The 72,089-nt window shown below is 38.1% G+C and overlaps 4 protein-coding genes across 4 annotated transcripts; 1 reads left to right on the forward strand and 3 right to left on the reverse strand.

The window, feature by feature from the left end:
• Positions 1-1,485: 1,485 nt before the first annotated feature.
• On the forward strand, positions 1,486-7,146 carry LOC115926153 (CMP-N-acetylneuraminate-poly-alpha-2,8-sialyltransferase-like). Its single transcript, XM_030990684.1, has 3 exons — positions 1,486-1,602; positions 4,031-4,564; positions 6,773-7,146. Exons 1-3 carry the CDS (start codon positions 1,565-1,567, stop codon positions 7,059-7,061), a joined length of 861 nt encoding a protein of 286 aa, XP_030846544.1. The 5' UTR covers positions 1,486-1,564; the 3' UTR covers positions 7,062-7,146.
• An 8,738-nt stretch (positions 7,147-15,884) lies between these two features.
• Positions 15,885-26,513, reverse strand: LOC583514 (ficolin-2-like). Its single transcript, XM_030989869.1, has 3 exons — positions 26,034-26,513; positions 16,874-17,022; positions 15,885-16,166 (listed from the first exon to the last, which is right to left on the reverse strand). Exons 1-3 carry the CDS (start codon positions 26,302-26,304, stop codon positions 15,885-15,887), a joined length of 702 nt encoding a protein of 233 aa, XP_030845729.1. The 5' UTR covers positions 26,305-26,513.
• An 8,585-nt stretch (positions 26,514-35,098) lies between these two features.
• Positions 35,099-43,461, reverse strand: LOC115926154 (microfibril-associated glycoprotein 4-like). Its single transcript, XM_030990686.1, has 4 exons — positions 43,156-43,461; positions 38,938-39,086; positions 37,242-37,509; positions 35,099-35,394 (listed from the first exon to the last, which is right to left on the reverse strand). The coding sequence occupies exons 1-4, from the start codon at positions 43,391-43,393 to the stop codon at positions 35,135-35,137; spliced, it is 915 nt and encodes a 304-aa protein (XP_030846546.1). The 5' UTR covers positions 43,394-43,461; the 3' UTR covers positions 35,099-35,134.
• A 4,388-nt stretch (positions 43,462-47,849) lies between these two features.
• On the reverse strand, positions 47,850-54,107 carry LOC115926155 (ficolin-1-like). Its single transcript, XM_030990687.1, has 5 exons — positions 53,808-54,107; positions 52,492-52,640; positions 51,273-51,460; positions 49,595-49,674; positions 47,850-49,258 (listed from the first exon to the last, which is right to left on the reverse strand). The coding sequence occupies exons 1-5, from the start codon at positions 53,959-53,961 to the stop codon at positions 48,996-48,998; spliced, it is 834 nt and encodes a 277-aa protein (XP_030846547.1). The 5' UTR covers positions 53,962-54,107; the 3' UTR covers positions 47,850-48,995.
• Between the last annotated feature and the right edge of the window lie 17,982 nt (positions 54,108-72,089).

Raw genomic sequence — 72,089 nt, forward strand, 5'->3', positions numbered from 1 at the left:
TGCGATTTCATTGTGAAGAATCGGTGTGGAATCGATCGGAAAAAGTTGATGTAGCATATAAGTATTGTTGTGTACTGCAAGGTTCTGTAGTCATCAAAACGATAAGAAATTCGGCCCATTCTTGGTAAATTAACAAGCACTGTACACTGAAAGATGTATATGGGACTTCACAAACATGTGGCATAAAAATTTGGCCTTGTTTTTTAGCTGTTACTTGTCATATTTAAGAGCCATGCTTTTCAGGGAACATTTTTTCCCTGATGTTCTTCCATACTTGCATGATAAGAATGATAACGCTCACAAATTATTGTTTACCTCTCCCCAGAACTCAACCTTATCTTTAAAGGTGAAATTCAAAGAAAATCACAAATATGTCAACTAATGTATGACTAGAAAATGGTAAGCTAGCAGATGGCCATCGTACAAGTTTTAGGTTAACTACATATCGGGTGATTTATAAAAATACAAATACAACCACCTGCATAGCAGCTGGGATATACGAGAGTGATTCGCCGGAAAAATAACGATGTTTTAATGACGTCACTATATGGACCAATACTGCCCAAGCAGACGACATCCCATGAAGAATGAACATAATTGCAAAGCTTTTATTTGTCAAATTATAATGAGTTTAGTGTATATAAATGTGATGGCATGTCAAACCATTCAAAAGGGAATATGACCCGATTCCAATAACTAAAATCTTTTGCTTGTAAATACACAGGATAGGGGTTAATTAAAAATCAAAGAAACCAGACTTTCGAATTGAAAACCCCCTGGAATGATATTAAGGACGGCATTTGTTTCTTCTTGAAACGCCGAACATACCGCGGTGTGTGCAGCTGAATATTCAATGACGTCTTATTTTGTTTACAAGCGACAGATTCCTTTATTTTTGTATCGCTGCATTTGTCATAAAAATAAAACCATGTGCGGGGTTTAGAGTGTGGCAATTGATTATACACTTAGCCTGACGGTAGTAAAGTAAGAGTAAGAACTCAAGAGAAGATGAAAACACAGGCACTGAAAATGTGTGAGATGTCATGCATGGGACATCGTCTGCTTGTGCAAATCGTGTCCATACTGTGATCTCACACATCTCAGCAGCGTTCGGAGAGCTCTTCAGGTGCTATGCCGGGGCTGTATTTAAGCGTTTTATAATTTATAATAATCATTACTTCGAATGTTTCCAAGCATTGAATTTTGATAACCTTGTGGAATCAAAGTTTCAACTTTGCAATAATGAAATTAATTTAGTTTTTAAAATCGATGAATATCTACTTTAAGTCCTGTACTTGACACGGCAACTTATCTCAATGGGGCCATCAATATATTTCTTGATCTCTCACCATGTCTGTTGTCTTCGTAGTTTGTATATACATGCATACTAGTATATAATTATCATCTCAACAAATCTTTTTATTTTTATGTACATAACAATCATCATCATCAACATTGTTATTTTCGCCTTGTAGTTCCACTGGCCGACGCCGGCGGTACCCCAGAAGGTTTGAAGGTAACGGTCGACCAGCAATCCCCTCATCATCGACGTCGGGTACAGCTAATGAAACCGTTATCCACTCAAGCTATAGAAGAGGCTAGGTATGCATGAGTCACAGAATGTATTATCAAGCTCAGAACCTCAGAAACTTTTTTACGGATAAGCCATCAAACATTTCAAATTGTTCAACGGTTTAAAAAGAAATGATATCCTGGACAGGTGTATTAAAGAGCATAATCATCATGTCGCCAAATTATCAATTTTTGCAAGATGTCAAATGAGGTTACATAGTAATATACTTTATACACGAAAGATATTATAAACACTTTTTAGTTGTTGGTTTATGTCATGATAAAAGTACAATTATTATACCAAACAAAACGGGTAAATAATGTGTTCGTCTTTTATAAAAAGTTCAAACAATTTAATTTTACAATTGTATTGTGTACATAAGCCTCAGTCGGGATGAAACTAATTTAATAGTTTGCGACTCAAATACCTTAGAGGTCATCACTCTCTGGCTCTGCGTCTATTCCTACACTTTCTTAGAGGAAAAACAGCAGGTATATAATTTATAGCTAAATTGCTTATTCTAATCTAAAATGACTAAAATCTTGATATTCACCATAATTGATAATCAATGTTGGTGTTTTGGAGGGTTATTGTATATCAATAGTCATGCATGTACATGGACCATGAACTCGTGGACTATGTTCAGTGGTATATTATACATTACACTTTCCGACATGTTATTCCCCTATTTCCTGATACATTGCCGAACATGGCACTGGGATAGACTGATATTGGCAGGTCGATTATTACCAAGTTGCACGTAATTTTGTATACTATAATAAGACCATGTTAAAATTTGATTTATAATTACATTTGAGTTTATGAGTGTCAAGTTCATACGCACCTGACACTGGTTGCTAATTTAGTGAGAAAAAACAGTTGTGTAAGTGTTATATTTTTGTTGTAAAGAATTTTTTGGCTTGAACCCAGTAGATAAAGATCGCAAGCTCGATCTTCCAATTAAAAACAAGTCAGAAAAATACATACCGTGTATATATAATTTTTCAAAGATGACTTAATTTGATAGGATATATAACTGATAGCCTTGGTTACGATCATGCAGCACACTTACCATGACCATCAAAAGCTGGAAGTGCACATTTTATGAGGTGATAACAATTGACCTATATTCATTTATTGTCATAATAAATTGTGTGCTCTTGTGCAATAAAAGTGAGGCAAAAGGATTCTTCGTTTCTAATTTTATTGTGAAGTTTGTCTTACCTAAATTGCGCTGTAATACACTGTTGCCCATAAAGTTGATATAATATCAACTCGTTCTTTCTTCTTTTTATGAAAAAGATTGTGAGAATGTGATTTATTATTAATAGATAAAGCTTATATCATCTCAGATCTTTGTCAATCTAAAGAATCAGAGAGAGCATGGTGGCTCAGTCGTTAGAGCGCCCGCCTCATGAACGGGAGGTCGTGGGTTCGAACCCCGGCCGAGTCATACCAAAGACTTATAACAATGGGACCTTCTGCCTTCTAGCTAGGCGCTCAGCATATTAGATTGGAGAAGGGTAGTAATAACATATTATGTTATGCAGGGCCCGCTGGAAGAACAGTTTCATAACTGAAGTGGCTACCCTGGGTAAATAAAAGTTATTATTATTATTATTATTATTATTATTATTATTATTATTATTATTATTATTATTATTATTATATTATTATTATTATTATTATTATTATTATTATTATTATTATTATTATTATTATTATTATTATTTATTATTATTATTATTATTATTATTATTATTATTATTATTATTATAAGACTCTGAGGAGATATGAATCTAGCCATTAGAAATAAATCATATTGTCACAATATCAAGAGTCATAGAGGTTGGTCGATTAAGTTGTGAGAAGATATAAGCTTTATCTATCAAGCATTAATCACATTCTCACTTTCATTTCATGAATAGGGATATTATAAATATATATATTTTTTTAATTCCAGCTTTATGGGCAACAGTATACGTTTGAAAAATTAACTTTTTATATTTCTAGAGTATCCATACCCCCATTTTTTTCTCGAAAAGGGCGGGGAGAGGGTGGGTGAGTGATTAAAAAACTCTCCTGAGATGTTAAGATGTGTTTTTTTAAAATAAATATAGAGTTTAGTAATAGTTTTCTTCAAAATGTCTATAAACCAACCTACCCAAAACTTAACATTATTTTTTCATTTTAGTGAATGATCAAATGGACCATAATTTTCTATACTTACATTGTTTTAAATTTGAATAAGTAGGATATTTCACGTAACTTAATTTGTCGTTTACTAAAGATCATGTTTGGATTGCAAAGGGTGGGGTTGACAGGCAAGTCAGAACCGTTCCATTTTTTTTTTGGGGGGGGGAGGGGGGTAAGGGGCTCATGTTAAGCCAATTTATATACAAAAATCCAGTACGGAAATGTAGTTAATTTTTAATATAATTGTTTTCCACCATGCAGGCGCAAGATATTGAAATACTTGAATACGAGTACAACATTCAGGATATTTCGTCGTGACATCGACCCCGAAAATTATAAGTTCGGCACCAACTTATCCACGATCATGGAGCACAATCAGACGAACGTGCTGCCCTCACCGGTGGGTCACCGATGCGCTGTGGTAGGCAACTCAGGCATCCTTCTATCAAGCCTCTGCGGGCGTGAGGTCGATGACCACGACTTCGTTTTCCGATTGAACCTTGCCCCGGTCGACGGTGAGTTCTCCAGAGATGTCGGATCCAAAGTCGACCTCATCACCGTGAATCGGATGCAGCTTCTCGCGCTGGCGAAACTCTCGAAAGACTTGAATACAACGGTGCAAGGATGGATGTACATTAATAGATTGAATAATACTGTCACCGACAGCAGTATCGTCTGGTTTCCTAAAGGTTTTCCAGAGAAATTGAGTCAAATAGCTGTTTCCTTCAGAGATACTCTACAACTCCAACCTGCATGGGCGTACAGTCCTGAATCGTTAATGTACCTCGCATCGAAGTAAGAAACAGTTCTCAATTTAGCATAATGTACACGTGCATGACGTCACTATGTTGCTCTTTGACGCATCGTGGTCAGAGTGATAGCGTACATAAATTAAGTGTAAAACTAGAATTTTTCAAACATAGCGCCGAATTTCTGGCGTGTAGGCTAATTTACGTGTAGGGCTTGATTTTAACGCAATCGATTCGAAGCCTCGTGTGCAACCGGAATATGAGTGCTCATTCTGCACGCCTTGTGTTTTAAAAGTAATATGTATAGTAGTAGAATTAGTAGTATTTATTTCCCCGTTCCATTAGGGTTAGGGTTAGGGTTAGTAATTAATATGAATATATATACTTAACTAGCCACTCGTGCTCTTCAGTGTGCTCTCTTAGTCTTAAAGCTTATCTGCCGTAGTTTATAGGAGGGATTAGACTGCCCTGCAAGGTCACTGGACAGGTGGTTATCTCATCAACTCAGCTCTCAGTTAACATAAGAAAAAGAGGATCACGGGGGAGCAATGGTCACCGATTAGGCATTGTTTGTTATATAGAGGGCGCAAGTAGCTGCAAGTAGTGCAGTGGGCCTTTAAAGGGATCCGGTAACATTGTCTTAGATCCTTTAGAAATAATCCTTGATTTTACTTATGCTGCAATGATAATTATAAACCTTTAGGTCAGTCACATGCAGGAACTCCATGCAGGCACAGCGGAGCACCCCAATTACCGTGCGATCGACTCTCGTCCAGTAAACATCATTTGCATAAAATCAACAATTGTGTACCGATCGATGCGAAAAAAAGTAAACAAATTTCGAAGACAAATTCTTCATTAATGTGATGAATATCACCAATCAAAGCTACTAAATCGAGTATTTAATAAATTTGCAAGACACTCATGTGTATAAAAGGAGTTATTGATGCACAGAAAATGTGAAATTTAAGGGATAGTTTTGACGAACAAAAACGAAAAAAATGAGATACAAAATCACCGTAAAATTCATCATTTCTTTTAGAGCGAGAAAGAATTGCCTCGTATGAACAGAAAGAAAATTTAATAATCTCAATCCTTGTGAAATATCTCTTTTCATAGTTGCTTGATAGGGTCGTCTCAGAGAAAAACATACCCCAATGTCCGAATCTCATCGAACAAAAATAATCCTTCGTTGTCGCAAAATTGTTTGACCAGTCCCATACATTCAAATGTGTGTCATGTCTGAACCTCGCGTGTGCGTTGGCTATACATGTCTTGCCAGCCGACTGCACACGTGCACGCTAATGGCTCAGCTGTTTCGATCTGGCATGCACTGGGCCTAAGACGCATGCGCAGTACATCGCTGAGATCGATGACGTCATGTTCAATGAGTTCGCTGACTACAACTTTTAAAAATGAAGCCCCATGAAAAAGAACGTTATAACCAAAAAAAATACAGCGGAGAAGCGAAAATTTCGCCCATGTATGGATTTAACCCTAATGAATATTCATACCAAGTCTCTACTTCGTGCATTGCTTGATAGGGTCATCGCATTATAAAGTAGACGTCGTGTTTTTCGAGGGGCGAAGCTCAAAACACATTAATATCTCGAGTTTTATTCCATGGAATTTCGTATTTATTTCACTGACATAAAATTCATAATAATTTTAGTTAGTATGGAAAGTTTCATAGCGATATTGGCAGTAATAAAGGCGCAACGCGAATTTTAAGATTTGACATTCTAGCACACACATGTTCGGATTCACGCAGATGTCCGTTGGTTATTCAAATAGAACGGGCCGCTAATGATATGCAAATTGGGGTGCTCCGCTGTGCCTGCATGACTTTTACAAGCCGATCGCCTGACTGATTATCAAGATATTAATGATTGGATTACAAATTTTGAAAACCGTTCGGCGAACGGTTTTTATAACACTACAGTCTATTGGGAAAACGAGTATGGTAAAACCGGTCATTCAAAGATTTCTACTTTTTTGAAGCACTTGATCATTTTGAAGCTCGATTTTTTTTTTTAGGGCTTCAATATTACATCATATCACAGACACTGGTAACATGTAGGGCCGTATATCTCAGATTTAACATTGTTAAACGATCCAGATCATACCTGTGACACAATCGCAAATATTGTCGAAAATCAACTCAAGGGCAACTTCAATACCCTGTTGTCAAATCAAATGGAATTTAATGATGACTTCTCAATATGTTTTTTCTTCTTTAAACTTGTGTTGGTAGAGTATGGAAAATGCCAGTGCCTTCGACGGGTCTATCTGTGATGACTGCAGCCCTACTACACTGTGATGAGGTCACAATGTATGGATTCTTCCCGTTCCCGCAGGATTCCCGGGGACGCACCTTGCGATACCATTACTACGAGCCTAATACGGGGCCGTTCTACAGCAAAGGAAACCACTCCATCGGCGTTCACAAGATGCCAAAAGAATTCACGCTTTTACAAAAGCTAGCAGAAGATGGCGCACTCCGCTTAGTCACAGAGCGATGTTATGATAACATAATTATTTGATGTTGGCTGATATTTTCTTTTTTCTTTTTTTATTCAAACTATAGTTTCAAATTGATTTATATCCAAAAAGTTTAGAGTCACTAAATAAGAGACAACATTAAAATCACTTATTGACACTTCGAAAATATGGTCAGTCAAACTAGTATTGATGGTGTTTTTCGTAGTCGATAGGTAACCAGTACCTTTGATAAGGAGTTACGAGTAAAATGGGTCAAGACATTATTTGGTTTATATTCCTAGTAAAAAAATCACTTGGTCGATGTATGGCCTACAAAACGTCTATCAAGGAAGGGCATCGACAAAACAAACACTTGGTAGTGGCGTGTTCAGAGGGTCTGCACAAAGTGGAAAGTTACCATTTAGAGACACTAACTGGTATATACACACCTAAAATAATCTAACAGTATCAAGTGTCGTCTGGAACGTTTCATAGTTTTCTGTCTGTACCTCCTGGTTGGGTGTAATGGTATCGTAATTCATTTGCGTGCGAGCGAAGCAAGTGAGCAAAATAATTCAAGAACTGTTCTAATCTTCTTGTGATGAAAGGTAATCGAAATGGGGAATGCATTAAAGTACCTCTCCCGTCTCTCTCTCTCTTCTTTGCTACCAACTGCCACTCTACCTATAAAGTAGGCCTATACTGTCTTTCAAATTAATGCAAGTGAAAAAAATGTCTTTCAAGTAAAATTGTTATTTTTTTATAATGTCATATACTTGCTCAGCCTTTAGAAATGTCTTTTACATTTGTAGGATTTAATTACTGTTTATTATACTTAATCTATTGATATGCAAAATCTGTACTTTTAGCATAGTATTGTCCTTAACTGTATTTAGCTTATAAAAAGAGTCAATTTGAAGAGAGATATGTTTTAATTAAAATGGTGACCAAATAATGAAGAAAACAATGATAACAAGCAAATTTTGCACTTGCACTGAAACAAGTGAAGACACGAATCGGGGTGTTATAACACAATATATAGTATCCCCCAGGGGCGTACGCAGGGAGGGGGGGGGGGGGGGGGGGGGGGGGGGGGGGGGGGTAAGAGGACACTTTTTTTTTTGGTCTCGAAATTTGAAAATTTGACATTTTTCTTTGTTGGGGGGAGGGTGGTAAGGTTACCTTTTTTAGGTCAGCCATGGGCATATTTTTATTATTTTTTTTTTTTTTAAATTTTTATAATTAAAAAAAAAAAAAAAAAAAAAAAAAAATCAAAGGGGGGGGGGGGGGGTTTAGGTTTTTTTAGGGGGGTTTACACACATACAAATACCAAAGGGGGGGGTTCAACCCCATCACCCCCCCCTGCGTACGCGCCCGTGTGAGAGAGAGGGAGGGAGGATGGAGGAGTCCTGAAAAACGTCGAACCACTCCCGCTACCCATCCTCTCCAAGCGCTATAGTTCTCCTTAGAACTATAAGCTAAGAAAGATAACCAATAGTCTTTTTCAAGACTACACCAAATGAACTTTTCAGGACTACATAACCTCAAGAAAGATTACCAAGAGTCCTTTTTCAGGACTCTTCAATCCTCTCTCTCTCTCACACGTTGCATCCGCAAGCCTACTGTATAATTGATTTGTATAGTTTATGGGGTATTCAAGTTGCTCGAAAACTTTAATGGAGGAAACTTGGGATGTCAGGTCAGATTTACCTACATTTTGTTTCGTTGCAAAGATTCCAACTACACAAAAGGGTCATCAGACCAACCCTAACCCCACCTTCTTCTCTCACTTTTCTGCCTTTATTAAAACCAATTTAATATCAGGGTAGACTAACCCCTTTAAGTTACATCACTGTCCTTAGTGATATTGAAATTTCAGCCCCACCTTCTATCATTGGTAAGTTCAGCAAACCTCTACGTCACGACCCCAATTATCTTTACTAATTGCCTCGGATGACTTTTAAAAATGATTCATTATTCTCCTATGTCATGCTCCGTCCCCAAAACTATCAAACATAGGCGTCAAGCAAGAGTTAGTCGACAAATTTAAGATGTAAAAAAAAAGGTCTTAACCTTAACATCTCCAAAAAGCTGTCAAGAAAAAGATGCTGATAGCTAATAATAGCTTGAGGCACTGGTTTTTTTTAAAACATATACCAAATGTGTCCGCAATAGGGTCTGAAATGAAATCATGTTTACTAACTTCAAATATGTATTTTTAGGAACAGGACTATTCATATTTTTGAGAAATGCAAATTTTAGACCTTAATCTATCTCCTTTTTTATTCACCAGATATGAATACTTTGAGTTTTTACAATTTTATTGTGAACTATAGCATATCTAATAACTGTGATATAAAACTCATTTGCTATTAACTTCACCAACAAATATGTTGGTCTTTAAGAATATGTTTCAGAGATTATTCATGCAAATTTTTGAGTTTCTATCTTGAAAAATACAGATTTTCTGTCCTTGAAAGTGAAAAATAGCTCCAAATTTGGGTTTTGACAATAATTTTTTTTTTATTTCAATAGGTAAAATGCTTTTTTCTTAGGTCAAACTTATTTTATTATAACAACTGATGATATAAGTTACATAAATCCAAACAAATTGGGGAACCAGTGCATTGCCTAATAATTTTCATATGTCACACCACTGGTGTTTCGGACGTTACACATTGTTAACATGATAACTTTATTCAAGTTAATTGCTTTTCTTTAGGTATTATTAACCTAAGTTACATTAATTGTTTGCAGAAAAATATTTCTTTAACATTTATTGAAAAACTTGTGCAGTTTTAATTAGTTTTGCACATATACCTAGTTTGTCTTCATGGACTTCTCAATTTGTGTAAGGTATACTGTTCATTTCAGGAACGTGTAGTTAAAAATGCTTATGTGATCTAACAAAGTGAAATATGAAGCTAATAGCAATTGTAGTCATCACAACTCCTAGAAAATTCACTAACAAACATACTCTCTTTTGCAGGTTATGAACAACAGTGTACAATATATGCTATAGTTTGTTTCGGATGTTACACGATGTGAACATTTCAATCAGATCATCAATTTCAACAAACTTTACAACATAGATGTTTAATCGGCTTGCTTTGTACTTTGCCTTAAACTAGATTCATGTAGTGTGTCATTCAATAATATCACTATCACATATGTACAGTATGTACAGTGTAAGCAAAACATTACAAAAATACTTTTAATAAATAAAAGTATACAAAAGTATCCCCAGCCATTTAAGTAATAAGAAATATGGGAATCCTAATTCATTGTACATCCCGATATTTTTGCATAAATTTGAGGAAGATACTATATCTTTAGGATCATGAAATGATCATTAACATGTACATTTTGTTATGAGGTCAAGCATTTGAAAAGTATTTGTACATAAGGCTAGTACATTTGAGGGTAATTCATCAAATGAAAGGAATTTTTTTTTGAATTAATTAATTTTGAAGAGGCTACACCTTATTTTCATGTTCATGCTTTAATTACCCCCATAAATTGGTAATCCATTTTCTTGTCATTTATAAATTTCGGCAGATCTACAGCTACGTGAACATTATGTTGTACAAGTTTCTATAATAGGAATTGGATACTGATTACTGATTATTGTTTTATAATGGAAGCCTTTGTGCTCATCAATAATACATGTATGCAACCAATGAGTGTGTCATGTAGTGTGCAAGCCAATTTCATAAAATTGCTTGATAAATTGTTATCATTATTAAGCGTAAATGCCAATTCCAGTTTTGGATAATGGCAGTAGTAATCCTTTCAACATAGATTAGTTATGTACTGAGTGCCCTGTTTTAAATGTATTTTCAGATGAAAATACATATTTCCCATAAATGTTTAGAAAAACTTTTTAATTTGCTTGATTTTATCAACTTCATATACCTGTATCATATCCATGTCATGACCATGTACACTGGGTATTGCTTAAGTGGGTGATTTTGAGTTTTGTAACCTACCAGATAGTGTAAATTGACCATACAATCTTTGGTTATATGACATCATTTGGAACAACCTCTATAAAAATGAAAACCTCATGATTTGCAAACACACACCGATGTAAATAGCAAAGGAGAGGTTGAACAATGAAATTTGCTATTCTCACATCTATCATTGCCCCTCATTTGAACTAGTTAAAGTATGAAAATGTCTGTTAACAGTTTAATGTAACGTCCGAAACGTGCTAACAGCATACCAGAAAGTGCTGTTAAAGTGGCTAAATATTTGTTATGAGTCACTTATGTTGAGATTTTTTCTGATAAATTACAATTAGGGATATACTGAAGCAGCCAGCCATGCCTTGCATCACAATGTGTGGCTTCAATATTTTATGTTTTAGAAGTCAATTTTGCAGAAAATTTAGATATTTTACGGATTATTTGATTTTTGGCATCATATTTCTACACATTTTTATATTTAAATCTAAATAAAATCATCAAAATAGTGTTTTTAACAGGAGAGTCCATTGTGAAATGGTAACTTGCAGATATGATCGAAAATTAGGTGAAATTTGTCGACTTTGTGTTAACAATAAAATTGTGTAACGTCCGAAACACCATTCTTGTGATTACAAAAAATTAATGGATTTGAAAGACCTAATTTGTGTTTTGACTTGTGTTAAGACTTATAATAACTTATTTAATAATGATTTAGTCACTCTAGATACCTTAAAATATGGATTATCATCATTTTATTGGTATTTTTTGTTTCGGACGTTACATTAAATTTTGTTTCGGACGTTACAACTGTTAACGGAAAATTGGTTTTAACTATAAAATAGTATTGTAGTAATGTATTGCAAATTTCTTTGTTTTTGGTGGGTAGCTGCCATGAGATGTTACCAAAATGTTATGATAGATATATCCTGCTGTTCATATATTTTCTGCTACTTCAAATTGAAAATTGTTTCGGACGTTACAAAACTGTTAACGGAAAATGAGACGAATTTTTCAAAATTCGAGTTAATTTCTAATATAAGCGCTACTATAATTAAATTATATTTTCTTTTAATATAATCACTTGGAGCAACTAATAAACTCACTCAAACCATATATAATCTCATTAATTTGTTGTTGTTCTAGTGGGTTAAATGAGGGTCTACATTGTTTACGGAAAATGTAATGTCCGAAACGCCTATTTCAATTGCACTTTTCCATCAAAATAGGGGAGTTGATTCCGATTACTGTTAAGTTTCTTTAAGATCCACTCATGCTCATTAATCATCAATAGAAAAAAAAACATATTGTTTGTGGCTTTATATTTTTTTCAGCTCAGTGGGGGGGGGGGGGGGATGTCAATTTTCAGGCTCTCAAAGGGCCATTTAGCTATTTGGTCATAGTTAAAAAAAACCAGTGCCTTGAACAAGTTCCTCCACTTAACATGCTGAAACCTAAAAAACACACTAAAAAGTCGTCGACGAAAAATATGAATAAAGATCAGATCAACTTGAGCTTTTTTTCCTCTAGTAACGAAATACTAAAAACCTGAGCATTTGAGTTTTATTTAAAGGACAGTCTACCGCACAAAAATATTCGCTTGAAAATGATTTACCGAGAACAAAACGCAAAATGGAAACTTTAACACAAAACGATTAACGTTTTATTTCAGTTATTATCCTTATTTTATTCTTCACGCACACAAACATAGATGGTGGAGATGTATCTACAGAATTCGAGAGAAAATATTTTACCTGATGCCACAGACATGTACGTATCTGCCCCCGGGCGCGGATCCAGGATTTCTTAGGGGAGGGGGCCCAACTATTTTTTTTTTTTGCTCCCGAAAATTTGCTCCCAACAAAATCGCAACGACTCAGCCAGCCGCCACTGTCTGCCCCCTCCCCCCCATGAATCATACTACCAAATGTTAAGATCAAGGGCAACTCGGCGTGTGATTTTTGGCACTATGTCCCATCACTGCTGAGGGCGGAAATATATCAGTATGACGATGGTCTGACCACTCCGATGGCATCAATCAACTGTCTCGAAACTGACCTGAAAAAATATGACTATTTTAAGAATATAGGTGCAGGTCTTTAAATTGTTGTAGAGTCTGACTCCGATTCGATCTTTTATCAAATAGCCGATGATTGTAAAACTGTCTTCAGATAGGCCTAGTTCTTATTTTCTTTGTTTTATTGGTACGGTTTGACTTTCAATTTTATTTCTTCGAACATCCTAGCATAAGGAACAGACGAATAAAACGAATAGTTTTTAATCTAAAGTAAATTTAAATTCTTGAAACCACCTAACATAGCTGCTGTCAATGGTGTAGTTATAGGGCATGGTCATTGCTCTCCCCCCCCCCCCCCCCCCCCCCACTCAGTGTTATTTAGGGTACGCGTATGCTTGTTCCCTCTTTTTGAAAGCACCCCCTATCTGAGGACTGCCAACATTTCCGAAACCCCCTTTCGCGGGCTTTTCGCGGGCTTTTTCTGCCTTGGAGACCCCCCTAAATCCGGAAAAATGCTCAATGTACCCCCCTAAATTCGGAATAATTTCTCAGGAGTCCAAAGAGATGAGAGAAAAAAAGAAAAAACACCCCCTTTTTAAAGAAATCTCCGGGTGAAAAGTCAAATACATCCCCTTTTTTAAAACAATTCTCGGGCCGGACTTTGTCGCACGAAAAGTACCCCTTTACCGGGCATTTTGGTAACACACATGGTATCCCCCCGTTCTCGGAGTGGGGGGGGGGGGGGGTCTCCCATTGAATAACGAAACAGAAAAAAGAAAGAATGAAAGAAAAGGAGGAAGAAAGAAAGAAAGGAGGGGAGGTGGAATCAATATGAAAAGAGGATGAGATGAAATGATCCAGTTACACTCTACTCGATGGCTTTGTTCTCTCGCCTTTGTTCTCTCGCCATGGAATAGACGTCCATGTATCAGACCTGAAGAGTGATCTTAAAGGGGAAGTCCACCCTGAAATTAAGTTAGTTTTAATAGGAGTAGAAAAATGAGAGAAACAAGTCAGTGAAAGTTTGAGCAAATTCCGATTAAAAATAAGGAAGTTAGGATTTTTGAAGTTGTGATCAATCAAACACAAATTGGCAACTCTGTGACGTATCATGCGAGCTCAACTTCCATTTGCTCAGTACTAAAAAAATCTAAAATTTTCATTTTCCCTCAAGAAAAATTTCAACCATACATGCACCCTAAATATAATAATTGCAAATATGTTTCTATACTCCCCCTGCAAGGAACAATAATATATTCCGTCATCAATAACGAAGAAAACATGATTTTATGGAATATTATGCACAAAGCAAATGAAGGAGAGCTCGTATAATAAGTCACAGAGTTGCCAATTTGTATTTGATTGATCACAACTTCAATAATTCATAACTTTCTTATTTTCATTCAGAATTTGCTCAAACTTTCACTCACCTGATTTTCTTATTATTCTGCCTCTATTGAAACAAACTTATTTTGGGGGTGGACTTTCCCTTTAAATGGCAACCGCTACAGAGTTGACGTTTTGTGGCTCACTCGCTCTTCTTCAAGTCCATCAAAGACCAAGTAGCCATACCCAGACCGGAATACATCACACAATCCCAGAAGATACTCAAGGGACATCATAATCTCTCCTTCTCCAACATAAGATGCAAGACGGATATATATCGGCTCACCTTCTTTCCAAGAACCATACGGGCCTGGAATTTACTTTCCCCCCCCCCCCCAGCATCTTTGCCTGCGACGCAGTTGAAACCTTCAAAGCCAGACACTGGGAAGCCATCCAAGGGGGTAATATAATCATAGTCCCTCCCCACAACTGCAATGTGATTGGACTCAATTCTAAAATGTTCTAGAAGCAACAAACACTCTCTCTCGAACGATAACGTCTTATTGGTCATCTTTATATCCCTCTTGAGGATCAGGACCAGGATCAGAACAGATACAGATATTGATCCATTTTAATACCGATGTCCTGCACTCCTGCACCCAAGACACTAATGCCTCATCGATGGTCGAACCAAGCTACTCAACTGTAAGTGCTGATGCATGGTTGTATACGTCACATGTTCCGGCTACAAGTACTCCGTAGTAAATTTCATGTACTACCGAACTCATATCTTCTACCTTGGCCCCCATCACCCTACTTAACCCTAAACTTAAAGATAAAGGCCAGCTCATGCGATCGCATTGTGAAAGAAACGTTGTGGAATCGATCAGAAAAGGTTGATCATCTAGCATATAAGTATTAGTGTGTACTGCAAGGTTCTGAAATCATCAAAATGATAAAAAATTTGGCCCACTCTTGGTAAAGTTACAAGCACTGTACACAGAAAGATGAATATGGGACTACGCACACGCGCGCGACACGTGCGTTATATCTATCAGGTCTAAATAGATATAATAATTTACAAAATAAATCAATTAGTAGGCGGTTTCTCGGCAAAATTTGTTGCGTATTAGTCAAAACATATTCCTTAACATGATTGGTAATAAGAGCTTCCATTTCAATTATTTTTTTGAGAGGGGGCGTTTCCAAAACTGGTCTTTACCTTTAAACCTAAACCCAATCCTCAATAACCCTAACCCTGTTTCTGTGACGAAATAAATCTGGTAATTTTTTTTCGCCGGGAGTATAAACTATGTCAAAGCAACCGCTGAAATCCGTTTCACCAAAGGCTTAGCCAGGAGACACAAGGAGGTCGTGCCCCTCCCCTGTTCATCCGCTTAGAAACTGGCCAACCATGAAACTTTGGGTTCAAGACCGGACCCCTGCTCTACATCCCTCGCCAAGCGTGTGTAAATATGCGACTCCGTGGTTTACGTGTCAACCCTCCCCCCTCCTCTCCCCAACCTCCCACCGTCTGTGCACCTCCACCCCCTCCCTGACCAACAAGTCTGGATACGTCAGTGCCTCTCACCTGAATTCGACTGGGGATCGTAGCGCTCCACTCTCAGCGTATAGTTGCTCCTCTCGTCGCTGATCGAGAAGACCCTGTACCGTGCGAATCTCTCCTGCTGCTGGAAGTCACCGAGATCGACCCGTAGTTCGTGCGGTCCCTGCATGGCGAGCTTGCGAATCCATTCGTTGCCGAGCCAGAACTCCCCCTCGAGGAAACCGAAACCGTTCTTGTACTCCTCCCAGTCGCGGAGGAAGTTGAGTCGGCCGTCGATACGCCGCTGGATGACCTGAGAGGGCATAACGGATTTGTTTTTTTTTGTTGGATCCAAACCATTTATAGCAATAGTACAGTAGTTTGATTTAAGTTATACCTTTACCAGAACCCGATTAATTTCACTCTTCAAACCACCTAATTATTTCTTTTATACGGCCCCTCTGCAACATCTCAGGTTTTTACCGGCCATCCGCCACTGTCTCAAACGTTATCACAGCCAACATCTTTCCTTCCGTACCCGTTCCATAGCTGCTTAAAGGAAAAACTCACAAATAAACAAATTCTTTACATTTAACAGAACTCAACCTTCTCTTTTACCCGTTAAATCACATCCCCTCTATACGACCCCGCTACGATCTCTCAAGTTCTTACCGTCCACCTATCACCGTGTTTGATCGCAGTAAACATTCTTCCTCCCACACTTGCTGACCATGCTCGTTACTTATAGATGTTATAAGAATGAAATAGCTCACAAACAATTTATTTTTAAAACCTTTATCAGAACGCAACCTACGACCCCGCTACGATCTCTCAAGTTCTTACCGTCCACCTATCACCGGCTCGTGTTTGATCGCAGTTAACATTCTTCCTCCCACACTTGCTGACCACGCTCGTTACTTATAGATGTTATAAGAATGAAATAGCTCACAAACAATGTATTTTTTAAAACCTTTATCAGAACCCAACCGAAGACCCCGCTACGATCTCTCAAGTTCTTACCGTCCATCCGCCACCATCTCGTGTCTGGTCGCAGTAAACATCCCTCTTCCCACACTCGTTGACCGATGAAACATAGATGGTATAGACTCCACTACGTACTCCACCGAACTCACGGATATCCAGGCAGTGCTTAGGCATCGGGAGAGGGGCTGTAACAAAAGAAAGGTGAAATGTGTTGTTGGTGAATGTCTATTTGGTACTTGCATACCAATAAGAAGGAAAGGGCATCTTAATATTGTTGTACTTCACTTAAAACGACATTAACCAGGACTCTTAACATTTAATCAGCAGGGTCTAGGGCCCAGACATTTATATTGTCGTATCCAACATAGGATGGAGCCGGGGTACGTCCCAAAGCTTGAAGGCCCTGCAATGAACTTTATATATTTTTTTTTATTAACGCTTAAACCCAGAAATACATTTGCAAATTGTACCAATAAATGTATTATTCATGTTATTAGACAGAGAGAGTGAGAGAGGGAGGGGGAAGAGAGAGTGAGAGAGGGAGGGGAAGAGAGAGAGAGAGAGAGAGAGTGGGATGGGGGAGGGGTTGAGTGAGGTAGATATAGGGGAGCAGGCGCGTACGCAGGGTTTTTTCGAGGGGGGGGGGGTGGTTTAAAAGTTGAAAATCACGCCGAAAATTTCGCAGTGACTCAGCCGGCCGCTGAATAAGCGGGTGGGGGGGGGGGGGGGGGGGTTTGGTCACCCATTACCACAATTTTTTGTTTTAAATATTATTTAGAAAACAACAACAAACAAACAAAACACGGGGGGGGGGGGTCCTCCCAAAAACACACATTAAGAAAGTTAAAGGGGGAGGGGGTTCAACCCCCCCCCCTCCCCCCTGCGTACGCGCCTGTAGGGGAGTAGACTCTCCTTTTTCAGTCAAATCCTAATATATTACGAAACTCCATCGGATGTGTGTCCTAAATGAAAACGAAAACAAGATAGCTTTGGGAGTCCAATAAGTTTCATCTTTCCTTGGCGCTACGAGGCTAATTTCAAACGAGGCGGAAGGGGGAAAAGGGTGACGACGACATTGACAACGTTGGTTACAAGAACTAAAATAAGGAGAATAATTATACAAGAAAAAATAAGGATGGTGACCTTGGCGAATCATGATATCAACTCATCAACGATAAATTCCCCACGGTCACGGTATGATCGGTCTGCTACCGATCAGTCACCATGTCGTCTGCTTCAGGACTAGACGACTCTGTCAGCGCGGGAAAACAAGACTCTCCCTTCCGTATCCTGTTTAGTAAAAATACATCTGTCCTCCGTGCAAAGGGCATGGCTCACTTGATAGCCATGTATAGATCGGATATCTTTTTTCTCGACGTTGACGGATTGGGAGAGAAAAATCAACGCATTCATTTCCGCCGATACGTCTGATTTAAGACAGCTAGTGACGGGTGTCTATTTTTATACTTAGGAATTACTTTGTTGCGATGGTCAGTTGATAAGGAAATTTCAGATGCGATATATTATAATGGTAGATAATAAAACACTTTCAAATCTCAGTCCGACAGTCATCTTTTGACCTATTGCTGTTATGCCACTTGTAGAAGAAGCAGCTTTTGCCTGATCTAAGACTGCGTCAATGACTCGTGCAGTCCAGTTTGACGGCTTTGGGACAGCAATATTGTTCCAAAAAAAAAAACTCAAAATGAGAAATCATTTTCCTTACATAGGACTGCGTCAGTGATTGTTGCGTCTCTAACGCGTGATGGGAGAGTGTTATCGTAAAATAGGTGAATGGATAATCATGAAAATGAACAGAGCAATAGTGTTTTGAATTACCGGCGTATAACCTGATTGCCTTCACTGCATGTATTAACAAAATCGAAATGTTGCTTATGGGAATTATTCCCTGTTGCACACGAGGGGTTACTTTGCTGACCTATATTGCTACGTCAGCGATTAGTGCCGTCTTTGATGTGCCGGTAGGGCGCTTTAGGCAAAGACGACGGGAGAAATCACTCAACCGAGATCGTCCTGTACTATGCTCCCGTCTTCATTTGTAACCTGTATATAGAGTGCTTTTACAAACACGACGGAAGACAAAGACGAGGGTAACCGAGCAAATTAATCAATCTGCACATGTGCGAACCTGAATTTTCTCCGTCTTGTTGATTTTCACTACCGTTCTCAGCCATAATTGCGTTCGTTCCCTAAAAGTGTGGTACGGTATGTCACTGAAACAGCTCCCGTAGGATTTTTGTGTCAAAGTTGATTTTTTTTTTGGTTGCATTTTTGGATTCGTTGGGGTCCAAACTATCAGAAATTGATGGGGTTCAAATTTTCCCGAAGACACCAAATTTCCCTATTGCGCTTTATAAGCCATTTTGGCGCCCAATTGACCCCCAGGAAATGAAGGAGAGGTCTGAAAATTTAAACCCCATCATTTTTGGCCAATTGGGACTCTTTTGAAGCCAAAACAGCAACAACAAAAAAATCAACTTTGGCAAAAAAGTCCTACGGGATTACATACCATACCGCACTATAAACGCGACGTAAGAGTTGTTTCGCCGTACAATAGACCATTTTCGTAATGTAACCAAATGTAATGCATAAGTCCTTGTGAAGTGCCTCAATACAAATTATTTTATTCACCTGATAAGAATAATAGTATTTCAATGGAACTGCATACATTATTTGATCTCGGTTGAGTGAATTCTCACGTCCTCTTTGCCTTCCGTCTCGTTACTAAAGCGCCCTAGTGTGAAAGTGAGCACGTGATCAAAGTGAATGCAACATGGACGCTGCAAAAATCGCGTTGCATTTCTGACGCTTGCACTGATTACCTTCATGCAATGACGCAATAAGCCATTTCTTAAATACTATCTGCGCATGGGCAGATTACCTTCATGGGTTTGATTGGCTCAAGTAATGACGCAATAAGCCATTTCGTAAATACTATCTGCGCATGGGCAGATAAAAGTCATTTGTGATAAAATTGTAAAACCCACCGTGATGAATACGTGCTCACGTTATGTAATCATTATTCATGACATTGTGTGCACCTACGGTACATTCTATGATACAAGATGGCAAACAAAAGCTTTTCATGAAGCACATACATGACTTTGGCATTGATTATTCCAAAATACACAAAGTGGGACTTCTCCATGAGTAGAAGATCTGTGGAGATTTGGAGTCATTTGACCCATGTGCTATCTACGAAATGGTCTATTGAAATCACAAAACAAACATGTGATACAATTGGATACGTACTTTCAAATAGTCTTCTGTTGTTAGTGTGACTGAGGGAGAAGGCCAACACTTGTGCGTGCAAAATTTTGATCATGTCGATATTGAATTAAGTTTTGTTAATTTTCTTCCTCCCTTGTGCCTCTCGAAGGAAATTTTGATAATCCAAACATGGTTTTGATTTTTGCTGATTCCGGAGTTTTCAACTGTAGCCGCATTAAAATTCAGATTTACCTGACGAACGGTCTTCCTACAACGAGCTCGTCAAGTTCAGGAAAGGGGGGGGGGGGGGGGGGATTCATCGAAAAGTTCTGAAAAATTTAACATTAGTCACTGCAAAAATCTTTGACGTGATCATTATAACAGACTCAGAACCGTTTTAGCGATCAATTACAAGAAAAACGACTCTTTACTGGAATCAAATTACACCTTTTCCGTTAGGAATTCATAAACATGATTGAAATACTTATGAATTTTTGAAATTTGTATTTGACATACAAATCTCATATCTTTATGACGAAATATGGTTGAAGATTCAGAAACTATCTTACTCCCCTGATCTTTTGTTTTATGTTATTTTTTCCAAATTATCAAAGACCAAAGTTTCTTCTCTTCATCACAAGAATAAGGGGCGACGGGGCGGGGGGGGGGGGGGTCACATACAATTCGGTAGTAGTTGAACCATTGAGGCAGGTGCTTAATACATCATAAACCGATGAATTAACCATTCACAATAATGTAATTTAACTCTTTGAGATGTTTTTATGCTCGTCATACAAGGCCCATTTGCTGGAATAATGAATCCAGGGCATTTCTGCATTGCTTACTGCTCGAATCGTATCGATGCGTACTAGCACCATTCCTAAATAAATCATAATTTACACAATAGTATCATGTTTTAAGATGACATTTCATTTTCGATATGTTTCATGGAAAAACAACAACATTTACTCAAAAGCTCCTCGACTTCCAGCCTTCTAACAACCAAATCCACACAAATGCTATTCAGCTTTATGGCAAGCACACGCTATCTTCAATCGCAAAACATCCGCGGTTTTCTCTCTCTCAGTTTCTCTGCCATCTTTCAGCTGTTCTATAAATGCAACAATTTCTTATCGCTTTATTTTTGTATCCGATCTGCTAGTAAGCACGTCTTTCTTCCGCGCTTACTCATACGGAGTCTTCTCTTTCTGTCCTTAAAGGTATACATCAGATATCCCATTTATATTCATAATTCCGTTTGCATTCATGATTATACAGTCGTACTGGATGATAATTTTGCTAGTGGGCTTACGCCCTTTGCTCAAATACAAACTTCTACTTTTAAAATTGTGGAGAGTAGGCGAGGCGACCGAGCACTAATTATTGTTTACATCCTATTACAGTAGTAGTAGGGTAGTCTACCTGTAATTTTGACATCTTGCCTAACATTTTATTAATACAAAATTACATTTTCCCCTGAAAAGTGTCAGATTTCACTCACAATTGGACATGTGGTATTCGGGCATGAGACGATTGCCGCCTCCCCCTCCTCCACCGGCCACTCTCCGTCAACATACCGCATGCTTTTCGCTGCCAAATTAATAATGTAAGGTGGATTTTGCTGGAATATTAGTAGTTAAAAAATCATAAAGGCTGCAGTCCCGTACACTCCAAATCTAGTATGTTCACATGTATGTTCAAAACAAAAAGAGATGGTTCTTAACACAAGTAAATGAGAGAACATTTATGTGGAATATTTTTGTATTCAGACAATGAAAGTAAATAGAATGATTCTTTCAAAAGAAGTATGGGTTGCGAACGGGATGAGAATATCTTCTTGGCAGAGATCATCTTTTTTATTTCTATTTTCAGACAAGCCGTGTCTAGCGATGACGGACATCTTCCTTATCTATCCCTAAAGCCCTGGATGACATTTGACCCCTCTAAATTCTGACTTCCGGCTGGGGGCGATCGAATCTCCCTAGTGAGTTTTGTTCGATATCTTTTTTGTTAACTTCTTGCATGATCATTTATTAATATAATTGTGGTTGGTATTGAAACCAATCTGTTTCTAAATGTGATTTAACGATCGTTCAAGGTATTGTAATCATCGAAAAAGTCTGATTTATTTCTGATCGTAAGTATATAAGAAAGCAACTCTCATGCCTTGTATAAGTAACTTATTCTGAGGGGGGGGGGGGTATATATTTTTACGAAAGAATTCAATATTTTGACTGGACCGGATCTACCCGAGGCACACAAGTCACTTATGATAAAAATAGAAAAGATACAACTATTACAAAGTTAAGAGTTGATGTTTGAAACTCTGAGAAATTAATGTAAAAAAAAAAAAAAAAAAAAAAAAAAAAAAAAAAAAAAAAAAAAAAAAATCAATTTTAAGAAGAATAATTAAATGATGATATAATGGCAATAACTTGTAAGTGGACGAGAACGGACTTATCACGTTGATTACATGCTCTTGTGCGAAATAAAATGTATTTTGAAAAAACCAAAATAAATCAACAAATAGTATTCACATGATTAAAGAACAAAACCTAGGGGTGTTGGTGCAATGACGGAGAGGAACGCCAATACACCTAGACACCGACAATTCTCTCTGGTGACCCTCCCCTTCCTCACCTCAAGTCCAATAATACAATCATTAAGAACCCAAACACATTTCATGTTTTATACAATTCGCTTGTAATTTCGGAATGACTCACATAATCCTGTGGCATTAGCCTATAACGACCGCAGACACTTTAATTCGCAGACGAGATGATACACGAAAATCCTTCAAGCTTGTTTCGAGCTCGTTGACATTTAAAAACTACGCTACATGTTGACTGGGTGCAGGAAAAGGGCGGGAAAAACATATTACCGTCTGCTTAACACTGGCACAGACGTGAATGTATAATTGCATTGTTTATAAATGCACTTAGCATTTATATAAGCAAACCTGACAACTATCAAAAGATAATGATTTTTACTTTATATATTAAGGAATCATTTCGCTCATTTATTTTTGCAATAACGGTGATACGTAGATTATTCGTACCCCTTTTATAAGGTAACCATTAATTCATAGACAACGATTTTACGAACATTACAATGACGTATAACAAACATTATTTCTATAGGATTGTCCTTGTGCATGTTGAAATGAAGTCTGATAGCCTTTGCGATCACATTCACGGAGCAATACATTCATTGCAGTTAGAAGAGTAGTTTAAAAGATTTTAAAGGTTACTAAAGAAACATCGTAGGATTCGTAGCCACTCATAACCTATTTGGGTTGACTTGTCAGTTTTCACCATATGATACAGTTATTGACTGGCAGGGGGTGTAATATAACATTATTTGGACCGCTGAAGGGAGTTATATTTCCCAAGTGGTTATATTTTCCCGAGGGGAAATATAACTCCCTTCAGGTCCAAAGAATGTTATATACACCCTGCCAGTCAATAACTGTTATATTAGATAGCCTTGGTTTTTTTTTTTGTGTGTGTGTGTGGGGGGGGGGGGGGTTGCCCGAAATTTTTAATTTTTTTCGGGGACAATCAAAATTACGGAAAAATAATCTGTCGAGATAGAGTTCAAGAAAACCTTACACAACAAAAAATTATAAAATTTTTTTTGGGAAGAAAAAAAAAAATTCTTACCCAAAAAAGCATTTTTTGGAGAAAAAAAAAATACCCCCCAAAAAATTACCCGAAAAAGCATTTTTGGGGAAAAAAAGAAATGTGGAAAATTCATGGAAAAAAAATGTCACTAGCCGGTAAAATATAACCAACCAGGAAAATATAACCAACCAGGAAAATGTAACAATTTGGATCCTCGCAATTGATATCACGTGACGAATCACATCTCGGTATCTGTCTAAGCTATCTAATAATATTCATAATTTGCTGTATCTTTGAATCATCAGATTAGATCCACAATCTGACTGATTTCATCTTCACGCTTGCCCTTGAAATATCTGAAAATATACACACACCAATATTTTGGTTTCGTAACAGCACTTCCTACCTTTTGTGGCATTGCATGGAATCTCAGAAAAAAAGGCGAGCTCTCTAGTGAGAGGAACTTTGCTTCCCCCAGACATTTTTTAACCCCGACCTTCAACCCCTCTCTGGGGATATCGATCCAGGGTAGCGATCATCCGATAGCAGGAGCTGTCCGGTGTTAAGGGAAGGGTAAAAGGGAGCACCCTTAAAGGCGTAGCCATATATAGATTCCAGATGTCTGGTGCCCTTTTAACTACTGTACTATGATGACTTTGTTGCCAAGGGCGTCGACCCATGTCCAAGATTAGGGAGGTTTATACACACAATAATCGGAAACATTCAAGTTCTAATAAAACACAACGTCCCATGATAATCATTTGGCGGATACTGGGGATGTAAGGGGCACAGCTTCGCTGACCGGGGCTGTTGTCTTACCCGAATATAACATTTACAGCAAGCAAAAATAAGGGCTAGCAAATTACATAGAGCTTTTTTCTCTCAGACCCCGATATCCCTATGTGGCTGCATATCCTTTTTTCATTTGTAACGTTTTAATGTAGGAAATCACGTCATGGTTATTTCAAAGAGTTTGTTATTTCAATTAGGCTATACCTAGCTGCAGAATATGAGATGATGGGTTCCCCCCAGAAAATCCCATGGAGCTTCACCCCTCCACCCCCTCCCCCTCCACTCCATCCCGCCTCGTGAGTCAACGTGAGGGTAAAACTTGCTTCATCACCTCCTTTGTCCGTTGTCATTCTCTTGGCTGATATTATTATACCCATGACTAATAATACAATTGAATGGATGAATGTAACGGGGAAATAGGGGCAAAACTATAATCGGATAGAAGTGTATCTACACGTTCTCTGACGTCAATAAGCATTCCGTATTCTTCATTGCAACATACTCGCAAACACCTTATAAGAACCATGGCAAACAAGTACGGGTAGTGAAAATGTAATACAAATATTGCTAAGTACCTAAATATTGTTTATTTTTTCTTCATAATAAGTTTCTATTTAATCAAATTACGTAATTTCATATACACAAGACTATACTATTGTTATAACCTCCGGAGCCTATGACCTACAAGCACTGCTTCCTCTCTTGAGGCTCCATCATATTTTTTCCTTTATATAAGTTAGTCTTATGTATTATTCTTTTTGTTTGTAGAAACGCATCCTAAAATGAGTTCAAAATGTAACATGCTAAATGTAATGATGTACTATACAACATGTGAGAAATATGAAAATAAACTGAAACTGAAACTGAAACTGAAACTCTAGAGTCTGTTTGCAATGGTTGTAAATGATATCGTTTAAAAATATATAAAACAAGTAAAAGATAATAATAAAAAACGTTTAGGGGAATTAAAGAAAAAAAGAGAGATATTCAAATGATGATGGGTGATGGCAGTCAGTTAATGGTAATTTTGATTGCTGCTGAAGATCCATTACACGCAAACCAGACAGAAAATGGTAGCCTATCCTTGAGATGACGATTATAATAATAATAATAATAATAATAATACTAATAATAACGTTTTATTTACCCCGGCTAGCCACTTCAGTTATGAAACTGCTCTTCCAGCGGGCCCTGCATATTATGTTATTACTACCCTTCTCCAATCTAATATGTTGAGCGCCTAGCTAGAAGGCAGAATGTCCCATTGTTATAAGTCTTTGGTATGACTCGGCCGGGGTTCGAACCCACGACCTCCCGTTCATGAGGCGGACGCTCTAACCACTGAGCCACCATACCCGGTGGAAAACAAGGGGGATAGAAGAGGGGGAAGAGGTACTCGTTAGATTGAGACGGCCAACTAAGAAGAGAAACAAAAACAGGACATACAAGATGGACAAACGCACAAACAAATCAGAAAAAAAAACTTATTGGATCACTATTTATCTCACACTACAAAATTGCAACGTGAGATAAAGACATTGACTACTTACTGGTGCCCGTATGTCCTCCGTATAGGTTTCTATCGCAACAGGTTGTCCTCGGTTGAACGGGTTGGACCGGTGGGGCGAACGGTGCGAACGGGGCGAAGGGGTCTACCGGTCTTGCCGGACCCATCGGGCCCCTCGGGTATCCAGGGATGGGTTGCTGGGGTCGCTGAGGTCCCTGGGGGCGCTGGGGTAGTTGGGGCTGCTGGGGCCGCTGCCTCCATTGGCCCCGAACTAGCACCAAACACAAGGAAAGGATGACAATCTTGAGCTCCATGGCTGGCTAAAAAAACAAGAGTCCTCTATTGCAGTCGTGTTATAGACCGATGAGTACAACACGTTAGTGCTCACCAAGATTTTTTTGAGAAAAATATGAAATACAGCTTTCGCGAGTGATCACTTGATGTGTTAAATCCAAAATCCAGTACGTGGGGTTGAGGTTCTTAACTCGGCCCGAGCAGAGAGAGGCCAAGGGTGAATAGAGCTATGAGCTGTTGAAAGTTGCCAAGTTTTTCCTCTTACTCCTGTTTCTGAAAGGATATGGGATGCGATCAGGTTCTAGAGTTAGCCTCAAATGACAGGCGTTTAGCAACGTTAACGCTGTTTACTTTTTTCTTCTTCAAGTAATGGGAATGAACCAAGCATTGCATTTTTCCTGTTTCACTCGGAAACGATAAGACCAAATGAGAAATCATGTATGCTTTAAAAATAGTTTTGAAACGGATGACAACGGAAAGAATTGGAAGCAAAGGAAAACAAGTTGTGCTTCTTCCAAATCAATCGCAAGTTTGCAGTCTCCTAGCTCTTATGTGCATAGTTGCGATTAATATCAATGGCAACTGAGAAAACAAGTTGGAAGATCCTAAAAGTTGCAAGATAAAAGTGAAGAAACTGGGTGAGTTGAGGGGAAGCTAAGCTGAAGCCGTCGTGACGGCAAGTGAAGGAATTAGAGTGTTTCGACAAAGAGAAGATATCAACACGTGTCTACTTATATTTAATCAGCAAAGATCTAACAAGTATTAAGAAAACGTTGGGAAAAAACATAGATGACGACAAAGGAATATGGTTTGTTGTCCCCTCTCAGTTGTTCACTACACTTTAGGATTATAAAAACATATACCAGCTCCAAATTATATAATAATAATAATAATATTTATTTTTTATATAGCGCTTAATACAAATGTCTCTAAGCGCTTTACAAATATACTATTACCCCGGTCATTGGATTCAGTGCTTGCCCGCGCACACTGTATGAGTAGGCCCTATCCTGATATCATTTAGTGCAATCAAATCAGATAAACTTGATGAGACTTTGGGAGTGGGTATGGACTTTTAAAAACTGTACATGACATTCAAAGGAAATGCTTAAACTGGGAAACATTTTTTTTTATACAAAAACGTGTGGTCGGATACATCAGCTATTAATCACATCCCCTTACACAAAAACGTCTGTTCACAAAGTCTAAGAAGTTTTGAGCGAGTGTATGACGTTAAACGGATGAAAACTAACTCGTTCCAGAGATGCACCCCAAAACTAGGTCAATTCGATTATTTCGACAAGTATTCATCAAATACTTGTCAAACTCTGCTTGTTGCTGTCATCTCTCTCTCTCTCTCTCTCTCTCTCCCACACACACTTTCTTTCTCTCTCTCTCTCTCTCTCTCTCTTTTCTCTCTCCCTCTTGGGGGTCATCTTCTTTCGCCAGGGGCGGCGGAGCGTATTTCAAAGTGGGGGGTGCACCAGCAAAAAAGAGCACTTTCTGGAAAAAAAGACCCTTCATAGGCTAGTCTCAAAGCAAAACAATTCTGTTATACATGGATATGAACCCCTTAATTGTATTCAAGATACTACTTCAGCACCATATTTTGCAGTTGTGTTTGATTGTCTGGAGGTGTATTCGCAAGGAGGGGAAGTTAGCGAGTCAAAAAAAATGTGACCGATTTGATCTTCTCATTTAAATGAAATCACCAATTCTGATGGGGTTTTAAACACAATATCATTATGAAAGAATGAAATGACCTTTAAATATTGTTACTTAAAGGGGAAGTCGACCCTGATGTTAAGTTGGTTTTAATAGAAGCAGACAATCAGAGGTGAAAAGGGGCACTTCTCACACCTATAACAGGGGCACTCTTTACAGATGAAAAGGGACAGATTTGAATAGAGGCACTTATGAGAATGGAAAAGGGGGCCATTATTAGAAAGAAACATAGGGACTTCCCCACCAGGGAGTGCCTCCTCACTTAGTAATTTCCATTTTATTAATAGTTTTTGATCTAAATACTCTTCATCGATATCGGGGCATAGATGCCAACTCGTGCCTACTGGACGACCAAAGCTTTATTACTGATGGCGCTACCCTGTGAACTGATGAACGAAATCACCAAGCACATCAAGAACAGTTATAACTGAATCAACTCATAGTCAATCTCCTCTCAAAATAATGATCGTGATTGGACTCAATTATTGTGAAGAAGTGATTTTTCACTCTAGAAAATATGAAGTAGATTAATGCCCGAATGATGTCATCCCACACACTTCTTTCCATTTCAATGTTCCAAGGATATTGCGATATCGTGATTGTGAAGTTATCGTATTGTCTTGGTTGTTGTTATTGTTGTTGCTGTTGTTGTTGCTTTTTTGTTTCGGAATTTTTTGGTTTCGAATAGTAATTACGCAATAATGATGATTTTTTGGACCCTCCAACAGGCCATTTATTGAAAATCAATCTCAAGATAATATATTTGAACACATGTTCCAATGAATATCATATAATATTTCAGAATAAGATATACATAAAGAATATCATCCATAATATTGTATATACAGAACATACATGTAGATTAGGGAAAGAAAAATAAATAAATAAGAATGCAACATCATGACTGAAAATGATGTGGGAAATTCAATATACTCCTATTAAACGATCAACATCCTCTAAAAATTTATCCATTTTTTATCGAATTTGTCAGTTTTGTTAGCAAATATACTAACTTGCCTCTCATTTGTGTAACTATTCTTGATATATTTTTTATTGTCCGAAAGGACGGTACAAACTTTTGTATTCGAGAAAATATAATTGTTGTTTAGTCCAAATTATTATACAGTTTAAAGCATCATTTCTTTTTTCAATGAAACCTAACAAAAGTAACAAAACATTTATTAAGGACAGTTTTATTCTACAGCGTGTTACAATAGTTAACCAGTCAGTCAAACAACTCCAAATCAATAATAATGATAACTTGGTCTTATTTGCCCATACTCCTGCCAGAGCCATGCACCCAAGATGACCTGGAAGCCGTGAATTGCCACGCCAAAGCCTGTGTGGACCACTGGACGGGACTTGTGTAGTGACTCGATAAGAAGAAGACCCATGGTAGTGACATCAGCATATTATAATTACTGCTTTTCCATCGGGCCCTACAATATTGCCCCAGCACAAGTTAGACCCATGTTATACACCTGGGTCGAAACGGACAGTGGCAAAACAATAGTTCGAGGATGTAGGCATCGAGTGAGGATAGTACACAGGACCGCTATATTCATGCCATCTTAAGGGCGGGTCTGTTTGTTATCGTTCTCGTTATTGTATTTTGGTTAGGCCTACACACAACACAAATCTTGAATCGTCCTTTAGGTGCCAAAACATATGGGTTGGTCGGTCGGATGTTCTTTTTTTTTTTGCTCCCTCTTTAGGCTAATATTTCTTAGTTTTGAAAGCTTTAATACATATTCTTTTTGAATTCATTAAACATTTTTTCTTCTAAAAAACGGTTAATTTTTTTTTTTTTTTTTAAAGCCGACCGTAGATTTCAAAATTGTGGGTCGGTCGCAAAGGGCATCTTTTTTTAGGCCATATCATAATCATTATTATAATTATTATTGTCGTTATTGTTTTAATCATTATTATCATTATTAATGTAATGACACTTCTTCAATGTTCATTATGAGTATTTTCATCAAATCCGACTCCCACAATATTTTATATTTTGCCAAATAACACTCCCTCTTCCATAAAAATGCTTGTCCTTTGCATGATGTCTCCCACACTAACCGATTCAATGGGATGTCTTGAAATATGTCTGAATCATTTCTGATTCTCTTCAAGAAAAGCGTCCCGTTAATCTGGCTTGATAGCACTGTTTGTTAATAATAATCATCCTGGTTTATGGATGATCTCATACAGGCATTAACGTTGATTCTGACACAGATACAACCAGTGATGATAGGTGGAATATTCTGACTCTCTCAAATACGACTGTCATCCAGCAGTGTAGCTAAATTTTGAAAAACAATTTAATTTTTTTTTTTTTTTTTGGGGGGGGGGGGGGGAGGAGGAGTATGGTAGAAAAGGGTCTTTACAAGTCCTCTGATAATCTTTTCTTCTTCTTCAAGCGGGATTCAGAAAAGATTCTTCCATTGAAATGAGAATAAGGTCATTAAATATTTTAATTTCCGACAGGGATTGAAAATTTGCGAATATGCCATGAACAAGTGTAATTTGACGACTGAATATTGAATGGCATGGCACACCGCCGCGCCGACCCCTGCCCCTATTTGGCGACGCCCTTACTAATTTCGCGTGAATGAATGGCGATCGCTTTCCTCCGTTATGCATGTATAATTCGTCGTTCAGAAAGAAAAAGAACGTAAGCACAAGAATAAACATTAAACGCAAAGAACACACGGACAATTCGGAATTGTATCAGAAATAAAAGATAAAAACGGATAAAAGAAACTACATGTATTTCCAAACTGACTGTAATCCTATGATTTGTTGCTTTGGCACATGTATCTGGAGAGAGAGAGAGAGAGAGAGAGAGAGAAAGAGAATTGGGGGGGGGGGGGGGGAGAGGGGGATTATTGCGGGGGTCATAGTAATATTCCATCCACCGTTTTTCACCCCCTGCAATTGATTATTCATGACGTCATTCTAGATTCATTTAATTTTTATCACCTTTTCCTGGCTAGACAAAACACAACCGAAACGATTATTTTGAGAATAAAAACCTTTGCCAAATGGAATGTTGAGGGCCTCTTTCTTCTTTAGTTCCTTTTGTTTACGAATATAAACCAGTTGCATTGTGTATTTACATATTTAACAAATTACCGAAAGTGAATTAGATGCCCATGGATGTATGTACAATGTCATAATGGCAATTACAACCTTGCAAAATAAAATGCTTTTGTCAAAGTCCATTTAAATTTTCTTTGTCTTCTTCTTCTTTTTCTTCCTCTTCTTTTTCTATTTCTTCTTCTTCTGCTTCTTCTTCTTCTTTATTCCTCCTCCTCTTCTACTCATTCTTCTTCTTCTTCTTCTTCTTCTTCTTCTTCTTCTTCTTCTTCTTCTTCTCCTCCAACTTCTTTTGTTTTTTCAGTTTATGACAGCAACCACTTTCTTTAATAAGCGCAACTATATACCAAGTATTCCATCATCATCTCCATGGAAGAAACAAAGATCATTATATCGTGAAGATAACATTTCAAATGTATCTATTGAAGAGATGAAATGATATGAAAACAATTACTAAATCGATACGAAACTCCTTGGATTATACAACTCAACAATCGAGATTATTTATACCCAAAGCCATGTCCACAATTACATGCAAAGTCTATTATCCCCCGGAGTCTACCGTTTTGGTTTTTGCGGGAAGTAATCTAAATTTCTTCAAGATGTAAGTGATGTGTTAACCTTCCCGGGAATTTCCGATCTGAAGATCTATTTCCATCTCAAGCCCCAGACCAGATGGAGCTGTACAGGGTGTGTCAACAAAAGTAAATCTCGGGATTTCATGGTGTATCGGAATATCAAAGGACACCATCATAAACCTAACAATATGTTGTGAAAATATCATGCATAGTTTTGTTGACGGTCGATAATTTTCTGGAATGCCTTCATACGATGATCTTTTTTTATGAACCGTTTAATAAAGCGAAAACCGCGTCCATCATTACATTGACATCGTTACTCATTTATTTCGATTTTACAATGCCCTGTGCCGTGTCTATCGGGAATCAAAAAGCCTAATTCACTTGATATGGATTGAAAAATACTTTTGCCTACATCTTTCAAGTTGCTATCTTTTAATAATCAGTTTTAAGGTACTTTTTAATGGTGCTTACACGAGTTTAATCACTACAAAGACATTGCGTAATCGAAATGTGAGCTGGAAAAGGGAGTTGGTGATGGAGTGAGAGAGAGAAAGAGAAAGATAGACTGAGAGAGGGGGAGGAGGGGAGACAAAGAGAGAGAGGGGGATGGGAGAAACAAGAAAAGAGAGAGACGGGTAAGAGAGAGAAGTCAGAGGGCGAGAGGGGCGAAGAAGGTGAAGGCCGAGAAAGATGAAATAGAAAAGAGAGAGAGGAGATGTAAAGAGAGAGAGAGAGAGAGAGAGAGAGAGGAGGGGGAGGGGGGGGGGGGAGAAGAAGAATAAAAACATGTGAGGAGAATGAAAGAAAGATGATCACTACAATATAAGATTCACGGATTAACGGAAATAACGTAAACAGAATCGTGGCCATAAATGCTTAACGAAAACCCCCCCAAATAAAATAAAGTGTTTGAGAAACTTTCGAGCCAGTCCTACTATTATAAGGTTTTTGGAGTGACCGAAAAGACGAATAAGTGAAAGATGATACGGAAATGATGAAAAGGAAAGGCAATGATACAAAGAGGTACACAGTTATAAAGTTACAACAAATTAGAAGAAAAAGGGTGTTTAAACAAAATATACTAAGGCCATTAAAACAAATATTCATGTCTCCTCCTTCCCATTTTTCAAAAAAACAGGACGCTAAACATGTTTTTTTTTAATAATTTGGCCTAACAAGACATTGTGTGAAGAGGAATGAGATAAAGGCAATTGCGTTCTTGCCAAGTAATAGGTGGCGCTATGCAACGTTGGAAGCGGTCAAGATTGAGATTATTTTAACCCATTTTTTTTTGTATTACTATTATTATTATTATTATTATTATTATTTTTTTTTTTTTTTTTTTTTTTTTTTTGGGGGGGGGGGGGGTAGATTTATATAAATCGCATTGACTTTAAAGTTTCCCTTTAATCTTAACTACCATGTTTATGTTTTTCGGTGTATGAAAAAATGTAATAAAGTAAAATAGCAAAGTCAAACATTCATCATCATACCAATAAGTAAATTACGCATTCAACCATAAATCACGATTTCACAAAACTTCTCACACACTGTTGTAATATATGGGACATTATGAAGACAGAAGGAAACTAAACATATTCTGCTCAAGTGAGGGAGGCTACAAGACGACTTTAAATCAACTGATTCTGGGTTTTTATTATACAATTTTGAAAAAATCTTTTATTTGCTATTTACAAATTTTAAACCCATGGATAGAAATCTATAACTTGATATCGACAATCTATTCCTTTGGCCACTAGGCAATCTAGACTTTACCACTTGACAAACAGTTCAATTTGTCAACTTCTACTTCTCCCATTAAAGTATTTTGCGTTATTATTATCTTCTTCCTTTCTGTTTTTAAAGCAACAAGCACGAATCGATATTTTCGTTCAATCGCTGCAGAGTTATGATGATACCGTGTGTTGTTCAGATGCAAAATTACAAAAATTATGATACAAATTCAAAATCGAGTTGACTCTCTATTTCTTCTTTTTGTGTGGGGAGGCTTATATGGATTACATCTAATCTCATTTCTATGTGTCACTATAAACTGATTGATTATACACTTTTTCTTTTTAAAGAACACCAATTGCTAGAAAAATGGGGGAGGGTTGTTAAGCACCCCCATCCCACACAGACACATCCTCAGAGAACCGTGCTTGAGAAGCACATCATGTACGTTTCTTCACATAAAAGTTTTACTCTCTCTGTTGAATACTCATTATATTCATCATCATATTTTTGGTTGTCTGTTAAGCCTTAAAACTTTCTACCTGCTGGTATCCTGCCAATAAATCCTTATATTTAGCCGCTATATCCAAAAATACGTCCATGTTATCTTGCGACCGAAAAACAACCCCTCCATTACATTCATCTCAAAGAAAAAGGAAGATAATTCTACAGAGGAAAGGTGAACCATTCTTCCCGCCATCCAGACCATACTGACGGAAGTCTAGCAGATCCTTGTTGCCAAGTTGAAAACCTCAAACTCGCAACATTTTCAGTCACATTATTTTTCTTTCACTCTCACAGTAATTCCTCTGCCAAACAAATCTATTCTAAACCAGGGAATTTCTGATAGCAGTTCCCTGCCTAGTCCAGAATCTGGCCTATTTAATTTTGATCTCCACCACACCAACGCTTCCTCTCCCTACTTACTTGCTACCAGTCGATGGTGGCGTGATCATTAAATTAGGACGCCCGCCCGCGCCTCAGGCTGAGCTGGTGAGCATAATTATGAGTTTGTTGATAACGCCACATTCGACAGCTTGAATCAAGTGTGTGTAGGGAATATAAAGGACCGGGCAGATTCTGGACTATTCCCTGCCTGAACAGTCATTTAAAAAAAAAAATCGGGAAAAAAAGGCAAAACACAAAAATGGCCCGTATATTCTGTTAAACTATAAACCCGAAGCAGGGTTTCCACTTTTTTACACAATCGGATGAAAGGAAGTTTGCCTGAGATCTAAGTTTTTCTTTTGTTGAACGTCATTTTAGACACAGGGTCGGGTAGAAATGAATTCGTGGAATACGGATATATTTCTGTTTGTCGCACATTATTTCCAGTTTAGAGCCCCACTGCACTACGTATAGCTACTGGCGCCCTCTATATAGTAAACAATGCCTAATCGTTGACCATTGGTCCCCCATGATCCTCTTTTTTTCTTATGTTAATTGAGAGCTTATTTGATGAGATAACCACCTGTCAGTGACCATGCAGGGAGGTCTACTCCCTCCTGGACAAAATAGTGCGGTGGGGCTGTTACATTCCATATTTTATACGATTCTTTTACACAAAATAGTCACAAAAGTTATTCTCATAGATGCATCTCCACACCGACCAGCGTAGTTCAAAGTTTACGTGTGTACACTGATGCGTAACTTGTCTCCTTAACGGGGGACATATTATCCCCCTAAAGCGTCCATCTCACTGATTTCTATTACAACATCAAAACGGAGGTGGCAGCGGTCTTATCTTGATCTCGACAAACTTGAGGGAGTAGCTATACCCCTTCCAGGAGTTCCAGACCACGCCCTTGGCATAGTCGCTCGTCGGTCCTCCCAGGTAGACACCGTTGAGGTTAGCGGTGTGGCAGCTCGTGTACCACCAGGCACCGGAGTACTCGGACGCGCAGTTACCGCTCCATCGGTCGTTGTCGGCGTCGAAGGTCGAGAACTGGGCGCCGTTGTGAGGACTGAGAGCGTCGCCTGAGAAGTAAAATGTGAAACGGGAGTGGAAAATAATTAACTGAGGTCGTAGCGGCAAGATCATGATGGCAGTGATTGCAAGAAGGAGAGCACTGTGATGTATTGGTGAAGGCTCTCGATTCTCAGGTAGAAAGATCATGGTTTCGATCGTACGTGTGAAAGCTGAGCTCAATTAGCCAGTTCACGGTTGCAGTCTGAGCATGAGCAGATGAAGGTAATTGCGGACAAAATAGTGTAACACACGGAGTCAAAATACTGGATACGCGCTAATGATAGTTATGTACTCATTATTCATTCATACACAAGCAGTGCACTCCATGCTACACAGGTGGAAGTATTCTTTGAAAAGGGGAGACAAAGGCTATTTATGTCGAACCTCCATCGCTGTAGGAGTGATTATTTCATAATGTACAAAGTGGGACCTCTTCATGTTTTGAAGATCTGTTGATAGTCAAGGTCATTTGGGACATGTGCTAACCGTGAACATTAATGTGATGACGATTATGTGAATGAATTTGTCCCGCCCCCCCCCCCCAACTCAGTGTTATTTAAGGTACGTATATGCGTGTTCCCAGCACCCCCCCCCCTCCTTTCTGCCTAAGTCCGGTATGTCAAGACAATACGGGTAGATCTTTTTTCTTTGTCATACGAGCCTTTTCAGCACCCCCACCTTTCAGCAAAAGTCCGGTGCGTAAAGTCAATACGGGCAGATCTTTTTCTTTGTTACGAGCCGGAGATTCTGGGAACACGCTTGCGGTCCCTCCGTTCCCGGAGGGGGGCCGGGGAATTTGTGAAATCTCAAATTTCGAACCCCTGATGAAAGTGAAATCATATACTTTTATATCCCTAGATATTTATACATGCATGGTGTCTCATCATTTGGTAAGTACTATGAATAACATTGGCAAATCATTTTACCTTTGGCAATCTAGCATTCAATTTCTTTTACAAAACAATAAGAAAGGATTTAGTAATCGTTCGTCCAAACAATACCCTTTCACATAGGGTAGGTGCAGGGAATTGGAGACCACAGGGAATTGGAGACCATCGAGCTTGAAACCATCACTGTCTTTCCGTGTTGGCTCCAATATTGCTATAGCGCCATTTGTGCCCTTTAACAACACTACTGCATATATGCAATTCACTTCGAAGACTACAATGTGCTCTTTCTCCGAGAAAATTGGCAAAATTGACCAAGGTAACCAATTTTTATCGTAAAATTTTGCTCTGATATAAAAACACAATTTTCACTGAATTTTGTGGTGTATGCAGATATTTAGGGGTGGCTCTTAAAAAGTAGTTTTACAATGAAGTTTATGAAGTGTGCCAACCATCACAAAAAACTTACGGCCATTGTATGTTGTGAATGGGTGTTGCACAGCACATTGTGAATGGTGTCTGATCAGAAATGTGTGCAGGCAATGGGGGACACCAGGTCCAAAATTTATAATTATTATTATTATTATTATACATTTTATTGGTATATAATGATCGACCAGTAAGTTCATTGGCTGCATATATCTCTTTCAAAAAGTGTTTGAACTAACCATAACAATCCCATTTTCATTCAAATTGTATTTAAAATGTCTTGATTTGTAATTGCCTCTTATTACCTGCACAGGCAGGTAATGAGCGACCTTTGGTGCAGACGTCATTAATAATTGTTATCTTATTAATCAGTAACATCATGCCCACAATTTTGTTACCAAATAAAGAGAAGAAGTTACTGAAGAGAATACAAAACTTTCTGTATGTGTAACATTTTTCATGTTTATGTAAATTATGTAAATGTGCTTAAGGGTCTCCAATTCCCTGCACCTACCCTAATACCAATTGACCGGGTTTACCTGCGGTTGACGACGTGTCGTAACGCCGTACGGTCAGCGTGTAATTTTTAGCCGCGTCGGACACTGATATAAAGCGGTAAACCGTGTGTGCCTCTTCGTATTGAAAGTCCTGTAGGTCGATTCGAACCTCGGTTGGTCCCTGGTGTGTGAGGAGGTGTATCCATTCCAACCCCAGCCAGAACTCCCCGTCCAGAAACCCGAAGCCTTTCGCGTACTCCTGCCAACCGCGGTAGAAGTTGAGGTTGCCGTTGAAACGCCGTTGGATTACCTGCAGTACCATAATATAGAAATAGATTCGATATGCTTGATTGAATGATGAATTAATTGAATTTAATTAATTAAACATCAATTTACAAATAATTTCATTGATCACAAAGTAATTAATCAAGTGATTGACAAATATTTCAAACATCATTCTCATATAATACAGAAACACCGATATATATTAAAATCGATGATATGCTACTAGAGAAGAAAACTAAGTTTAAGTTTTGGGGAGTTTTATATAGATGAAACTTTAACTTCGAATGATCATTTACACCACGTTACAATGTGCATTTCCAAAAGTATTGGAATAATCTCCAAGCTAAAGTTTCTTCTACACCCTGTATTCCTACTATATAATTCGCTAGTTCTCCCGTATATAACATATTGTAATAGTGTATGGGCACATTGTGGTTCGACACAAATTAATTCTACTTTTAAACTGCAAAAGAAAGCCATAAGTATTTGTACAGGTTCGCATTTCTTAGCTCACACTGATCCTTTATTCTATAAACTTAAAACACTAACAATTTTTGATCTGTACACTACTCAAGTAGCAGTTATTATGTTTAAGTACATTAATAATCAACTTCCACCATCCTTTGATTTAGGTTTAATAGTTCTATTCATTCATTTCCTACTCGCATATCTGGAAACTTCCATCTTACATATCCCAAATTATCAATAACCAATAACACACAAATCTTGTTAGACATTCCGGCCCGGACATTTGGAATAATTTTCCAGACAACATTTTATTCATTGTATTTGTTATTGTTCGAATTTGTGTACTTTGAATTTGAATTTGTATCTTTTGAAAACAGAAATAAAATCAATCAAACAAACAAAACAAACTTGTCACAAAACCCAAAGAGATCGGTGGAAGACGAAGCATGCCACTAAAATGCTAAAACGGCCAACTTTCTGTGACTTGTACGACCGACTTACAGTTTGAACTGAAAGAGTATGTAATTTTTCACAATAATACACTAGTTACTCCTTACCAAGAATTCATAGTGTTATTTTTAATATTCCATAGATGAGCCCTTGTGGTCACCACGCCCCACTCCCCCTCGGTAAAGGGTAGGAGAATGGGAAGAGAAAAAGAGGAGTAGCAATATCATGTCCCCTGAAAAATTATTTCACCCCGCGGAAATTTATTTTCCCCTACCCCCCCCCCCCCCCCCTCCAAAAATACTAATAATTAATATATTGGTAAATAAATAACTAAATAAATAAATAAATTAATAAAATAATAAATATATAAAAAATATGAAGAATGAACAAATGCAGAGATTAAAAAAACTAAGTGACTTTAGGATACGGGAGAGGGCTGGCAGGATTCCCGAATTCATGTTTTCTAGGGGAACCCTCGCCCCTCTTCTTCCAACCACTCTGGATACGCCCTTGCTATACAATACGTAATCCTTACCGTCCATCCTCCGCCGTCCCTCTGTTGATCACAGTAAACCTCTCTCTTGCTACAGCTCTCCAGGTCAGATACATAGATGGTATATACACCGTCTCGACCTCCACCGAAATCTAAGATGTCTTTACAGTTCTTGGCCAATGGCACCGGAACTGCAATTAGTAAGAAAATGAAAGGAACAAAATTACTTTGTTAATAGGGCGAGGTTAAATTTACTAAGGTTCAATAATTTTGTATAAATCGTCCTTGTTTTCACGAAGTGACGGTAGTGAGGAAAATCGTAACGCAAAGTGAATGCAATTTTTTTTCACTATCGTCACTTCGTGAAAACAGCGACGAAATGTGATCTAATGAAAATACATTGTTTTATTATCCTTTGTTTTTCTCTTCCAATAGCTTTTCTGCTTACTGTATTCATCCCTGATCCCCTCTCTCGCTCTCTCTCTCTTTCTCCTCACACTCTGTCTCTCCTCTTTTTCTCTCTCTCTCTCTCTCTCTCTCTCTCTTTCTCTCTCTCTCTCTCTCTCTCTATTCACCCTCTCCCTCTTTCTATCTTTCTCTCTCCCTCTTTCTCTCCCTCCCTATTTATCTTTCACGTCCCCTTCTCCTCCCTTCTCTCTTTCTGCCTCCCCTCCTTATCTCCCCCTCTCCCCTTTTTCGCTCTCTTTTTCACTCTCTATCCCCTCTCTATCTCCCGCCCCTCCCTAAACCTTTAACTAACTGATTATATATCGCGTCTAGTATGCATGCGTAGGTCAGAGACGGAATATGCCCCTCCTCTTTTCAAACTGAATTTTAGGGATACGCCACTGACTTCTGTCATTATACCACCCCCCCCCCCTTTAGGAGTAACTGCTTGTCGCATAAGTGACACCCCTCAGGGAGTAAATTTACTCCCCAATGTAGAGAGTAAATTACTTTTTTTTTTATAAGAAGGTGAAATTTGCATCCAATGGTGCTCATTTAACACCTTTTGGTTCCATTTTCATGAAAAATGGGTTCAAATTTACACCCGTGGGGTTGAAATTTATACCCTTTATGATCGATTCCACACCCTGTGGGGAGTAAATCTACACCCTTTTTATGCACAACATCAACCAATAAGCCAGTTCACGATTGCCGTCTGAGCATGAGCAGATAAAGGTCATTGCAGAACAAATTTTGAAATACACGGAGACGAAATACTGGATACGTGGTCATGAAAGTTATGTAATCATTATTCATTCATGCACATTCAGTGCACTCCATGATATATAGGTCGAAATATTCTTTGAAAAGGGGAAACAAAGGCTATTTATGTAGCACCTCCATCGCTGTAGGAGTGATTATTTCACAATGTACAAAGTGGGACCTCTTCATGTTTTGAAGATCTGTGGATATTCGGGGTCATTGCAGTAATGTGCTAACCGTGAACTGGTCTATTGGTCATCCCTCGAGCAATCAATCGTCCATGCTTCGTAATCACCTAACAGTCACTGATTCTCACCCTTTTGTCTACGTTCCACTGCTCTAAAGAAATCAGACCAGAATGTCGAGTTATATGTTGAAAGGCTTTAATGCTCAGCTAAACAACAATTAGTGTGAACTCAACATAAGTGCAGACTGTAAGAACTAACTTATGGCTGGAGTTATCGGTTCAAATGTAATGGAATTACTTAAACACACAATCCAGCCTAACCAAATTTCTTCCCTTTACTTACACGTATAAGAAGACAATTATGTACTAGTTAATAAAACAAAACTTCTGATAATTTCATTAAATTATGAAATACAACCCTCGGTACAACCCCTTATTCTTGATTGGATAACTTTCACACAAATAATATGCCCAAATGAACCATGATAATTCCCCTAACATGACTAAAATATGTGAATTATGCTTTAAAAAAAAAATCATTTGGCAGTCCCTATATTGACACGATGCGCCATTGCTGTAGCGCATGCGCATATGCACTGACTAATCAGAGCTCGTCTGACTAACATAGGGTGTAAAATATCATTCCTCAAATATACACCTTTGCGTATTTCCGTGTTTTACTCCCTAAAAGGTGTAAAAGCGGCGCCCTATTTTTCCAATTTCGTTTTACTCCCCAAGAACACCTTTCATTTCTCTGTGTGTACAACCACTAACGTCGCTAGCTAGAGAGGGGCACTGGAGATGGTGCACAAGGCGTGTGTAAACAATGAATCCAGTGACCAGAGACATAAATACGTTCTGATACTTTTAGGCATCTTTGTAATAATGCAGATTATATTTTCGCACTGGAGAGATGGATGATTTCATTGTAAGTTCATAATATCTATCTCTGAAATTTCAATTTTTAATGAAATTCCATAAAGTCCAGAATCCGTGTTTTCAATATGTTCGAAACGCGGGCATTTAGAAATACCGCGCATAGGTCCTTCTGGGAGTGACTTATTGAAAACTCTAATTTCATCTTTCACACTGTCTCATCATGGGTTGCCAAGGGTGACGAAGATAATTGAAATGACAGGAAACCTGTGGTTTGTCTGATATCCTGAGAGAGTGGTGAAAACATGTCCCCCTCCCAACTATCACGACAGAGATGGATTCACAGGTGTTTTCATTTCTCTTTCCCCCATGATGTTTGAGTGAACTTCACCTCTTAAACACCTATCATTGGTGTATAGCGTGGGTTAAGGCATAAAGGGGGGTGCTGGTTTAATGGGGACAACGACCTTAAAATGAGCATGATAAAAATCTGCAAGGCTGGTAGTTATATAGGAGAAAGATGGGAGAAGATGTGGGAAGGGGTCTGTATTTTTTCACGTCCTTCCCCTCTCCCTTTTCCGTATCCTTTCTCCCTGTCTCCTTTACGAGCTATGCAATAGAAGGGGGGTATGTGCCCCCGTGCCACCCCGCACAACTACGCCTGCCTCCTCTCATTAACTTATAGGTTCATCGTCGATCAGGAAAAAAAAAGAAAAGGAAATGTTCCCTCTCCAACTATTCTTTCTTTGGGTGAACTTCAACTCTGCAGGGCCCCGTCTTAAAAACAGTTGCGTTTAATCGCAACTTTATTTGCGATTGATATCAGTCGCAACTATATACACTGTTGGTCATAATGGTGGAATAATTATTTTTACCCCAATTTATGGAATGATTTTTGACGATGATTCATTCCTAATAGATTTAGATATTAGTATACATTTTCAGATTTTATTGAATAATAATTTGTGAGTGTTCATTTTGCGTGACTGCTAAAGCGCGTGTATGCTAATCACCTAGGGGACCTACGTCCTCAAGTCATAACTGTCAGTAATGAGGATTAATGCCTCATAAATTAAGGGCACTTGTATAGCTGATCGACACGGTTTTGATCCTGGGGGCTCCCAGTAACGAGGCCATTGCTTAGCCACTGAATCATAACTGTACGCAGCGGGGGCTAGGGTACGTCGCCGCCCCCCCCCCAATACAAAATAAGAAGAAGAAGCAGTAAAATATCAATAATTCATTGCATTTTGCCCCGACCCCTAACATTAAGAAATCCTCTGTGTGGGCATGCCTTGAACCATAATGCATGGCCCTACAGAGAAATAATTAGGAGACTGCTAATGTGTAATTGATTACATGACTTGCTGTAGATTCGGATCAATCGCAACTCTTTATGAGACGGGGCCCTGGTAATATGGACCATGAGCAAAAATACCTGTTGCCATGGGAACTACATCACAAATTACAGTAGAAGTCACGTGAGTTTCATCTCGGATCTCATTTAGGATTGACGAGGATAAGATGAAATATATAGCTGCATGAGATCTTATTAATGTTAGAACTTTTGTATGTAAAAAAAGGCTAGGTGGATTTTGACACGGAAAGAAATGATAAGTATGACTTTTGATATTAATTGTGACTGATTGATTGTGATACAAGGCTTACAAAAATCGACTAATCGACATAATTGACTTATTAAGTGTTTAGGTACACGGAAATAGATCAAGTATTACTATTCTTAATTAATTTTATTATGATATAACGATTTGCGATGGACTTGACAAATGTATTACTATACACAATAAATTAACTCCAGTAAAATCCAAGAAGGGTCAACGTTTAAATACCAATTTCGAACAGATCGATATTAGTATTTAAACACAAACCAAACTCTCCAAACGTGTTTTGTCCAATAAGATATTGCGTATAAACGTAATCAACGAAAAAAGAAGACATTAATTGAAGCAATGAAACTGCTTAATTACCTGAACTGCCTCCGTAGCTGACGCTTTGCTTGCAACACAGATCCGTTCGTCTCGGCGGTGGCCTGGGACCAACACCAGTGGTTGCACCCCGCCAGTACGGCCCCGTGCCTCGTCCACCGGGTCCACCCCATTGCGCCGCTGCTTTACTGAGACAAGCAAGTACTGATACTACAAAAATGTTGAATTTCACCACACTCCCCATAACCGTTTCTGTTCCTATAAAACTTCGATCACACATACACAAGTTATAATTGTTGTGAACGAAATCCTTAGCACCATCTTAGACGAAAAGCATGTTACTTGCGAAATTAAAGTTTATATTCTCTTTGATTAAATCAACCGAATTCGAGCTATCTTTGGTGACTGATCTTGGTGCGTACTTGAACCCATGACTCAGCGAAAGGGGATATTCTAAATTACCTAGCCGAGTTTATGAACCAACCGATTTATTAGACAAACATGGAGTACAACTCGAAGGGCACTTGAAATAAAGAAAGTTTGTTTTATCAACCCAATCTACCAATGATTAGAACATCTTTATTTTAATATTATTATCAATTCTTTTCTTCTGCAAAAAGATAGAAGCAAAGATAGCGTAGAGGTACCGACGCAAAAAAGAAGAAGACAGGACATAAACAAACATTTAGTAAGAGGGAGATATCCAGAGAGAGGGATAAATAGGTAGACAGAGAAAGATATGTAAGAGGAGGAGAGATCGAGAGAGAGAGAGAGAGAGAGAGAAGGGAGGGAGAAAGGGGGAGTGAGGAAGAAAGACAAAGAGCGAAAGGGAGAAGGAGGGCGAGAGTGAGGGAGAGAGACAGAAAGATAAAGAGAGAGAGAGGGGGAGTACGAAAGACAGATAGAGTGGGAGAGAGAGACAGACAGAAAGAGAGAGAGAGAGAGAGAGAGAGAGATAGAGAGAGAGAGAGAGAGTCGGAGAAAGGACAAAATTTCGTAGTAATCAAATATAAAATTATTTAGAAAATAAAATGAATACAACAAAACAGTGGAAGAAAATAAAAGATTAACCGATATCTGTAATATTCATACGTGGAGGATTAGTAGGGATAATCTTACAGACAAAATGTAGAATAGAAAATATCTTTCAAATAGTGGGGCGTGGAGCAATTAAACTTATTGGGATGACAGGTTTCTTAAGCCTAGCTTTAATTGGATAAAGCTATCAGGCAATACAAAGTATTACATTGACTAAAGATTGCAAGATACTTTTAGAATGATTGTGAAATGAATCCAAAGTATTATTGCTTGATGGATTATGCTGCAGCACCTATGATCTTTATTCTGTCTGTAGACGTGGGGTAAACTGCGGAAAAAATCTCGGTGGAGGGGAAGGGGAGGAAATAAAGAAGGGGGGGGGGTAGAGAATTTTTTTTCTTTATACCCTGCATGCGCGATTTTCTCTTTCTTCGTTCCTGTTTCTTTCCCTCCCTCTCGCTCTCTTTCTCGTTCTGTATGGTCCGCCTCTCCCTTCCCCTCATTTCATTTCATTTTACTTCAAGACGGAGACAATTGCTCCACATCTACTCTCTCTCTCTCTCACACTCTTTCTCTCCCTCCCGCATTTAGCCATCCCCTCTATCCCTCCCCCTCCCTCCCTCCTATTCTCACACTTACTCAATAACTACCTATTCCCTATCTTCTACTTCCCTTTCCATTCCACCTCCCCTTCTCTCTTTCTCTCACCCTTTCCATTCCACCTCCCCTTCTCTCTTTCTCTCACCCTTTCCATTCCACCTCCCCTTCTCTCTTTCTCTCACCCTTTCCATTCCACCTCCCCTTCTCTCTTTCTCTCACCCTTTCCTATTTCACCTATATTGATTTCTTACCCCTCTCTTCTTCTTCACTTTACGTTTCCCACGCACCCATTCTCACCCTCGACTTTAAAACAAGGTATAATCAACCTTTTCCTAATTAATTAGGTATCATCAATAAACTAATTGTGTTCTCAGACGTCTGGTCATTTGTTGACCCTAGATGGTATAGTAAAAAACAAATGAAATTGAAGTGTATACACTTTTACCATTTTCTGTCAACAATCTTAACAATCATGCAATGTTTAATGGGAAATATCCCCCCCCCCGTCTATCCGAAATATTATTATTCAATATTCTATTATATATGAGATGTTTTAACCGAATAAAAAAACTTTAAACAAAAAAAAATTATTATTAAACACATGGTTGTTTTTGTGTTATTATTTACATTATAATTATCATCATTATCATCATTATTATCATTATCATTATTATTGTTTTCATTTTTAATAATATCTATATCATCATTATTATTATCATTATTATCATAATCATCATCATCATCACCATCATCATCATCATTAATATTATCAGTAGCATACCATTATCAAGAATGTTCTGAAAGAAATTATCAAAAGAAATATAAAATAGTTCTTTGCTGTAGGCATGAATGACATAGATATAGGCCTATCTAATTCGATTGGCTGGAAGTCTTTAATTGAGTACGGAAAATGCCGTCGGGTCGCTGTTTGTAAACGCACAATATTGACAAGATAATTGCGTATGGCATTCTCCATAAGCCCACCGGTAACGAAACACGTAGATCATGTAAACAAAGTGATAACGACATAATCACGCGAATATCCCCTCATGGTTTACTCGTGAGAGCACTAGCTGCATGGGTTTTCCTTTTCTTTTTCTTTTTTCTTTTTTTTACTGTGGTGTATCTCAATCATCTCACTCCCATTGCGTAGATTTATTTAGTCGGTGTGATCAGGAAAAACTTCATTTTACTCAGGGGCACAAGGGCAGATCTAGGATTTTGAAATGATGGAGGGGGAGGGGCGAAATTCCAAAGAGAAGATTTGATAAGACCCGGGACCCCCCCCCCCCCCTCCAAAACAAGAATTACATTGTAAGGTTGTCATCTACTGAAAAGTAAGTCAACACAAACAAGTTATCAGAATTTAAAATGCCATTGTGGGCTAAAATTTGAAACGTGTCCACAAACACTACGTCACAGTCATTGCCAGATAGAGTTCAAATTGGGACACTAACCCCCTCCCTCCCCCTCCCCTAAAAAATAGATGGATAATGATCATAACAATGATAATAAGATAAAATAACAATCAATAATAACAACAAATAAACAAACAAACAAAACAAAACAATAAAGAGAATCGACTATTGATATTTGTACGTAAATACCAAGCTCAATTTCCCCCTACATTATCATGAGTTCAAACACACACGTCGTTTTCTTGAGCATGACAATTCATTTAAACGAACAGAGATATAAGTTACTAAATGCCTTTCTTCCTCGATCGGCTCTATGTTTAGTCCTAATATCTGTGTTAATTCACCATTCTCTCACCACATGCTGACTCATATCTAGTGTCAATATACTGGTACCCAAAAGCTATTATTAGTGGATACCACGATTTAAAGGTAGCGTTGAGCTCTGGGCCCCGTCTCTTAAAGAGTTGCGATGGTTCCAAATCAATCGCAAGTCCTTCAATCAATCGCAAGTTTGCAGTCCCTTATCTCTTATGCACAATGCTGCGATTAATCGCAACCGTTTATAAAACGAGGCCCTGGAATTACTAAAATTAATAACTCACACAGCCAACGAATTTAGGCAGAATATTATAACAATTGTAAGTGATTAAATCATATCTGAGTATCTTGACGGATGAATTTTCAAAGCAGATGATGTATTCTCTTGTAGTTTTATAATATTTATTATAAATTTCGTAGGCCAATACACTTCCTGTATTTATTATAATCACATCCCAAGAAAGTTTACCCTGGACGTTATAAAAACTATTTGCAAATCATACTTGTAGATTGAATATATTCATAATAAAATGTATACTTTGACAGAATTAAGCATTAAGGACAGGAAGAAGAGAATATAAGAATATTTATAGGGACGATATAATAAATTATCCGAATAAAGGGAAGAATTATTTAATTCTTCTTTATTGTTAAAGGTATTACAAAGTTTTGGTATGGGGTCATAAATTTGGTTGAAATGAACATATTGGAAGCATTTGCGATTCTTCAATATTAAGTGATCGTTGTCGCTGTTGAAATCAAGTCTAGTTATGAAATTGTAAATAATAAACTCTTAATGTTTTTAGCTCCCTCTCAACGTAAAAAAAATCAATTAAGCTATAAAACAATCTATCCTGACTAAAATCGACCGATTAGATATTCCCGTCTGGAAATTATATATCACAACTATATATTCTGAAATTGTCATGGTCGCAGCTACCATTGTACGGCCGTAGGCGCTATTTGAAATTTATCAATATTTACCGGGAGCACCGGTACATTTTTATATTGCAATTTTTCTCAAAAGCAGAGGGGTTTTAGAAGCTAAATTTTCTAGTGCTTATAATATGTCCACAGGGGCATCCAAATATATCAAAATTGTAAAGAATCACTATTCACCCAATTTTCAAATTTTCCCAAAACTTTGTAATACCTTTAACATACAATTTTGTGTTTCCGTTGTTATAGTGTTAAGAATTAAACATTGTTTATCTTCTGGTATTGTATGAAAAATGGGACAATGAGCATAATTTAGGTTAATGTTTGCATGACGGATAATGACAATCATCATTTCAATACGGGTTTGCAAAAAAATACATGCATAAACATGCACACAATCATGAGATAATGCATGACGACATATTTGATGAATAACTCTACACAAGGTTTATTTTTAAGACTGATTTACTCGTGATCTTTCTATAAACTATATAACATAGCGGCCTGCTGATTGGTCGAGCACCGTGTGCGTCAGCCAATAGGCCTTGTGCGTTACTGTTCCAATTATCGATCGAATTTTTGACCGCTGCGCCGGTCCTCCCGTAGAGTATAAAACACGCTTGCTTACACTAGTTTTTATCACCTGACGAGATGTTGCAGCGGCGCACGAATCCTTATTGACCAAATTGCGAGACAAACGAATATCACTACCGATATTATTTTCGATACATGTATGTATTTTGGGATAAAAGTATTGCGCTTTCTATGCAAAGCGTATAATTAGGCATGAGGTACATTAACATGCAATGTAATTGATTGATTCACTTCACTTGATGATTCTTTTGCTAATGTTGCAACGGCATATCCAACATAGAAAGGAGTTGGCACCCCTATCCATATTATAGCACATGGGGAAAAGCTCACTAAACAGGCATCCCCTACAAACAGGATTACATTTTATTCTTCTTGTAATATGATGTCAATCTTAGGATTAAATGTGATTATTCCTAATTAACCTGAGAATGGTAATTCATTATTTTTAAGATCGTATAGAAGTTCCTTTAACTCTTTGAAGTTAGCATGCAAGTAACAATTTCGAAAGGGGCGTCGTAATATGAGGGAGTGGGTGGAGGAGGTGTCCGACACTGTCTTGTCGAAAACTCAGGCAATTGAGAAATCTGAGGACCCTTTGGATATTTTTGAAGGTTGAAAGACGCCCAACATCAAGGGTGCGCAACGATCTCCTGTATTAAAGTCAACTGATCCGCCCTTTCTCCGTTCCACAACCCCACATGGTTCTCTTGGACCATCAACTCAACCAATGTCTCATCAAGGCAGTGACGTACGCCATGGTGAAGGTCCTGACGTTGAGGGCGCTCCGGTATCTTGCGGGGACTGTTCTTACTAGTTGGATAAAATACAATGAGGATGTGACGCGGGGTCGTAGTATCCTTTTCCCCCTCTCCCTTATGTTTTCACAATTTTCCTATTTTTTCGCCATACGATAGCTCTGGTCACTTCGACACTCATAGCGGTCCCTTTATCCGCTCTACCTAACCGGATGTCTCCCTAGATCATCGGTCGAATTTTCATCTCCACATAGGGAAAAAACGCTCGGCGTACGCCGCGGTTCCAGGCCACACCCGCGGTTCGCCTCTTCGCACCGATACCCACGAACCGGTAGTCCATGTTGAGGTTAGACGTGAAACAGTCGTTGCTATGGTACCACCAGCCGCCGCCATTTTGGCGGGCGCAGTTGGTAGTGGGCATCCCGTCGTTATCGCGGTCAAAGGTCGAGAAGGGGATGTTGTTGTGTTGACTAAGACCATCACCTGTTAATGACGATTAGAAAATAGAAATGCTTAGTACTGTAGATTTGTTTTTAATTCGTCAGTTGTCAATACATTTTGATGAGTCGGGACGATAAATAAATCTTTCCCATGAAATCATAAAGAATACGTGAAGCATAAGCGATCACTTAGGCTTAAAATAACTCTAATGTATCAAGGAATTTCTTTTTTAAATGAACATTCTGTTTCAAGTTTCCAACACTACTCTCTCTCTCTCTCTCTCTCCCTCTCCCCTCTCTTACTCTCTCTTTAATTAAGCTTAAGTTCAACTCATTAATAATAATTAAACGTTGTAACCGGGAAAGAAAAAAATATTACCTCCATTAGAATTCGGATCCATTTCGCTAATTTTCATTGTGTAATTCCCCGTCTCATCATTCAGCGCGAAAGTCCAATATCTAAAAATACAATAACGAGATGATGGTAAAAGAAAGTAATATAATCAATACAATGTCGTGTATTATCCCTGGTATTATGAAAGGATCAACAAATATTATTGGTGATTGTGATCCTGAATTATAAAGAAATTAAAGGTACTATGTCCCATTTGCAGGCCAAAAAAATGAAAAAGTTAAATTCCAACTGCATTTGAAAGATAATACTAATTTAGAACTTCCCTAAAAAAGGTGGGGCTTGAAAATATCTTCAAGTGGGAAAATAACGACTATTAGTTGTCAAATCGACTTTAGGGCTATAGAGCCCAAAAGTAATAGTCTTGATTTTCAGACAATTGTACCGAATGGTCATACGTTTACGTATACATTCTGATCGACGAGGAAGTGATAGTTTGCCATCGCCTGAAACCAAAAGGTGATTATTTGCTTTATATTCCACATCTAAAACAATTTAACTACAAAAAGAAAAGGACGTGTATGCATCTACATGAAAGACACCAGGCCCAAATTCTCACCAAAAAAGTTAAAAGTTTAACCAAACCCCTTGAGGGTACGGTGCGCGCATGTGTTTGCTTAATTGCGCTTATTGGTAATGTGCGCTTAATTACGCCTGTTTTAGTGCGCATTTGGATAATCTTCAGTGAAAGTGCGTTGTCCTGTGTAGATAGTACCTCTATCTTTAGTGAAAGTGCGTTGCACTGTGTAGATAGTAGCGAAGTAGCGAATAGTGTAACGAACTTTTTGCTTCTCCCATCAATAATGAGCGAACTATTTTTCATCACGTGATTTACTTTTGACCAATCGTAGAGCAAGATTCTTATATGTGGAATATAATCATCAATATTCATGATACGCACGCACACAGAATCTGGTGCGATAATTTATCAAATATGAGATTTCATACAAAAATTACAAATGCAAAGCTAAGTTTACTTTAAATAAGTGACATTGCGACAAAATCGGGAGACTTACCGTAAACGAATGACTACCCAGTTCGTAACTTGTCCATAATCATTGCGACATACTGGTTAATTTAGTCCAGAATCTGGCCGATTTAATTTTGAATTTGATCTCTACCTCACCGTATAACAACGCAAATATTCATATATTCAAATATTAATATGCATTCTAGGATGGCTGGCTTACAGGAAAAACGACGCTGGCGGGAGCCCCCCCCCCCCCCCCGATTAACCGGCGTGCATCTAGACGTTGAGGGACAATGGCATCATGACAAAACAGGGGCACATACTCCGTGAATAAACTACAAAATAAATAAAATCATTGATAAGGGAAGGTATGAGGGGGGGGGGGAGGGGGAGGGGGCTGGCTTTTTTCCCCCTTCATGTTCCAATTCCCATTTACATCTCCTCTGTTCTCCCCCTCCCCCATTTACCATTGATTGGTGAGGACATGTTCCTCTTGTTCTCGCCCGTAGCCAAATGTGATAAATCTCATTAATACGAGGCAGAATCCAAAACTATGTGTCTATAGTATACCTAACATTCTCGATCACATAATAGTTATTTAAAGATTTCTCACTTTTATTTTCCAAGTTATTTATCAAATTCTTAAACAAAAGGGGAATGCTCAATGCCTCTTACTTGGTAAAGATCTCTGTCCACTGGGAGTCCCTCAGTTCGATTCTCAGCTCGTGTCTTCTCTGCATGGAGATTCGGTAAATCCAGTCCAATCCTAAAAAGAACTCGCCCTGTAGATTGCCGAAACCTCGTACGTAATCAGCCCAGGGGCGGTTGAAGTTCTCACGCCCTCCCCAGCGCCTCTGGATAACCTGAAGAAAATGATCATATTAATAATGATAATAATAATAATGGTAATGATAATAATAACATTACTACTAGTAAAATGATAATAATAATACATGCTACAATAATAATAGTAGTAATAATAATAATAATAATAATAATAATGATAATAATAATAATAATAATAATAATAATAATAAAAATGATGACGATGATGAAGATGATGATGATGATGATGATGATGGAAAGAGGGGTCTAGGAAAGAAGGGAGTTCAGCTAGACATGCAGGACATGGAAGTGGTGGATCCATGATTCACCTGCGGGGCGGAGGGGGGGGGGGGGGGGACGGGGCTACACAAGCGGAAAAATCACTGCCAACTAAGTTAATATACAGAGTTCTCACATTTTCTTTAAACGTAGGCTTTACTACTTCAGCCAGAATGGATTAGACCACACAGCGAGCTATCGAGGTCACTGTGACAGGTGGCTATCTCATTAACTCAGCTCTCATTTAACATAAGAAAAAGAGGATCATGGGGGACCAACAGGCACCGATTTGGGAAGTTTTCACTATAGAGGGAGCAAGTAGCTACAAGTAGGACAGTGTACCTTTAAGTGTCCTTATAATCCGAATTGTATGGCACGAAAAAAACATAGACAATCAAAACAAATTGTGAAGATTCGACATTCCATTAATCAATTATTATTTTTGTAAATGACCAACAATTTTAACTGAATGGAAAAACACCAAAAAACATCATTGAGGTCCCTGCAAATAAATTTAAAGGCAGGCAGGCCTGATCTAAGATTGTAAAAAGGAAAAAAAAAAGGGAAAGATATTCCAGACATGATTTTTCTTTCACAAGAATATAATTCTGGAATCTCACCGGCCTCCTAGAGTCACTTGAAGGGGAGGGGGGGGGGGGGTAGGATGTAAACAGGGCTTGATATTCTCTTTCTTACTTAACCCTCCCCCTTCCCATTTTTCCTTCTTTTTCTCACTAGCGGGTGGCCCCATAGATACGCCCACATATTATGTATAGCTATGTATGCTTACTGTCCACCCCCCGCCATCTTGCTGCTGCTCGCAGAAAACGTCTTTTCTTCCACATTTGTTGATATCAGAAACAAAGATGGTGTAGACCGCGTCGTGCCCGCCGCCAAATTCCCGGATGTCGAAGCAGGTCTTGGGAAGGGGCAAGGGCGCTTCATATAATGAGACAAAGAGAGGATGAAAATAAATATTATGTTCGACCACATCATCGGCTGCTTAAAGGGAAAGTCCACCCCAAAATAAGTTTGTTTCGATAGAGGCAGAATAATAAGAAAATCAGGTGAGTGAAAGTTTGAGCAAATTCTGAATGAAAATAAGAAAGTTATGAATTATTGAAGTTGTGATCAATCAAATACAAATTAGCAACTATGTGACTTATTATACGAGCTCTCCTTCATTTGCTTTTGCATAATATTCCATAAAATCATGTTTTCTTCGTTATTGATGACGGAATATATATTGGTTCCTTGCAGGGGGAGTATAGAAACATATTTGCAATTATTATATTTAGGGTGCATGTATGGTTGAAATTTTTCTTGAGGGAAAATGAAAATTTTAGATTTTTTTTAGTACTGAGCAAATGGAAGTTGAGCTAGCTTGATACGTCATAGAGTTGCCAATTTGTGTTTGATTGATCACAACTTCAAAAATCCTAACTTCCTTATGTTTAATCGGAATTTGCTCAAACTTTCACTGACTTGTTTCTCTCATTTTTCTACTCCTATTAAAACTAACTTAATTTCAGGGTGGACTTCCCCTTTAACTTTTCATTTACACATACAATATGGATATAGACGAGTGTTAAGCATTGTAAAGAAAAAATACGATAATGTAAAAAAAAAAAAAAAAGTCACCAGTTATGGGGCAATGGTCAACGAGGTGGAATTTGAATTTTTACATTTCGTTTAGTTATTGTTAACGTCATAATTGAAAGTTACCATTTCACTACTGTCAGTGACTGTATTATGCTAGCTCCACTGGCATACATTTTGAAACTTGAATGTCGGTATCACGGACGTGTGCCCAGCCATTGAGCTGACGATTGCTTCATTGAGGGAGGAGGGAGGGAGGGGGTGGGGGGGGGGGGGGGGGGTCACTGGTCAATGTTCATTGAAAACAAATGTACAAAAAAGACATTGAATGAAGGCATGGTGTGGGAAGGGTCCTAGCATATTTGAAAGTTTCTCCCCTCTCTCGCTCTCCCTGTCTCTCTCTCTCTCTCTGTCTCTCTTACTACTATTCCCTCCTCTTCGATTGGGGGCTAAGCCACTGTCTCTATAAAACTGGTCTATTTACCAAACAATAAATTTCATACTTACTTGTGCCAGCGACTCCCCCGAATCCGCTCGTTCCACAACAAGGGTCGTCAATGGGTGATCCAACCAATTCATCACCCAGCAGCCATATTCCTTCACACCTTGCCCATAACAGAGTCAGAAGAACACCAACGACATTGCCAAAAAATGAATCCATGTTGCTTCATTCAAGCTTTGAACCTGAGTGGCGACGACTTCTTGTATTGTGACGTCAAATGTGCACTGTGAAGTTACGAATACCGCCTGGCGTATGGGAATCCGGTGAGGTCGTGTTTTCACAGACCTTACCTGCTAGAAGATGTTCCTCAGACTATATCTGCGGGGGGGGGGGGGGGTAACTAATCACGTCGAGCGCGCGGGGCATTATAGTATTCGGCACTCACAGATTCGACGCATTATGATGTATTTGATTGGTAAACTAGTAGTGTTAAATAGAAATTAAGATGACATATTATAAGACATGGAATGAACTATCGACGAAACGAAGGATGGATTTTGTTTAATGCTCAAGTTCACATAACAGGCCTAGCTGAGAACATGGTATTAACTTGACAAACTACATGTATCAGGTGATTAATCTAGTAGTTAGAAATTAACGCTCTTCGTCGCTTTCTACTGGGCATATACATTATAGACCTGAAAGAATAACAATGTTTTGTCAGACTTCCATGATTACAGTAAAAAATGAATGCATTGATAGGGAGGTGTGAATGGCAAATTAAGTTTCTCGCAGACTATAGACACCATGTGCACTTCGCAAGGCATTCTTGCCTCAGCGTTGATGACCTCATAGTCATAGCGTCATTACAAGCTTGACAGGATGTGTAAATTTAATACAGAGGAAAATCTAGCGAGTGTGTGTGTGTGTATTGGGTTTTAACAGACGTGTATCAATCAGATATGATTATTTACGTCTGGGGACCGACCTTTAAACGTCACCATCCGAAAGACGTGATTCAGCTTCGAACCTGCGTCCTCGGCTGAATCAATTTGTAACTTCCACTTATAGCTGGATTACAGGCGCACGCCACAACGCCTAGTAAAAGTCCTTGACACATTTTTGTGCTGATTCTAGTATTATGGTGATTTCTAATAACCTGTTATTTGCTTGTTTTTGTTTGTTTATGTAGTATCTTGAGAAGAAATTTTATTTTGGATGAAGACTTGAGAGTAGCCTTTGAACAAGGCCTCGTGCGCTGCTTGTCTGCCGAGCTGGGTCTGAAAATAGACTAACGCAGTGTGGCTTTACAGCAGTGATCGCTGGACCGAGCTAGTCTGCAAGCACAGACCCTAATTTGACTCTTTATCAAAAAATCATTGTGCCTTGAGAAAAGCCTAGCCCAGCTACCTACTGGTTATAGGGTAGTGTCAGGAGCAGCTACAGTACATGGCCTATGGTAGTCTTAAAGTGCAGACTCACTTTTACGACTGACCAGAGTTTGTGCTTGCAGACTAGCTAGGACCGAGCCGCTTCAGTGGTCCACGGATCACAAGTCGTCACGCGATCAGTCTATGTTTTGAGGCGCGTTTATGGAAATAACATTACGAGTGCCTTGACTAAAGGCTAACTTAAGAGTGACTGACTCCATAACGAATTTAATTGTCTTGAGACTTAAAATAGACTATGATAACATATAACCATAGATATATATTTGCTTTAAATTTTTGTTTCTATATATGTATATAGCATACTCACTCGAGTCCGTTCTGACCTTTAAATATCAACATCATTCTGTAAGCATGCATGGTGAGTGTGCAAAGGGGGCAGTGACTGTTTTCTTTTTTAACCTCCATGAAACCTAAAAATCTCATCACGAGAAAATATGCACAGATGAATACGACCCTTAATTATTGTCTTGAAAAAAAGAAAGGTAACGATAAATGATAAACTTTAAGAACGAAGGTGAAAATAAAGAAAGAAAAAGATGAAGACCTGTATTAGTTTTGTCCGTATGGAAGGATGATTCAACAAAATTACCGCACCAATTTTTTAATTTGTGTGTGTTGTGTGTGCTTTGCTAAATGGCTCAATTTTCTTCCATTTCTACCCCTTCTCTCTCTCTCTCTCTCTCTCTATCTCCACTTTGCTTTCTCGCTCTCTCATCCTTCTGCCTTTCGCTCTCTCTCCCCTCATTCTTTCCTTATTTTCCGTCGTCTTCCTTGCTTTTATTAGGGACTTTTAGATTTGCGTGGACTGATACGTGTGACGTCCATTCAAGGCAGTGCATTAAAAGGACGTCGACCGTAGCAATCCCCATTGTCTTCGTGCGAATCTAAAAGTCCTTAGTATAGACCAGTTCACGGTTAGCACATTACTGCAATGACCCCGAATATCCACAGATCTTAAAAACATGAAGAGTCCCACTTTTTACATTTTGAAATAATCACTCCTACAGCGATGGAGGTGCTATATAAATAGCCTTTGTTTCCCCTTTTCAAAGAATACTTCCACCTGTGTATCATGGATGGCACTGAATGTGCATGAATGAATAATGTTACATAACTTTCATGAACATGTATCCAGTATTTCGTCTCCGTGTATTTCAAAATTTGTTCTGCAATGACCTTTATCTGCTCTTGCGATGATATTTTATGTCCATTGGGGGCGCTACACCAATAAACTGCGGAGAATTGTTTTTTTGAACGGGTAAATTCATCAAGTGCTATCCTCAAGATTATTAAAGCCACACTGTTCTATTTGTAGCTACTTGCTCCCTCTATATAGAAAACAATGCCTAACCATTTGCCCCCATGATCCTCTTTTTCTTATGTTAATTGAGAGCTGAGTTGATGAGATAACCACCTGTCCAGTGAGCTTGCAGGGCGGTAAAATCCTCCTATAAACTAGAAAAGTTTTAAAAAAACTTTGAGTTTGAAGTTATAAGTAAGAAATACATAAGAATAATAGAAAAGAAGATGACTTCAAAATATCAACGAGACGGATGGCCCCTAAAGACCGACAGTCCACGAGACCGACCAAACAAAGAATCACTTCAGGGGAAATAGAAAATAATGTCGATCTCATGAGCAGTCGGTCTGGTGGAACGTGTGTCTATTGAACCCTCTGGAAAGCTGTCACAAGGTCCATGAGACCGGTCGGCCTTGTCCGGCGGTCTCGAGAATTGTAGCCTTCACGAAGGCTATTCATAAAATGATCAAACCCGTATTTTGATACACAACAGACAGTGCAGTTGAGAGCAATTTTTATCGATGGCTCATTGGAAAAACACCTTTACTATTATTATTGTTATTTATGAGAAAACAAATGATAACAAGCGATATTTATTCTATATTCATCTAATAGCTGTTTATTAGTCATCATAATTTGGGGATTATGTTTTATTTTACTTAGTTTACTAGTTTAGTTTATTTTATTTATACGCTGTTAAAGCCCGAAACAGTTCGAAGACTGGTTTCAATCAGGGCCGTGTTAATAAAAAGCAACAAAATCATGACATATACAAAAAAGTAATATAACACTGACAAATTTGCAACCATAACACAACAATATATATAGAAAATGAGTTACAACACTTTAGTAACTAAAACTATATTGCCTAGGCCTAAAAGGTAAACAGATAAAAATAAGTTATGAACATCAAAATCTGTTGGATATTATATACAAGAAACAAATTGAAGTATAAAAAGATAATAAATAAGTTAAGAACATTCAGGTTGTATGACTATGTTAAATATTGAATAAGTAAAACTTTAAAACAAAACAAAAAATACACATAGGCCTACATGTAAAAGTAAAAACTTCGCCCTTGTTTCATTGTCACTTCATGAAAACTGTTTGTAAATATATTCGACCTTTCGACAAAAGAATTACAAAATATTTATTTATTAAAAAAACTGCGTCCTAAAGCTTCCATCGTAATTCTTAATATGATAGATACATGAAAAGTTTCCAGTAAACATACATGTAAATATTGAGAATCACATAGTCATGCATGCTTCTTTTTAAAACCTAACCTAGCCATCCTACCGCTGCATTTAATTGGATCAAAGAAACCTATACTACTAATAATAATAACAATAACAACATTTACAATGCACACTATATCCACCCCAAGGGATGCTCAAGGCATAAAAAAACTAAATATTTTCATTATTGCAATGATGAAACTTTGATTGGACATTTTTATCAAAATTCAATGTTTGGAAAGCTCCCAGTCTGAAGTAATACTAGATTATCAATCACAAAACGCTTAAATACGGCCCGGGCATAGCACCTGAAGAGCTCTCCGAACGCTGATGAGATTGTTAAATATGCAGATACGTTTTAAATTCATAATTATAGCTTTTAATTAATTCTATTTTTCTCCATCCATCCATTTATGATATTGTTTTATTCAAAAGACATATAGAAATTCAATCCAGCCTAACACTTTCATGAAGGAAAGTGTTAGGCTGGATTGCATTTCTATATGTCTTTTGAATAAAACAATATCATAAATGGATGGATGGAGAAAAATAGAATTAATAAAATTCAACAACAATTTTCAACAAAGTAGCGGCAGCTGCTGTCGGGCACATCAAACACACTCAGAGATACCTGTTCTTGCCTTCGATCATTCAATTCGCAGAGGTCACTGCCGTGGTCAAAGTTGAATGAGAGACAGTCACTGTTGAGTGAACACATCATCGCGCACTGTGTCCTAGTAGTTGCGCGCGCGGTGTCAATCACATGGTCCCACATACAGGGGTTTGTGTTGGGCGCACCAGGGGCTGCAAACAGCTTGGAGTTCATGACCGGCCGTGATGGTGAGTTCATCGTGATCGATGGTCCAGTGGTCGCGGATTGAGTTGTAATGATAGGATCTGTGTTTGACGAAGTATGTAAACATATTATAAAAACAAAGGTAAATTAGCTGTGCCTATTTCATGGCGTAGCGACAGGGGACACTTGCCCCATGATATCGTAAAAAGGGAGTGGAAAAGAAAGTCACAGAAAAGAAGAGAAGAAAGGCAAATGCATGTGAGAAACAGATTGATCCCGTTACAAAGTAACCAAAAATAGGTGCCCTGACCTAATGTTATTCGATTATTAGTTTATTATTTACGAATTGAAGAGCCCCCCCTCCCCCTCCCCCTCCCCCAAGTCACCTTCATAATGGTTAGACCAACGAAATAAAGATAATGCATTTTTGTTTGGGGGGGGGGGGTTGCAGTGTGTTTAAAAGGTTGAAAATGTGTATTTTATTAATTTCTTTGTCAATTTTATTTATATATATATATATATATATATATATAGACCATTATTTTGCACATAATTTGATTTTGTCCAGCTTTGCTATCAATAATTGACCGCTATCTACCAGTGTCGGATCCAGGATCGGGTGGGGGGGGGGGGGGGGGGAGGGAGGAGGGGGATTGGGCACAAGTTCTATAATTTACAGCCAAAAACAAACAAATAAACAAACTACAACATTTTGAGAGGGAGGGGTGGGGCACACGCCCCCTTTGCCCCTTGGATCTGCCACTATCTACCTTGAATAAAAAGAAGCCATGTCGGTGCTTTAGGCAGCTGTGTGGGGGATGACACAACTTTCTTAGCCACTGTGTCGTCATCTGTCATGTCCAACCAGTACAGCATCTCATGTAAAGAGTCCGTGAAATAGAGGTCATTCTCCACCCCTCGCAAGGCTATTGCATACGGGTTAAATTTAATTTCACCCACCACCCCGGTCACGTGGACGCGGCGGTCGGAACCGTTGAGGTTTACCGATTCGATCCGGTTGGTCCCCTTGCTGCTCCAGTATACTCGCTCCTCTGTGGACGAGAAGTTAACCCGATTCAATAAAACTTGATATCAACGACAAGCTACACTAAAGGATCATGAAGACATGAGGCGGTTTACCCCAGCAAAATACCCGCCGCATTTTTGTTCACGTGTAAATGAATGGAAACTGCGCGCAGCGATTAGGAGTTCCCTGAATTGAACTTTGACTACGTATACGCCGCGTTATCGTGTGACGATAGCGAGCTTTAGCTTCTGACACCGAACGACCTCGACTACGAGTGACGTCATTGTTATGCTCGTCGTTGAATCCATGTTGGGCCTCCTCTTGTTAGCGCTTTAGATTATTATTTCCCCAGGACACTTAAGGACTGGGACGAGCTACCTCAAATCATCGTTGAACTGCCTTCTGTGAAGCAGTTCAAGGTGGCTCTTGAAACAATTTAGTTCCCTTTTCAGGAACTGTACCGCATAGAGCTGTATATAACAACTCTATGCTTTACCCTCATCTAGATGCTGAACAGGCGTTGATGAGTATCACCATAGAAGTAGAAGTAGAAGTCACACGACGCGGTGCCAATGTTTAAACGCATGCGCAGTGATATCCGTTTGTACGCGCGATAAATTTTCTTTGTTACGTCATATCGATATCGAATTTTAGATATCGGTACGTCTGCACAGCTGTTCGAACGTCAGCTCCATGAAGGGGGTGAGAGTAGCCTGAAGAGACTGCGTGTCTTTCTCGTAGCCTGACTCGGCGCCAATCGGGTATGATACGACTACGGACGACGCGACCGCAGCAATAACGTGCGTGCAACATACGCAAAACCAAAGCGTGAGGAGAACTTCGGTCTGTTTCGCGAATGCTGACCATGGAGAGATTAAGTTGCTGACTACCGTTCATCAAGTTCATCAAGTCCATTCGTTTACGTGCAATTGTCCAAAAGAAGGCGAAGATGGCGTTAACCAGTATTTGCCAAGCTTCACTCCATTTGATTTCGTCAAGAAAGTGAACTTAAATAGGTTGAAGTACTGTGATGATCACATTCAGAGGTATTAATTTGTTGTTTTCATTGAAGTCACATATATCATTTTGAATTCTAGTCTCACCAAATACTGTAGTCTGCTGGCCGGCTTTGGAATATGTGTCCAGCTCGTAGTCGTTGTGAAATTGTGATCACTTCAAGAAAGGACAAAAATTAGCCCGGCTCCCGTTGTGTCAATTCACAGACGACAAGCTAGAAACAGGTGGCGCATGCGCAGTTCCTCGAAATGGCTACACTCATAGTCGACGTCGTTCAGTGTCAGAATCTAAATCAATACGCTATGGATCCTCGCCGAACATGGAGCAAAATACTCTTTAATATTCATAGTGGATGTACATTACATAAATGGTCATTAATCATTAACTCATCACTTTTTTAAAGTATCTTATAGGCAGAAACTGAAATTATTTACCCATGTAGTCGAGCACTAAACTCCTAAAATATCCGACGTCGCTTGCTACAATGACGATACGACCTGTCCCGTTTATATAAGATCGTTCAATCTTCTCCAAGTCGCTGTCACACCAAATTACGAATCTAGGTGAAGCAAGGATATGATTAATCTAAGGAGTAAGGAGGAGGGGGGGGGGTCCTCTGACTTAGTTTGGACGGAGGGGGGGGGGGGGTGGGGATGGGGGTGCGGCTGAAGTTGCCAAACCATAATTATACCCATTAAAGGTCATTAACTTGGCATAAAATGGACTTCCATTCATCGGCGAGGATTTTGGATGAGAAAAAAATAATAATTCAATTATTTTTGTATCTGGGATTTGCATTTGAGCGAGAATATGGGTGAGGTGTTATATTTAAGAAAATAATATCCCATGTTCCAGGCAAATATCTAAAAGTAGGGCCAGGGTTAAAACAAAAATCCAATACAAAATCATACCCCATGTTTTATTAGAACAAATATTTTTCAAAATAGCGACCAATTAGAGTGGCACATTTTTGTATATCGCATGAGGCAAGTATCACTGTTCAAAGAGAAGGAAAAAAAATAAGCAAAAAGGAAAAATAAAAAGGCTGGTAAGGGATAAAATAATACAGGATGAAATGCTGAGCCTGGTAGTAGATGTACAAATGAAATTTAAGATAATATAATATTTCTATGTAGAGAACAGTATCAAAAAGCAAAAACCTCCATCCACTATAAAAAACTTAAGTGTCAAATCACTATTAAAAATGGCAGAGGAGTGACCACTATTTCAAAATGGTTAATGGTTTAAACTTTTTACTGTTAAAATTCGTGATTCAACACTACATGTATATAGGTTGAATGCAGCATGTTTAAAGTGTTAATCTGGCATTTGAAAAAGTGGTTGCTTCATGGCTCTTTTAATTCACGTAAATGTTGATTTAACATGTTAGTTTTAGGGTGTCCTCTTCATTTTCGAAAACAGCCGGGAAACTAGGAATCAATATATCTATGCCTATTTACCCATTTTTCTTCGACACAACGACGTCTTTTGGATGAACAATATTGGTGTCGACTAGGACTCCTCGGTGCGTTCCGTCGAAGTTGACGAACTCGATCTGATGTTTGCCCATGTCGCACCACAATACGCGGTCATTGACGGTGTCGATGGCGATGCCCCGGGTTCCTGAAATGAATTGGAGTAAACATTTAAACATCATTTATTTATTATTCATTTCCATCATCACATTATGTACCGAGATAGAAATTACATTGAAGTGTGAAATTCCCTGTCAATTGACATAATAAATGATAAAATGTAAAGACAATATATAGTATAAAACAGCCACTGCAAGGAGGCTTTACAACTAATTATTGAATGCAGCTCTTATAATAATATATATTAAAGAACGGTTATAAGATCTACACGTAAAGTGAAGAACGGATTGTAATTCAGTATAAAATACGAAGGATTTTTATTAAGAAATTACTGGGTACAAAATTACGGAGACGTAAAGGCATTGGTAGTTTTAGCTAAAGTCGAAAGGGTAAACCTTATTGTTTGATTTATTTGAGGGGTAGAACACCTAAGCCCTTTACAGAATTCGCTCAGGCAGGCCTGTATCTTTGAGATATCATGCAGATATGTTTTAGTGTTAGAATTTTGGTATTATATAACCATCATTATTGTGAGTTGGTGGGTGGGGTTGGGTGTGTCCGTCGTTTTTTGTGTTTTGGGGAATTTACAAAAGTGTAAATATAATTATGACCGTATACTTCAAGGATAAATTCGTTTCCGAATCTACATTATTCACAGGGGGAAACTTCTAATCATGTAAAGTACGCGATAGCTAAACAAAAAGAACTCTATGACGGTTCAATACGGTTCTAGGAGATTTACACCCTGGACATTCACCCCCCGGCTAATTATTATCGGGACAATTGCCCCCCTCCCAAAGGACAATTACCCCCGGAAAATTACCCTCGAGGACAATTACCCCTTTAAATAATCACCCCACCCCTGAGGACAAATACCCTCCGAAAGACTGCTTTAAATTTAATAAAAACAACTTATTATAAGGGTGAACTTCCCTTTTTAATGAACGGGGGGTGGGGGGGGGGGGGGGTAATTGTCATTGGGGGAAAGTTTTCCGGGGGTAATTTTCCGGGGGTGATCGTCCAGGGGGTACTTATCCTGATACGATTTTCTTATGGTTCACAAACATATTTATTAAGAAGCAAAAATTGGATGACTTACGAACTGTATCTTGGCTAATGAGTACGCTATATTCTGACCCATCCAACTTGGCTCGGCTAACCGTCTCAGCATCGCGATCGGTCCAGTACAGGAATCCGGACCGATAATCGAATGCTATGGCAAACGGATATTTGTCGAATGGGATCGAAGTGGCGGTAAATGTTACATCATAGTCTCTGGTCAGACTCGGCTCAGCTTGATAAATGCCCTTGTCCACTTCCGCGGTCATTAGCAGCACATCTTGAATGGGGCATAAAGGTAACAATAATTAAATAAAATGTATATAAAAACAGGTAATTAAATTCATCAAGGATTATCACGTAGGCATTTCGGGAACAGGTGGACCCAGAGAAGCAAAAAATTACCCATCCCACCACCCCCTCAAAGAAAAAAGAAAAAAGGTTAAGACACCACCCTTCCCCTGTCAGCCTTGGGAAAGATGGGGATCATCGCTAGAAACTAATTACCGATTTTTGGTGTTGTTATTGTTTTGATCTTTACCCCCGTCCATTGCAGAGGAAGCCTGACTCAGAATAGCGGGATTCACATCAGAAACATGTTTTGCTCTTAAAAGCTGCAGCCCCGAGCTGAATTGTTGAAGGAAATAACTACCAGGAAAAACAGTTTCATTTTCTTAATTAAAAAAATGCATATGAAACCTTCATTTTGTAAACCAAGGTTAGATTCAACTTACGTTCTTGAATCTTTTATGAAATGATAACATATAGATAGTGTACTGAGATTTTCAATTGGGTATAAACCCTGCAAAGATGCAATGCAATTTGTTATTGTCTATCAAATTGTGCATTGTCAATAGAATTTATATTCCCTAAGTCTTTATCTACAATAAATCAATTCGTTGATAGACATGGTTCAAATAATATCCCCCAGATATCCCCAGATCCTTTAAACGTAGAGAAGTCCCACCCTGCTCATTTTAGAATGGTCTCTAATAATTCAGTCATATATTTTGCTCTTTTGAAAAGTATACTTTAACCTGAGAGTCATATAATGTACTGCCACTGCATATATAAATGATCACATAACTTTCATGATCACCTATCAAGTATTTGCATCAGTGATTAAATTGAAGATCTTTCACGACTAAAGTTTTGAACTCACCTCCAAATGCAGGAGAGAAGATGATGAGAAAACTCATTAATACCATCCCTTCTGCTGCTGAATGCATTATCGATTATTGTTTTGGTGCAGTGGTTCATTCACTCAATCCAAGGATTGAGGGTTCGAATGTTAGCCCGGCACTAACGTTTTACGACAAGACAGTAATCACTCTCCACCCAGTTGTTAACGGGTAACTGGCAATTGCTGGGTGATAATAATTGCAGAAACAGCTGCTGCTGATGGGGCTTCCCTGAGTAAACAAAATTGTTATCATTATTGTTCTCATTATTGTTACGTGACTTATCGCCATGCTGGCATTCCATTGGGACTTTTTAATTGTTTGTCTAATATGCTGTATTAAAAATAAATGAGAAGGTAAAAAAAAGAAAAGAGAAAGTTCTGTGGATTAGAATATTAGAAACTTAGAATTTATAACCTTAGAAACTTAGAAATACTAAGAAAATAAGAACCTTGGAACCTTAGAAATTGGAACCTTAGAGCCTTAGAAAAGTAGAGCCTTAACAAACCTAGAAACGTAGAACCACAGAAAGTTAGACCCCGTAGAAACTTAGAAACCTAGAAAATTAGAACGTTAGAAACTTAGAACCTTAGAAGTTAGAACCTTAGAAAAGTAGAGTCTTAACAAAATTTGAAAATTAGAGACTTAGACAATTGGAAAATAAGGACGATAATAATAAACTTTGTAACCTGGTATAATAAGAATAGATATCAAGAAACGTATAAGTTAGAAAACTATGAAATTAGAAACTTTGACAATTAGAATATAAGTAAGTTATAAAATATTAAATTAGAGAACTAGAAAATAAGAATATTTAAAATTTAACCTCATTTCCCCCTATCAACATTCAATTAATCTCGTTTTCCCTGATTAACATCCAACTTTGTATTATTCTTTGAGGGATTACGCATCCGTTTACATGATTTGTGTCTATATCTTAAATTCTAATCACTTATTTGGGGCTCACAAAAAGGAGAACTAAATGATAGTGACGTAATTACAAGGGGGCATGGGAGCACCTCACCCTCCAAATATAGTAATACAATTAATATAAACTAATTTATGTTTGTGTTGACGTGTGTGTGTGTGTTCGTGTGTGTGTGTGCGTTAATAATAATGATGATAATAATAATTACGAAATATCAATAATTTTTTATTTTAATTAACTACTTTTAATTTTCAACGTTTTCCGTTTGTTTTGATTATCAATGTATTTTCCCTTTTTCGCAATGCATGTACACAAGACGAATCTCAATATCATCGTATGGACACTAAAACAGTGGAAAGGTATAGATACAAAGAAGGGAAGGCAACGCGAAAAGAAGATAATACGACCCCGTTCCACATTAATTTTGTCCCTCATTCGATGTTCTATCACATGGTATAAAAATCGATAGTCACTTGTCATCCACCAATTAAGTCTGGTGCTGAACACCCCCTCCCCCACCCACCACCTCCACCATCATGATACCTGTTTTTTTTTTTTTACAAAGATCCTAAGTTGAACTGAACGTTAAATTGGACTTACCAATTATAGAAAGCCGTTTTATAGCACCTTTAAAAATATTTTGTAAAAGTTATTTTAAAAGGCATAAGATGTTGTTTCAAGTTATTCATATTTTGTATTATCAAGGAGATTTCATGTTCTTGATGTGGAATTTAAGAAAGTCTAAAATACTTGAATTTTTGCTTTTGAATGTATTTCATTATAAGCCTACAAATGGCTCTCCATCATGGTTAAGTCCAATTTAGAGTTGAGTTCGATTTAACCCTAAAAAGGCCGGGCTATTTGAGGTCTTAGTACGGCCGGGGGGGGGGGGGCATTATGGCCCCCCTTAAGATCTCGGCCGCGAATTGGCCGATCTCCGCGAAAATTTGCACGCATGTCAAGTGAAGTGTATTGAATAATAATATGGTAGTTTCAATTTTTTTTTAAATTCACTCATTTGCATATTTATGGTAATTTATGCCAATAAGGTCATAAAATCACATTTTTACCCATAAATCATATATTATTCATATTTAAGCATTCTTTTTCACTACATATATAATCATTAGACCATTTGGAATAATAATACGACAAAAAAATGTGGAAGAGCCAGCTTATTCCTTATGTTATCTCTTTTTTTGATAATTTCTTATGCTTTTCATTGTTTTTTTAACTTATGTATTTTATTGTTTTTGTTGTTTTATTTCATTTCTTAGTACAATTCAACTATTTTGACCCCCAAAACAACCACCTAAACTTTAAACAAGACCCAATAACCAATGTTTGATCTATTTTTAGGAAAAATGACATTTCTATATGTTTTGTACACAAATCACAACAATTTGCGATTTTCGGGCTGACATGCAAAGACAAAAGGTCACGTGATCTTGTAACTGTAGGTCCGATTTTCAAAATTTTTGTAATTAAAAGATGCGCAAGACTCGAAAGAAAAAAGTCAGCGAGCGGCGGGGCGGCATCCATATGCGTTCCCGAACAATCAGAAAAATCGTGGAGGGGGGGGGGGGGCATAATGCCCCCCCCCCGGCCTTATTAGGGTTAAGGGCTACCCATACAGCTCAATCACATGGTTACAACGGTGCACATATCGCTTTTATCACAATTAATTATTCAGTATTTAAATCGTGATTCGACATTTCATACATTTATACATTTTACAAACATGCGTAACAACTGACATTTTTAACCTGAAAAGATCATTTAAACATGTGAATTTACGTCAAAGTGATTTAATATTTGATATTAATTGTGTCACTGTTCACCTACCCGACCCCCTACTATATTCTACCTTTTTCGTTTTCTCTGATCCTGCAGAAACAGAAAACCTTCAAATTGATTTTAAAATGTTATTGTCGGGATCTCTTCAAAGTTTCTATTTGCTTTCATGACAAATCAGGAATATCGAGCTTGATTGCAGTTCATTTATCGTACAATAGAGTGCTCCTACTGTTGTATATCGTTACGTTCAGATTCATTGTTCAACGATCCAAATATTTTATTGGCTCTTCAATAATTGATTGCTGAAAGTGGGTCTCTTCTAATATCGGGTTGCATCTTGAATATAGCAATGATGGTGAGCAGCGGAAATAATGACAAAGGGCAGAAAATGATGGCGAACAGCGAAAAATGTTAATAAAAGTATGTTTAATTTATTTAAAAAAAACAAGAGTTGTCTTAAGCTAAAGTAATGGAGTAACCCGCTCTTTCTCTCTCTCTCTCTCTCTCTCTCCTCCGTCTCTCTCTTTCTTTCTCTCCCTGTTTATATCCATCTACATCTCTTTCCCTTCTCTCTCACTCTCCCTTTATATCCATAGCTCTCTCTCCCCACCTCTCTCTCTCTCTCTCTCTATCTCTCTCTCTCTGCTCTCTCTCGATCACTCCAAATTAATTTTTGAATGAATCGTCGTGACAGCAGTTTTACCCTTTTCAATTTAGAAATTTCGTTTTCTGTGGACTGTATCACTCTTTTTTCGCCCCGGAAATAAATAATGATTATTTGAATGCCTTTCTTGCATTTACAAAATCACAAAAAAGCAAACAATCCACACAAACAAAACAAATAAGCTAATAAACAGCATGACAACGTGGAATAAAAGTAAACTTGTTGTAATGCAAAATACAGGATTAAAGTTTGTCAGATTATTTACTCAAACTAACAATTTGTATACTTTCATTCTAAACAAGAGGGATGAAATTATTACAAAAGTTAATTAACTTATATATCGCGCATGATTTACGAAACTTCAAATTAAAAAGAGTTAATAAACACATTTGATAAAAAATTTAATTATCACAAACCAAAATAACATAACAGTTTTTCTTACCATACACTTCTTAAGAGGAAAAAATGGATGTGTTGCAATGGTTACTCTCGTTTCACCCAAATGAAATAGTCAATATGCTCCCATTACAACTACTCACGAAAAATGATCCTCACAGCAGTATCATGTCAATTTACAATCAATTATAGACCTATCAGAATGCTGGTTCATTGGTTGATTTTCACAAAAGGTAACATATTAGATATCTGATTTATTAATGTCCATTGCATTGCGCTTTTCTTTATGCGCATTCAGTGCCTCGTGCAGGAATCTGAATCCCCCCACCCCCTCCCCCTGGGAGGATGGGCTTATAGTATATGTAGAGACATGAATCTGAATTCCAAATGTTTGAACGACTACATTTTTTTAGATATAAAAAAGGGGATAGGTAGGCCTATTTGTATTGGATCTCGCTACAGAGATCACGGCGCCCATGTGTTCTTTTAAATTGAATACCCTCAAAATTCCGGACACTCACTTTTTACAAACTTCACTTTTTATGTTTCTTCTTTCCCTTATGGAACACTCACAGTGTTACCACATAGTGAACCACACTGTGTACCATATAGTCAAAAACAGTGTGTTACAACAGTGTGGGCCACATGTGATTTTGGACATGTGGTAACACTGTGATGTACTATGTGGTGCGTACCACAGTGTGGTAACGCTGTGGTATCGACTGCACCACATAGAACACCACAGCGTTACCACATGTCCAAAAATCACATGTGGCCCACACTGTGGTATCAACCACATAGTACACCACAGCGTTACCACATGTCCCAAAATCACATGTGGCCCACACTGTGGTACCAACCACATAGTACACCACAGCGTTACCACATGTCCAAAAATCACATATGGCCCACACTGTGGTACGCACCACATAGTACACCACAGCGTTACCACATGTCCCAAAATCACATGTGGCCCACACTGTGGTACCAACCACATAGTACACCACAGCGTTACCACATGTCCCAAAATCACATGTGGCCCACACTGTGGTATCAAGCACAAAGTACACCACAGCGTTACCACATGTCCCAAAATCACATGTGGCCCACACATTGGTACCAACCACATAGTACACCACAGCGTTACCACATGTCCAAAATTCACATGGGGCCCACACTGTGGTATCAACCACATAGTATACCACAGCGTTACCACACTGTGGTACGCACCACATAGTCTGGTAAACTGTGGCATCAACACCAGATGATAAAATTAATTAGTACTTTACGCTATAAGTAGCAATTGTACTAATTAATTTGGCAAGTGGCAACAAATAACACAGCATCACTGGTTCATCTACAATTTCCAATGTAAAGGCATTGGTAATAAGTAGAATTGTTTATGTGTCCCACAACTTTCTATATACTTGTAATTTATTGAATATATTTTAGTTCATAGTTAATATTTCCCTAATTCATGTTTAATTAAATGTAATTTATACAAAGTAGTAAATGGTAATTTGTATTTTGTAGTACTTTTGAAATGAATTGCATATAACTAAATCATCAGTAATTAAGAAATATGCTTTAAATTAAGATAAATTGTATAAAAAACATAGATCTGCACGCACCCCATATTCATTATGCAAATTAACCCATAGTGATTCATACCACATTGTGGTAAATATGTGGCACACTGTGTTAAATATGTACGACTATGTGGAAGACCACATGTGATCGCAGATTTTGCACGTAGTTAAATACATACCACACTGTGTCATTGTGTGTGAAATATGACCGATTATGTGGTAAATCAAACCCCACACTGTGGTAAATATGTGTCAATCTGTGTTAAATATGTACGACTATGTGGTAAACAACATGATTTGAAACCAACACTGTGACTATACTGTGATCACAGAGTTTACACATAGTTCAGTACATACCACACTGTGGTAAATATGTGTCACTCTGTATTAAATATGTACGACTATGTGGTAAACAACATGATTTGAAACCCACACTGTGCAAATAATGTGTTCAAAGAGTTTACACATAGTTCAGTACATACCACACTGTGGTAAATATGTGTCCCTCTGTGTTAAATATGTACGACTATGTGGTAAAACACATGATTTGAACACCACACTGTGACAATACTGTGAACACAGAGTTTATACATAGTTCAGTACATACCACACTGTGGTACATATGTATCACTCTGTGTTAAATATGTACGACTATGTTGACTATGTGGTAAAACACATGACTTGAACACCACACTGTGACAATACTGTGAACACAGAGTTTACACATAGTTCAGTAAATACCACACTGTGATACATGTATGTCACTCTGTGTTAAATATGTACGGCTATGTGGTAAACCACATGATCTGAACCCCACACTGTGACAATACTGTGACCACAGAGTTAACACATAGTTCAATACATGTACCACTGTGGTAATATGCGGTACTCTGTGTCAAGTATGTCAGTTTTTGTGGATATTATGTGGTAAACCACATGGACTGAAACTCCACACTGTGACAACAACGTGGACACATAATTTCCACACAGTTTACACATAGTTGACTATGTGAACATAGTGTGGCAACACTGTGATTGTTCCATAAGGGTTACCACGGCCAATTGTTTCCTGCTCTAACTGCCCTTTTAAAGAAAAACGAAGACGTATATTCTTATCCAACAAGACAGTCAAATGAATTTCACCTATCCAATCCCAAAACCGCTACGGCACCTAAATCACTATTAATATACATAGTGGCCTGGACGCGAAATTCATTTTCCTACGAACTAGTTTATTTCCGGTCTTCTGATTGGCTGATATGTTTTACGTCATTAGCAACTTGGAAAGAGGTCACAGACAATTGGACTTTGATTATTTATTGCTTTGCCTCACTATTTATAGTGGCAAAAATAGGACTAAATAAATGCTCAGCTTCGAACCCTTAACTCTCGCGTTGTATTACACTGCCCTTACCAATGAGTTGATGAAGTGGGTTTGCATGATTGTTATACAGCCTAACGGCAGGCGTGCAAAAACACGTCTATTTCATTAATACGGCGTACTCGGACCTGTTCGACCCAGTACCGTACAGCTCTCCGAGAAGGCACATTTTCAAACGACGATATCTCCTTCATTTTATCCCTTTTTTGCGCTCTGTTTTTTGCAATGTCATAGTGAATATCTGGAGTTACTTAATATTTAAGAATATTTATTATACGAATCCTGTCTCTCTCTCTAAGTGCCATATCGATTGACTTTGGCGATCATGCTGTTCCACAACCCTCGGTTCCTAGCCTTCTGTATTAGTACCACTCCCAGTTCTTTTACTCCTCTCTCTTTCAAAAATTTCTGCAGACTGTCCATCCAAAGTATCCTCCTTCTTCCCCTGCTCCTTCTTCCCACAATTTTCCCTGTCAAAGCAAGATTCTCTAGGACTTCTTTACGTGTAATGTGACCCATGAACTTCAACTGCCTAATCAACATCTCACGTATCATTTTCCTTTGCACTCCAGCTCGTGTAAGAACTTCCTCATTACTTACTTTGTCAGTCCAGGGGATTTTCATTATTCTTCTTAAAAACCACATTTCGCAACTTTCCAAACGCTTTTTAGTATCAAAGGCTAAAGTCCACGTTTCACTACCTCACATAAGTACTGGGTAGATGTAACAATTCAATAATCTTATTCTGGTCCTCATACTCATTGTTCGATTTGTCAGAATTTTGCCTAGCTTTGAAAATGCAGATTTAGCGAGAGCTATCCTTCTCTTGATCTCTGTCTCACATCTGGCATCCTCGGTAATCATGCTGCCGAGGTAGTTAAATGAGGAGACTTGTTTAATAATCTGTTCATTTAGTTTCAAGTTACAT

Source organism: Strongylocentrotus purpuratus, unplaced genomic scaffold, assembly GCF_000002235.5.
Source record: "Strongylocentrotus purpuratus isolate Spur 01 unplaced genomic scaffold, Spur_5.0 spur5_scaffold_19, whole genome shotgun sequence".
Classification (NCBI taxonomy): Eukaryota; Metazoa; Echinodermata; class Echinoidea; order Camarodonta; family Strongylocentrotidae; genus Strongylocentrotus; species Strongylocentrotus purpuratus.

Excerpts from the sequence above, each read along its gene's own strand:
- LOC115926153 (XM_030990684.1), top strand. The coding sequence starts at position 1,565 with ATGAAACCGTTATCCACTCAAGCTATAGAAGAGGCTAG. Across the intron at positions 1,603-4,030 it reads CAAGCTATAGAAGAGGCTAG|GCGCAAGATATTGAAATACT; the intron begins GTATGCATGAGT and ends TCCACCATGCAG. Across the intron at positions 4,565-6,772 it reads TTAATGTACCTCGCATCGAA|AGTATGGAAAATGCCAGTGC; the intron begins GTAAGAAACAGT and ends TTGTGTTGGTAG.
- LOC583514 (XM_030989869.1), bottom strand. The coding sequence starts at position 26,304 with ATGGAGCTCAAGATTGTCATCCTTTCCTTGTGTTTGGTGCTAGTTCGG. Across the intron at positions 17,023-26,033 it reads CGGAGGACATACGGGCACCA|CCCCTCTCCCGATGCCTAAG; the intron begins GTAAGTAGTCAA and ends CTTTTGTTACAG. Across the intron at positions 16,167-16,873 it reads GAGATGGTGGCGGATGGACG|GTCATCCAGCGGCGTATCGA; the intron begins GTAAGAACTTGA and ends ATGCCCTCTCAG.
- LOC115926154 (XM_030990686.1), bottom strand. The coding sequence starts at position 43,393 with ATGTGTGATCGAAGTTTTATAGGAACAGAAACGGTTATGGGGAGTGTG. Across the intron at positions 39,087-43,155 it reads CAGCTACGGAGGCAGTTCAG|TTCCGGTGCCATTGGCCAAG; the intron begins GTAATTAAGCAG and ends TACTAATTGCAG. Across the intron at positions 37,510-38,937 it reads GGGACGGCGGAGGATGGACG|GTAATCCAACGGCGTTTCAA; the intron begins GTAAGGATTACG and ends ATGGTACTGCAG.
- LOC115926155 (XM_030990687.1), bottom strand. The coding sequence starts at position 53,961 with ATGGATTCATTTTTTGGCAATGTCGTTGGTGTTCTTCTGACTCTGTTA. Across the intron at positions 52,641-53,807 it reads CGGGGGAGTCGCTGGCACAA|CGCCCTTGCCCCTTCCCAAG; the intron begins GTAAGTATGAAA and ends CATTATATGAAG. Across the intron at positions 49,675-51,272 it reads TGGACAGAGATCTTTACCAA|ATATTGGACTTTCGCGCTGA; the intron begins GTAAGAGGCATT and ends TTGTATTTTTAG.